The following is a 72089-nucleotide window of genomic DNA, read 5'->3' as shown; positions in this document are numbered from 1 at the left end:
AAAATTTTTCCCGTTTTTAGGCGCAGAAAACTCGCCTTCATCCTTCTCCGTCTGGTGGAGATAGGATTTGATAGCAGAGCTATTAATTTTGGTTCAGCAGGCGTTTCCCAGACTTTATGTTACATCGTGGGTACCAATCCACGTTTCGCAATGAGAACTATCCTACCCTTTGACCATGACAATGGACTTAATAGTCCGCTCTAAAATCTTGGCGGAGGACAAAAGGATGGAGATAGGCCTGTAGTTATCGAGATTATGAGGGGATTTTTTTTGGGGGGGATGAGAGTTATATGAGCAGTCCTCCACTCAGTGGGAAAGTGGGCGTTGGGGAAGTAGTGATTGAAAATTGAGGCAAGGAACGTGGAAATGCTTGGAACACATTTTTTCAGGAAATTTCGTCAGGACCTACCAATTTCTTATTTTTCGAGGCTACGATCGACCTCGTAACCATGGTTTTGTGTAGTTTGATACGGTCAAAAGATGGGATTGTTGGCTTCGGTTTCGAAAACCTAGCCGCGGATGTGCAATGGTGTGCTTGCAGAAAGTGTTTTGCTAAGATGTTAGCCTTTTCAGGTAGGGAAATGGTTTGGGGTAGGATTGGAGTTTGTTGGGTTGTTCTGCCCAGGCGAGGACAAGTTTTTCTGATTTCCCTGGGCGTGCCAGTATTCAATTGGATGTGGGAGAGACGTTTGTGGGGTAATCGATATATAAGGTCAAAATTCGTTGGCAGATTGACGGGTCAAGGTTGCAGATTTCATCACTGAAGTGAGAGAATATATATTTCTAAATAGTCTCCGCCGAAGGGTCTTTTTGAATTTGATATCGTTGAGGATATTATTCGGGTGAGAGATAAGGTTGCGGTAGTTGAGTTCATACCCGATGAATTATTTCAATTTGCTGGAGAACTGTTCGGTTGATGGCGTCGTTAGATACCATGCTGTTGCATGGGAGCAATAGTGGATCAAACCTGGACTTAACGAAACGGTTAATGAGCTTCCAGTTCGCTTTCTGGTATTCCGGGATGGCGGATGGTGTGGTAATGCAAACCGATTAGCGACCTAAAGCCATTCTAAGTACATATTACGTTTACAAGCGTTTTTGATGTCGACAAACGTTTGTTGGCACAGAGGTGTCTGCCTGAATGCTATTGTTGATTAGGGAAAATGCATTTCTGTACAATGAGCGTAATTGAAATCCGGACACCGCCGTAAGAAATGTATGCAGTTAAGGACAAAAAACCTCATTTTTAAGGTTTTGTGTAAAACAAAACTTTATTAAAATCGGCTTATTGTCTGTCTGTCCGTCTGTCTGCCTATCTATCTGTCCGTCTGTCTGCCTATCCAGCTGTCCCTCTGTCTGCCTATCCATCTGTCCGTCTGTCTATCTATCTGTGAGTCACACGCATTTTTCTCGGAGACGGTTATAGCGATTCACACCAAATTTGTTAGAAAGGTGGGAACTATGAGTACTCTCACATACATTGAGTTACATAACTCTACATCGAGTTTAGGGGAGGGGGGGTTCCCATACATGCAAAAAGAGAGTGTACATCTTTTTCATCAAATATAGTCATGTGGAGTTTCAAATGAAGGGTCTTGGTTAGTATTTTCAGAGTTAGTCTTGGCATTTATTGGAAAGGTGGGGAATGCGGGAGGTCGAAAGTGATAATTTCTGTAACTCACCCATTCTCAGATCTGTATGCCACTGTATGGTGCCTAGGCTACGAAAACCCTCCATATTATTATCTGTTCAAATACAATTTATTACTAATTATTATTATTAATTTTTAGTTATATTACTATAGTTATATTACCATAATTTTTAGTAATTGACTGCAGAACCCCCTTAAGTTCATCCTAGCAGCAGTGTAGGCTATGACATAGAGCATGATTCTATCAAATTTGGTGGAAACCGCACTATTAGTAACAAAGTTATAATAGATCAAATTTGTCGCTTCTTTGCAAATTCAAGACTGAATGTAGGTATTCCCAGATAATATATGCATATCTTAGGTGCTAAGTACTAATGGGACAAATGCACACTCAAATGTTTTTATGAAAGAAATATTTTTCATTCCATTGCTGTCGTCAGTTTTCGGCAGACATTTTTTTAATTGTCATTTCCGAAAAAAATGGCTTTGAATGCACTCGCAAATAGTACTTTTTAAGGTTTTGTGCAAAATCGGTTTACTGTCTGCCTGTCTGTCTGTCGCTTACGCATACAGTAGGTTACATCATTCGAATGTAAAGGGGGGCATGCATGGAAGGGAAAGGAAAGGATACATTCTTTTTCACCAAATATAGCCATGTGGGGCATCAAATGAAAGGCCTTGATATATACTTGGAGCGATAGCTTCAGCCAGGATGTCAGAAAGCTTTCAATAATATCGACTTAATGAATGTGAGTTTCTTACTAACGCAGGACTACACCCGATACCAGCTATTGGATGGTTACTGATGATAGTGATAACGGGATATGATCGTCGAAATTCTTCAACAGGGTTAGAAAGGAAGGATCTTCCTCTTGTATACCCTCAGGGGTGTCGCTGGCACATCAAGCATTTAAAACGCGCTGCCTTTCTGATGGCGTGACTGCCGCGATTTTCCAACGGCGTTTAAGAGAGAAGATCTCCCGTTTCCCCCTTCATACCCTCCTTTCCGCCTGCGAGGATGAATTTAAATATTAACCCCTATCTTTTTGACATGAGAATACCCCCATTTTGGAGCCCTATAACTTTTTAAGGGAGGACGACTCCCAAAATATTTTTTAAGTTTAAACTTCACCATGGTGTTATCAAAAACCAGACCATACTATAACTTTTTAAGGGGGGTGATCGACGCAAGTGTTCATCAGGTTTGAAGAGGAGGCACTTCCTCTCTCGATTAACTTCAAAAATTCAACCTTTACAAATTTCGTCAATTATCTTTTGGTTTTGAAATAATTTGAACCGCGCTTTCGACCACTGTTAACTCGTATGGTTATTTAGACTGCTTTCTGCTTCTCTGAGCATTAAATCATCATGGCTGGGTCCAGAGGTTCCTTTCCCAGGCTTTTTACTTTCCACACGCCAAAAACAGATCAACAGTCGGGTTAATGCGGTGGTGAACAAATGCTTTCCATTTAACCTTGAAACGAGAATACTACCGTATGGATGCTCTTGTGACGAAATACCCGAATTGTAACTTGAGTACGACTTTTGTTGAATTACACAATACGTTCAAATTCTTGTTAGATTGTGGTAATTAAATAACACAAAGCACTAGAAGGGGAGCCGAAACCAGGGATAAAAACCATTTCGGATCACTTAATACTCCCTCAGTTAATTTTATAGTGCTTCGCTATATTGGGCCACTTAGAAAACTGCAGGCCTCCAGAAAGTCCAGGCCGGACCTAATTACCCCCTCTCCGTCTCTCTGGAAAGGCCTGTGAATGTGATTTATTTGAAGCTGAAAACGTTTGTGAATTAGTGACGAACGCTTTTATCAGCTGCTATATACTCATAAGATGATTTCAAAACAGTGGCCGCCAAATGATCATTCTAAGCTAAATAAACTTCTGATATACTTTGATACATAACACCAAGAAATCTAAAAAATATGTATCAAATTGGAATTCGAGGCAGTCATATATTCATTCCGAACTTACCAGTTTATCGTTTCTATCGTTCACCTGCTCCAATTATTTCGTGATTACTAATGACACCGCAATCATGTGGAGTGGCCACTGTTAAATTACAATTAGAATAAAAGAGTCTTTTAAATATAAGTAGGAAACGAAATTTTTCAAATTGCCCGTTTGCAATTAACGTTAACATATGTACATCCGTGTGATACCTTTGTTGGTCCATTTTATCATTATTTTAATAATTTTTTTTCAAGAGTAAATCAGATTTTGATCTATATACATACTATAATATCATATTATATTTACTTCCCTACAGATTGTCATATCCTTTAAATGTTCTATCCAAAAACGCCTACTATTGCTACCAATTCAAATTGTTTATTTACTAGTCCATATCTCAATTACTCATTGTTATGAAATATGTGTTTATTAAAAGTCGTTTACGCATATCAATTTAGCACATTAGAGAATCTTTTCTTTGAAGTACAGAAGTACGTACCTATTATGCGTACACACATCATATTAGAATAACAGCTCAAGTCGTACAAAAAGGCATTAAGTGAAACTTAACAGAGGTCAGTTAGTAAAGTTCTAAAAATATGTACATGTATGTATGTAACAGACTGGCAAATCTGTTATTCGAGCGTTTGCTAGATACAGATTTTACTGCGTACTGCATATTAGATACAGTGAATCTCCATCTCCATCTCCGCACTTTCTACTAAATGGTACATATGTCCGAATATAATATATATGAGACAGATTATAGATAGTGCTCATACGTTCATATTTTCCGCTGAACTTTTCTATGATATATATTTTTGGAACCAAAGTATCTTTGTTTAATTTCGTTCATACATGCATATGCATGTACATATGGATTACCGGCCAAAACCCATTCTAAGCAAAACGTTTACAAACGTTTCTGATGTCGGCAAACGTTTGTTGACACAAAGGTGTCTGCCTGAATGTTATTGTTGATTATAGAAAACTATCTAATTTCTATGTACGTACAGTGAGCACAATTAAAATCCGGACACCGTAATGTATGAGCATTTGCCAGAATAACTATTCGTACACTTTAATGTTCAATTTTAAAGTTAATTTGAAAAATGAATAAAATAATTGATGGTCATCATCCTACACTACCGATTTATCTAAATGTTTTCTATATTTTTGATACGTTTTGTTAGCGGAAATGCAACCCGGCAACGCTTTACTACCAAAAAAAGTATTCGTACATATATACTTCGGGGAACCCCACGTATATTTTAAACGTAAAATTGTATCAAAGTTGCACAGAATAACAAAATAGTACAATTAGTTACAATTGCATTGATTTGACTCGGTGATAGTTTGTTCCGAATTGAAATTCGTGAAAAAAATGTGCTCATAAGCAAGGATTGATCCTAAAATTACGTTCTTCGGTTCATCATCAACGGCGCAACAACCGGTATCCGATCTAGGCCTGCCTTAATAAGGAACTCCAGACATCCCGGTTTTGCGTCGAGGTCCATCAATTCCATATCCCTAAAAGCTGCCAGGCGTCCTGACCTACGTCAACCCTCCATCTTAGGCAGGGTCTGTCTCGTCTTCTTTTTCTACCATAGATATTGCCCTTATAGACTTTTCGGGTGGAATCATCCTCATCCATACGGATTGAGTGACCCGCCCACCGTAACCTATTGAGCCGGACTTTATCCACATCCTGACGGTCATGGTCTCGCTCATAGATCGTTGTGTAGGCTACGGAATCGTCCATCCTCATGTAGGGGGCCAAAAATTCTTCGCAGGATTCTTCTCTCGAACGCGGCCAAAAGTTCGCAATTCTTCTTGCTAAGAACCCAAATCTCTGAGGAATACATGAGGACTGGCAAGACCATTGTCTTGTACAGTAAAAGCTTTGCACCTATGCTGAGACGATTCGAGCGGAACAGTTTTTGTAAGCTGAAATAGGTTCTGTTGGCTGACAACAACCGTGCACGTAGCTGTTATCGGTTGTGATTTTCGACCATAGATAGGAGAAATTGTCAACGATCTCAAAGTTGTATTCTCCTATCTTTATTCTTCCTGTTTGACCAGTGTGGTTTGATGTTGTTGGTTGGTTGGTTCTCAGTGCAGACGTTGCCACCATATATTTTGTTTCGCCTTCACTGATGTACAGCCCAAGATATAGCGCCGCCTGCTCGATCTGGATGAAGGCAGTTTGCACGTCTCGGGTGGTTCTTTCCATGATGTCGATATCGTCAGTATAGGTCAGTAGTTGGGTGGACTTAAAGAGGATCGTACCTCTTGCATTTACCTCAGCATCACGGATCACTTTCTCGAGGGCCAGGTTAAAGGGGACGCATGATAGGGCATCCTCTTGTCGTAGACCGTTGTCTATGTCGAATGGTCTTGAGAGTGATCTTGCTGCTTTTATCTGACCTCGCACATTGGTCAGGGTCAGCCTAGTCACCCTTATCAATATCGGGATACCGAATTCTCTCATGGCCGTGTACAGTTTTAGTCATAGGCGGCTTTAAAGTCAATGAATAGATGGTGCAACTGTTGTCCATATTCTAACAGTTTTTACATCGCTTGCCGCAGAGAGAAAATCTGATCTGCTGCTGAATTGCCTGGAGTGAAGCCTCTTTTTATATATGAAACAGACAATGCCTTTCTGCAGTCGTCAGGCATTGATTCGTTGTCCCATACCTTGAGCACAAGTTGATGAACCACTTGGTGTAACTGGTCACCTCCATTTTTAACCGGGACCTCCAACTCGCTGATGTTCTGGTTGTTCAGTAGCTCATCAAAGTACTCAACCCATCACTCCAATATGCCCATTCTGTCTGAAACCAGATTTCCCTCTTTGTTTCGGCAGGGTGAGCATCGTGGTGTATAAGGCTTCGTCCTGCTGATTTGTCGGTAAAACTTCCGCGCCTGATGCCCTTGCTCCCTGTACTCTTCTAGTTCTCAGACTTGTTGGTTCTCCCAGGCTTCCTTTTTCCGTCTGTGAAGTCGCTTCTCCTCGGCGGAGTTCGTGATAAGTCTCTGCCTGTGCCTGCGTTCTTTGAAAATGCAACATTACTCGGCATGCGGTATTCTTCCGTTCCGTTGTTAGCTTACATTCATCGCCAAACCAGCCGTTCCGACTTTTTTGCGGCTGGGGCCAAGTATGTTTGTGGCCGTGTCAATGATACCGTTTTTCAGGTGGTTGTGAAGATCATTTGTTGATGCTTCATTTCCAGGACCTCTGTTCACTAATTGTCAATTGTCAAAGGGGATTATAGGTGGTGTTGTAATTCGAGCTCGGAGCATCATGCCAACGGGATAGTGGTCCGACTATATATTGGCCCCCTGTATGTCTTGACATTCATCAAGGCTGAGAGGTGGCGGCGTTCCATCAGTACGTGGTCAATTTGGTTGAAAGTGAACCGCTTTCAGCGCAAACTGGGCACTTCCAACAACCATTTCGTGTGACACTGCCATTTGAATAATCCGCAGTCCGTTATTATTTGTATTTTCGTGTAAGCTATGGGAGCCAACGTATCGCCTGAATACGGGCTAATTCCCTACTTGGCTGTTAAAATCCCCAAGTATAATTTTGATATCATATCTGGGATAGGCTTCCAGGGTTCGTTCTACGCCTCGTAGAAGGTATTCTTCTCCGACTTTGCAGTCTCCTCTGTAGGGGCGTCGACGTTTATGAGGCTTATATTTCTAAACTTGCCTCGCCAACGCAGAGTGCATAGCCGTGCGCTTATATTTTCAAAGCCGATCACAGCAGGTTTCATTTTTTTGCTGACTAAGAAACCTACTCCGAGCACATGCTTTACTAAATGGCCGCTATAATATATGATGTAGCGGCTCTTCTCCAGGAATCCAGTCCCTGTCCATCGCATCTCTTGCCACGCTGTTACATCAGTGATATATTGGGACAGGATATCCGTTAGGTACTCAGCAGCATTCGGTCTGCACGGGGAGGGCACGTTCCATGAGAAAATGTGCAAATCGTTAATCCGTTGTCGTTGTCGGGTTCGTGGTTGTAAGATCCATCCCGTCCGAGGCTTCTTTCGTGGCTTCGTAACATCGTTTTTCGGTGTAGGGTTGTCAGCCCTACCCAACCCCGAACCGTTTTTAGGCGCGCAAGATTCGCCTCCGTCTGCAGTTTTTCATAAAGAAAGAACTCCCAGCGATCACCACGGGGAGGTGGAGATAGGGTTTGGTAGTAGAGCTGTTGGTGTTGGTTCAGCAGGCGTTTCCCAGGTTTTATGCTCTATCGTGCGTAGCAATCCACGTTTCACCCGGGGACCTATACTAGCCTTTGGCCGCCGAATACTGTACATATATATGCACGTATGTAAACTCCTACCCATATTTGCGATTTACTTCGTGCACAAAAGCATATATATGCACATATATATTACGTATATTAAATACGGTTGGTTTAATGTCTAAATATATCTATTAGAATTAGACAAATGCAACTTCATTAGCACGCAGTACTATATACATACACACACATGTATGTTTTGAGTAATTGATATTCATATACAAATGACTAAAAAAGTAAAACAAAATAATTCTTTCCGACCCCTTTCCTAAGAACTCATTTCGTTGTGGTATTGATGAATTGATATATGATGTGATGTGATGATGACGTCATACAGGTTGTAGAATGCACGAAATTCCCAAAAATGGCAAAGTTTCACCCCCTATAACTTTGTTAATAATTATTGTATTTTGTTCAAACTTGACGAAATTGTGCATTATGTTCTTTATTACACCAATGCCAAATTTTGTACTTCTAGGATGAAAATAAGAGGGGTTGCCGGGTAAATTTCTAAATTATGGAAATATACCATTATTAACTTTATTTGTGCAGATATCGGAATCGGATGTATTTTGAGGCCTAGATTTCGTGGAGATGCACCACTGTGATTTTTTCAGATTTTGCGGTTGGGTAGGTTCTGAGAACGAAACCTGTTACACTTTTTGATTGTCATATTTTGAACCATTACCCCCCTATTTTTTACCCAATATCAAATATGGAACCAGTTTTGAAAAGTACTAGTTGAGCCCTTTCATTTGATACCCCACATGGCCACATTTATTGGAAAAAAGTTTCTACCCTCATTTAAATGGACAAACTTAAAATAAAATGGCGCCACTTTCTGTATGTAAACGGAACAACAGATCACACACTCTTACCAATTTTCATGACAATCGGTCAAGCCATTTCCGAAATAAATCGGGTGTGACAGACAGACACCGAATCGATTCTAATAAGGTTTTATTTCACACAATGGAATTTTAATATTTCACTCGAATGTCAATTATTCTCGTTAATTATGACGTCAGCATCTTATTTATATGGTTTAAGGGGGTCATCACGTGTGTCGGATCCGCGGATTCGAATTTTTTTATTTGGCATCAATTCCATCTAGATATACTGTAGAATATATAGGCAAAGTAATTTTTTGATATTCGGAGTCGTTCGAAAATTATAGTGTTAAACACGTGATAAGTCACATGCCAGATTTATGTCGATCGCCGTAATAAAGCTCGAATTTATTGGTCCGAATAACTTCGAATGACTTCGCTAAAAGGACAAGAATTGAAGCCGAGGCCGTACATGTGTTTCTTGAAGAAACCTAAGGTTCATGGATTAAGTATAGTAGATTGATGGCCAGTTGAGGTTTCATGGCTAAAAATCGCATTCTACTTTTTAAATGGGTTTTTCTCGAAACTACATGTTGAAAACCGGCTGCCACCATAGCCCAAAATCTATCGAACAAAACTCTTTGAAATTTTCACGACTTATTTAGGATATATTTCTATGGTCCGCAAACTAGGATAATTGCGATTGATTCAGTCGTTTTTTTTATTCAGTGAAGAAGTCGTGAAAAAACACCAAAATTCATAAAAAAAGTTGCTATAACTTTGGCCAGATTTCCATGAAATTTGCCACGTACATACGAAATATTGTCCTCTATGCTGGTGCGAAAGTCCTAAGATGAATATAAGGGGGCTTTTAGTCAATTTTCAAACCTTGGTAATATACTATTAGTAAGTTTATTTGAGCAGATATCGGAATTGAACATGTTTTGATGCCTCGATTTCATCTAAGCGCACTTTCCTGATTTTTGAGTTGGGTAGTTTCCGAAACCGATTCCTGTCTCACTTTAAGTGCCTACATATGACTCCTTACTCATGTACTTTGCAATTCACAAAACGATTTGAAAAGTACGAATCGACACCTTTCATTTGTTTCCCTACACGACTATATCCGGTGAAACATTTTTTAAATCCCCCCTTTGCGTGTATGGAGAGCCCCCTCTTCAAACTCCACCCAAATTTATGTCACTCGCTATATGCGTGGGATTTCATAGTTCCCATTTGTCCACCAAATTTCATTCGGATCGGTTTAGCCGTTTTGGAGAAAAGTGCGTGTGACAGACAGTGAATCGATTTTAATAAGGTTTTTTTTACACAAAACCTTAAAAAATTAGAAATAAATACAAAAACATGTTCAAAACATGAATCACCCTTTGTCCGATAATGCGATTGAACTAATGTACGTGAAACAAATTAGAATAATAAATTGGAAAAGTGTTATATAACGTCGCGATCCAAGTCTCAAGACTTCAATAAGCGAAAGTTAACATAAGAAAGATTGTAGAGGTCAGTTACTAGAAGCTCTCAAAATACATTATTTATAATACAAGCATAGATACTTACATATGTAAAAGACTGGGAAATTTATTGTTCCATCAGTAACATACATATTGTAGATAGAGTGAGTCTCCAAGTAGATAAAATTAAATGCACTTGAAAATCGCTTCTAAGCGCGCTTTTCAATACTAAGTTGTACGTACATATGCCCGCACGTACAGTGGCACAGATTACAGATAGTGCTAATGCGTCCAAGTCCATATTTCTCCCCGAATGTGCTGATATCGTTTTGGAACCAAAGTAACTTTGTTTACTTCCCCTCATACAAACATATGTACATCTCGATTACCGCCCAAAACCCATTCTAAGTAATACGTTTACGAACGTTGCTGATGTCGACAAACGTTTGTTGGCACGAACCTGCTGCCTGAATGCTATTGTTGATTATGGAAAACTATCTAATTTCTGTGTACGTACATATTCGATTACCTGCTTAGATTTTCTCTAGCGACAAACGAAAACAGATGCTTCCAGCCACAAACAAGTCTATCAAAGCTTCTAATTTTTCTAGCCATCGGTTCACAGGTGGAATCTGGTATTATTGCTGCTTCTATAAAAAGCCTCGGATCCACGACACTAGCCGGCTGATTGTGAAATTTATTTTGGCTAGAGTGATGTGAAATCGGGAGTGTAATGGCGTCCAGTGAAACTATTGCCTAGTTCGAGAAAACTAAGATAAATCTGCAAATTTATTAAAAAAAAGTATTTTTTGCTTTATTTGCCTCTTATCAAGTCAAACGATTTCTTTGATATAAGTCAAAATTATGATGTGATGCCAATAATTGTGTCGTTGGTGAAGCTAAGGCCAATATGATATGCGTAGGAAAACCTTGAAACTACAGATGAACTCAGTGTTGGGCTGCAGACATCCACTCGACGACAATACTAGCACGATTTTCTTATTTTCGGCAAAATGTTCCTCTAAAATGAAACTCAAGCAGTCAAATTCCAATCTCAAAGAATTAATTTCATGTATTTATTATGATACTTTTCACCAATAATTTATAGTAATTCGACTGTTAATTAAGTGTATAATTGGTTATTAATCATTGCGTGAGGTCGCAACTGTTAAAAATTCAAAGATTAGATGGAACAACCAATCAAGAAATGATTATCATAAAAGATATAAAGGTGAAAAATTGTGGCTTTTTAAAGCGTGTGAAAGTAAATCTTTTATCAGTGGAACATGATTTGATGTCTGATAGCGCGTGTGAATACATCAGAATTGAGTTTTAAAGTGAGCTTTAAATTCCAGTGTTATTAAATAATCTTATTCGAGGCGTTTTGTTGCTAGAACTGACATTTAAATAAAGGACAAGTGAAGTTTAATAGTGCCAATAGTAGCGAGTGGGATAAAACGGTCCCGGGAGGATTCCCCGGAAAAAGGGCTCATCAAAGACATGTTAAAAATGCAAAAAATGGCTAAAAGTGATGGAGTGTCATCACAAAATCGTTTTTCAGTTTTGGCTGATGAGGTTATTGACCCCTCAATTCCCGAAAAGGAACAAGCACCAAAAAAAAATTAAAGTACCGCCAATAACTTTCACAGAGCTACAACGTGAGACTATTCGTGAGACCCAGACCCCCCATTCTATATACCATTTTGAAGCTCAGACCCTTTACCAGAAGTAGTGATCACAAATTAAGCTCCTTTTTGCGAAATTCTCAATATTAACGGAGATATAAGTGTGCGGATGGCTGAGTGGTAAGAGCACAAGACTAACTTACGGAAGGTCGCGATTCAAATCTCACTGGCGGCAGTGGGATTTATATCGTGATTTGACGTCGGATACCAGTCGACTCAGCTGTGAATGAGTACCTGAGTCAAATCAGGGTAATAATCTCGGGCAAGCGCAATGCTGACCACATTGCCTCCTACAGTATACCGTAGTGTACCGTTCCGATCTTGAATGAAGTGCTTTAACACACTTCAAGGTCCTGATCCAATATGGATTGTTGCGCCAACGATTATTATATTATAAGCGTGTAAAGTTTTCCCCAAGATTTGTCGAAATTTCGGAAATTTATCTGGTACCAGACCCCCAACCTATGTATCAGCTCACACCATCTACTAGAAGTAGTGATCACAAATTAAGCTCCTTTTTGCAAAATTCTCAATATTAACGGAGATATAAGCGTTTAAAGTTTTCCCCAAGATTCGTCGAAATTTCGGAAATTTTTCCGGCTCCCAGATCCCCCACCCTATATACCATTTTGAAGCTTAGACCCTCTACCAATCGTTTTATTACAATTAACAAATTTTCGAGATGTTTGATATGGAACGCTAGAAGTTTAGCAAATAAGAAAACTGAATTTTTTGAGTTTTTATCGTCGAGCAATATTTATATTGCATTAGCTTCGGAAACTTGGTTAAAGAGTGACAGTGCTTTTACGGATCCAAATTTTTTTGTACATAGAAAAGGTAGAAAGCAATTTAAGGGTGGTGGTGTTGCAATTTTTGTACGGAGAAATATTAAACATGCATTATTGCCTAACCTAAGAACAACAGCTATTGAATCTATTGGAGTAAAGGTTAAACTTCAGTGGGGCACAGATTTGAATATCATTGCAGCTTATTTTCCAGGTGGGAATTCTATATAAATGCATCCAAACTCACCCTGTCTCAATGATTTTCGTGGATGAACCAGCTTACGCCCCATTTAACAAAAAAGCTTCGGCATCAAATCTAGATGTGGTACTGTGTAAGGTCCAGAATATCTGTTCTGCACTAGATGTAGTTGGCGAGCTAAACTCTGATCATTTGCCAGTTATCTTTAAGTTATATAGTTCTCCAGAGTTATTAGCCAAACAATTCTTTTATAATTTCAAGATGGCTGACTGACCAAGGTTTCAAAACAGTCTAAATACTGATATTGACCTCGCGTAAGTTTCCAAATCAGATATTGCATCCAACGATATAATTGACAATTATTTCAGGTCTTTTGAAAACTTGATACATAAGGCTATTAATCGTAGTGTTCCGAAAACACGTGTTAAAAAAATCATTCACATTTCCTTTCCTCCTGAATTGAAAAAACTCATTGCGCTTAGAAACGCCTATAGATACAGTAATGCCAATCCAAAATTTAGATGGAAGCAAATAAACTCACTGATTCAAGAGTTACTCATCATTGTTAGGAACAATCAGTGGAATAATATGTTGAGCAAACTTAAAAAAGGAGACAAACCATTTTGGAACATTGTTCAGATTTTAAAAAACAAAAATAAACATATTTAGAAGATTGTGGCTAAGTTTATATAACTAAGAAAGAGAAGGCGAATCATTTAGCAAGTATATCCGCTAAAAACTTTGACGAAAATAAGGAACTGCATGATGCAGCAACAGAAATCGAGGTTGAACGGACAATTAGAGAGTGGAACACACTTTCCATGTCCGAAAGCTTCCCAACGATTAAACCGACGATTATATGGGATATAATCAAATCGTCAAAGCCGAAGTTATCCACGGGCTCTGATAATATCCCCCCATTTGCCTAATGAAGTTGTCAAGGAAAGCAATCGTCTTTCAAGGCATGCATCAAATGTGGCTATTATCCAACTGTCTGGAAATCTGCAAAAATTATCCCGATTTTGAAGCCACAAAAACCTGCTCATGTAGCTAGTAGTTATAGACCTATAAGTTTTCTGATCAATCTTGCAAAAGTGTTTGAGAAGATCATCAAACAACATCTTTCTGTCCACGTGGAATGTCAAAAAATTATACCGGGCGAGTAATTTTGATTTAGGAAAAGGCATTCAACAAACCACCAGTTAATGCGTGTAAAGAATGCTGTTGAATTAGCTTTGAGTGCAAAACAATCTATGGCCTTAGTGCCCTTAGATATAGAAAAAGCTTTTGATAGAGTTTGGCACAATGGTTTACTCTACAAGCTCATAAACGCGATCTTTTCGGCTTAACTTATTAATCTGGTGAATAGTTTCCTTAGTGGCAGATCATTTAAAGTGCACGTTTATAATAACCTTTCATCATCATCAACGGCGCAACAACCGGTATCCGGTCTAGGCCCGCCTTAATAAGGAACTCCAGACATCCTGGTTTTGCGCCGAGGTTCACCAATTCGATATCCCTAAAAGCTGTCTGGCGTCCTGACCTACGCCGTCGCTCCATCTTAGGCAGGGTCTGCCTCATCTTCTTTTTCTACCATAGATATTGCCCTTATAGACTTTCCGGGTGGGATCATCCTCATCCATGCGGATTAAGTGACCCTTAACCTATTGAGCCGGATTTTATCCACATGACAGGACTGTCATGGTATCGCTCATAGATTTCGTCATTGTGTAGGCTACGGAATCGTCCATCCTCATGTAGGGGGCCAAAAATTCTTCGGAGGATTCTTCTCTCGAACGCGGCCAAGAGTTCGCAATTTTTCTTGTTAAGAACCCAAGTTTCCGAGGAATACATGAGGACTGGCAAGATCATAGTCTTGTACAGTAAGAGCTTTGACCCTATGGTGAGACGTTTCGTTTATCTGTTGGCTGACAACAACCGTGCGCGGATTTCATCATCGTAGTTGTTATCGGTTGTGATTTTCGACCCTAGATAGGAGAAATTGTCAACGGTCTCAAAGTTGTATTCTCCTATCCTTATTCTTCTTCGTGTTTGTGTTTGACCAGTGCGGTTTGATGTTGTTGGTTGATTCGTCTTCGGTGCTGACGTTGTCACCATATATTTTGTCTTGCCTTCATTGATGTGCAGCCCAAGATCTCGCGCCAATTGCCGCCTGCTCGATCTGGATGAAGGCAGTTTGTACGTTTCGGGTGGTTCTTCCCATGATGTCGATATCGTCAGCATAGGCCAGTAGTTGGGTGGACTTGAAGAGGATCGTACCTCTTGCATTTACCTCAGCATCACGGATCACTTTCTCGAGGGCCAGGTTAAAGAGGACGCATGATAGTACATCCCCTTGTCGTAGACCGTTGTTGATGTCGAATGTTCTTGAGAGTGATCTTGCTGCTTTTATCCGGCCTCGCACATTGGTCAGGTTCAGCCTAGTCAGTCTTATTAATTTCGTCGGGATACCGAATTCTCTCATGGCCGTGTACAGTTTTACCCTGGCTATGCTATCATAGGCAGCTCTAAAGTTGATGAAAGGATGGTGCAACTGTTGTCCATATTCCAACAGTTTTTCCATCGTTTGCCGCAGAGGGAAAATCTGATCTGTTGCTGATTTGCCTGGAGTGAAGCCTGTTTGGTATGGGCCATTGATGTTCTGGGCGTATGGGGCTATCCGGCCTAGCAAGATAGTGGAGAATATCTTATAGATGGTACTCAGCAACGTGATACCTCTATAATTGCTGCACTGTATGATATCTCCCTTGTTGAGTATGAGACAGATAATGCCTCGTTGCCATTCGTCAGGTATTGAGTCGCTGTCCCATACCTTGAGCACAAGTTTATGAACCACTTGGTGTAACTAGTCGCCTCCATAACCAACCAATAATAACCTTTCGGAGCCCCAGAATTTAGGGCAGGAGTTCCACAAGGGTCAGTTCTGGCCTCACTATTGTATCTTATATACACGCATGATTTTCCTCAGACAGACGGTGTACAAATTGCAATATTTGCGGACGATACTGCAATTTGTACAGCAGACACTCTCTATTCTGAAATCAAAATAACAGTGGAACATGCAGAATATTTTAAAAAATAGAAAATTAAAATTAACGAACAAAAAACTCAAGCCATATTTTCTACTAAACGTAGATCTATTCCTTATATACCTACATCAGATTTATCCATAAATGGATGTAAAGTAAAGTGGACTAAGCAGCTTAAGTATTTGGAGTTTACGTTCGACAAATCTTTAATTTATAAAGGTCACATTACTCAGACGGTAAATAGGGTTAATAGTCTGATTATAGTTCTGTACCCACTAATTAACAGAAAGCCTCAACTAAGCATAGGTAATAAGCTGTTAATTTTTAATGATGATTTTCCAGCCTGTAATGTCCTATGCAGTTCCAATTTTCGCTACTTGTACTAAATCACAAAACTTCAAATTGCACAAAATAAGGTGCTGAAAATAATCTTAAATCGTTCCAAATTCTTCATCACGAAAGCATTGCACTCTTTAGCTGAAGTTGACTTAATTGATTCAATAATTAGTGTATTGAAAAAAGAATTTCTATAGTGGGACTTCACTTGTAGATAATCCGTTAATAAATTCTCTAATGTAAAAAATTAGCTTATAAAGTTTAAATAGGTTAAGTTAGAATAAGTTTTAGTTTTACTTAAAGTTCAAGAGGTTTTTAATTGCCATTTTCCTCTAAATTATGCATAATGATATGAAGTACAAATTGCGCGCCTGCAACACTTGCAATCGTAAGATGTAAAGTTAGTTTAACTGTTTAGTTTCTTAATTGTTCTTTATTGGAAAAGAGCACGAAACTTATACCACATTAGATAATTTGGATTGTAAAAATATACAAAATAGAAACATTCGCAAACCACTTTCAGTTATTAATAATTTAGTTTTCCATTGAAGTTGGTCTATTCAAAAACATGAATTACTCAGCTATTTCTCAAGCACCAAGATAGATTCTACTAGGAAAAGAGAGGAAATAACTTCTCTAATAGATCGAATAACTTTAATTCACGAGTGTGGTTATAAAATAGAATTAAAAACCATAAAACAATATAAAAATTAATACAACGTTTCAAACTTTGATTTAAGTGAGTGTTACTCGCCGCGGTTGGAGACAGAAGACCGGCTTATTTCCATGCGGTCCTTTCTGTCCCAACCAACGGCACTTTCTCACCGCTAATTCTCCACTCCCGTGGCGAGTTCTAAATGAGTGGCGAGTTCTAAAGTGAGTGGAGAGTTCCGCGCCATCTACCCGTCCGCGTCCGCAACATTTGAAATAAATTTCGAATGCTGCAGATCCTGCCGCGCCACATCACTCCGCCCCCACACGAAACCTAGGGGGTTTCGGCGACCGATCCCGGAACTCCATTCCCCGTTAATCCACAAAGCGGACTCGACGCTGCTTAGGGGCGCACACGGGTTTCAGTCTGGACAAAGAGACCGCCCTTCTGTGTCCACCGATCTCGAGCTGGAAGAAATGTTCTCCCCTCTCGAGAACGCGGTACGGGCCCTCATATGGAGGCTGCAGCGGCTTCCGGACGGCATCCGTCCTGATCAGAACGTGCGTGCATGTGTCCAGTTCCTTGGGCGAACAGGCAGGTGTGGGCGAGTGTCGAGTGGGTGGTGGCGCTTTGATGCGTCGGAGATTGTCCCTCAGCAGACGCACCAACCCCGACTCCGTGAGACCCGATCTCTTGTCGAAGACCGGATCGCTTGGGAGTCTTGGGTTCTCCCCGTATACCAGCTCCGCGGGGCTGGCAGCAAATTCCTCTCGGCGGGTTGTACGTAGGCCGAGTAGGATGAGAGGCAAGACTTGAGTCCAGGACGGATCGTCGCGTGCGATAATGGCGGCTTTCAGCGTCCGGTGCCAACGTTCTAGCATCCGATTGGATTGCGGGTGGTATGCAGTAGTCCGCTGGCGTTTAAAACCCAGGAGTTTGCCTAACTTCGAGAAAAGAGTGGATTCAAATTGCATTCCCTGGTCAGTGATGACCACTGCAGGGACGCCAAAGCGAGGTATCCACTCTCGACAGAGGGCTTCGGCACAAGATTGTGCCGTAATGTCTTTCAGAGGTATTGCCTCAGGCCACTGCGTGAACCTGTCGATGATTGTGAGGCAATACTTGTAATCGTGCGAGTCTCGCCAAGGCCCTATTATGTCGAGGTGTATCGTGTGGAAACGCTTGGTAGTGCGGGGGAATGAGCCCACTTCTTTCCTTACATGCCTGGAGACTTTACACTTTTGGCACGCGATGCACTCTCTGGCCCAGGAATTGATATCCTTGTTCATGGAGGGCCAGAAGTATTTGCCGGTGACTAACCGGTTTGTTGTCCTGATGCCGGGGTGCGCCAAGTCGTGAACTGCGTGGAACACTTCCTTGCGAAATGTGGCCGGAATGTATGGCCGAGGTCCCTTTTCCGAGTCTTCGCAGCAGAGCGAGAGGTTTGAGCCGAAGATGGGCAACTCCCGAAATTTGTATTTGGGGTTGGACTTGAGGCTCTGAAGTGCTGCGTCATCCTCCTGCGCCTTGGCAATAGCCGAGAAATCGACTGAGGCGGGGATGTTAACCTCGGAGACACGAGACAATGCGTCAGCAACTATGTTTTCCTTGCCGGACACGTGCTGGATGTCTGACGTAAACCGGCTTATGAAGCTCAGGTGTCGAAGCTGGCGAGGGGACGCTTTGTCGGGCTTTTGTTTCAAAGCATACGTGAGAGGCTTATGGTCCGTGAACACTGTGAACGGCCTGCCGTCTAGGGAGAAACGGAAGTATTTGATGGACAAGTACGCGGCGAGCAATTCGCGATCGTAGGTACTGTAGTTCCGTTGGGCGGGATTCAACTGTTTCGAGAAGAAGCTCAACGGCTGCCAAACTTGATCCACGTTTTGGTGAAGGGCAGCACCTACTGCGATGTCAGAGGCATCAACAAAAACGGCTAGGGGTGCATCTTGCAGAGGAAATGCCAAAAGTGTAGCATCAGCCAGTTGGTGTCGGGATTTATCGAACGCGCAGACAGCCTCTTCAGACAACACAATCTCTCGTGTGTCTTTTGTTTTGGGGCCAGACAAGTACGCGTTCAAAACGGGCTGGAGATGGGCGGCCTTGGGCAGGAAACGACGGTAGAAGTTTAGCATGCCCAAGAACCTCCTCAACTCCCTCACTGTCTTCTGACGCGGGAAGCTTGTAATTGCTTCCACCTTGTCTGGGTCGGGCTGTATTCCTTCAGGGGAAATGGAGTGGCCGAGGAATCTCACCTGTTTTTGAAGGAATTTGCATTTGTCAACGTTTAGGACTAACCCGGCCTGAAGGAGACGTTGAAAAATGCACTCGAGATGGGCTAAGTGCTCAGACTCAGTGGAAGAAGCGACCAAAACATCATCCAAATATACGAAACATAAATCGAGGTTTCGCAGGACTGAGTGAATGAACCTTTGAAAGGTTTGCGCCGCATTGCACAATCCGAAAGTCATTCGGGTGAACTCGAAAAGTCCAAAGGGTGTGCATATTGCCGTCTTTGGAATGTTTTCAGGAGCTACTGGGATTTGGTGGTAAGCCTTAGCTAAGTTCAAGATCGAAAAGATGCGGCAATTCGCCCACAGGGGCGCCATTCGTCATTAGGCTTAGGTACCATATGTAATGGGGAAGAATGCTGCGGATACTGCAGCGCCACAACTGGACTCTGAATTTTAAGCTTTGTTAAAAAAAAAAAAAAGAACAACATTGTAACACATTATTCGCAATAATATATCTATCTATCTTTATCAGTGGATTGATTTCCGAAAGAATAATACCAAAATGGACACCTAACTGGATGTCTATATCCGGGGTTATCTCAATTGTTAATGTTTAGCAGATCGATTTATTTCTGCATTAAAATTTGTGCACCTTGGATTAACCATGCCGGCTAGAATAAATCAAAGAAGGCGAAACGATGTGAGTTTAAATAAAATCTAGAAGACCTGCACTTACAATCCAGAAAATTGCGTTCTGCCAGGCGCTAACAGGCTAAAAACCATGAATCTTGGATATTGAACGATTGGAGGAAAATGAGATGTGCCCAAACCACTGTTAAGGATTCATTGTGTTTTGGCGGTGTGAATTACTTCCAGACACTTGTCTGTAATAAGAACTTTCTAATTACCTTTCTTTTCAACCGAAGTGATTTACTCAAGACTCCGACCGCGGTAAACTATGTACCAAGTTTTCCAGACTTCAATCCCCCCAACCCTGAGGAAAGGTTTAAAATTGTGGAGGCAAACTTTGTGAGGTATAACATAAAAAACCCACAACAACAATATTCGCAAGTCATAGCGGTGCTGTCACCGCAATATGCCACCGAAGTCCGCAGCATAATAACACAGTCCGTGATAGACAGCTCATATAATCGCTGGCGCGGGGAATCAATAAAGCAGTTCTGTGCCAGCCAGGAGGAAAATATGAGACAGCTCATGGAGGACACATATATTGGTGACGAGGAACCCTCCCAGTTCCTCCGCCGTTTGCAATGTCTCGGCGGTGCTACAGTTCCGGAGCCGCTGATGAGAAGTCTATCGTTAAGATGCCTGCTATTTGCTTTTCAACCGATTATGGCGATGATGGATGATCAGCCATTACAAATTGCAGCCGACATAGCTTACAAGGTCTACGCCACACTTTCGTCAAGTGTTGTGGAAACAACATCCTCGCCTTCAGCAGCGAAAACCAATTTAACGAAGCTTATCCAGCAATTGTCAAGTCAGCCTGCAGAGCTGCGAACGGAGCTATACACGGTCAAACAGGAATCTCAACTCGAGAACCCGTTCGGACGTAAACTTCGACCCTATCATTCTCGATTATGCTGGTATCCCTAAAGATTTAGTGCTGGACTTCGGGAAATGCCGTCAGGAGCTGTTAAAGGTGGCAAACGGCCCCCTTTCATCATCTTCATGCCACCTGTTTATATTCGATAAAAATACGGGAACACTTTTTCTCATAGATACAAGTACCGATATATTCCAAGGACCATGTAGACAGGGACAATTCCGGCTTGCCATATACGGAATTGCTAACCCCACAGTCAACCTCGGCCTTCGACGGGATTTCCCATGGAGATTTTTTACAACGGACGCTTTTAAACCGATACTTGAAGTAGGACATTACGAACTTCCTCCTGATCTTCAGCACGGTTGTCTTGGAGATTCAACAACTCACCTCACCTGAAATAATAAAAAACTTGTTGTTTCTTTTTCGTTGGTGTGGATATCTATTCTTGCAAATACCGATATTTCGGGAACCACTTGTTCCCGTCATCAGTGCTACCAAGCCAAGGATATATGGCAGAATGTACAATCCCGACCATCACAACAATTGTTGGAAGAACCTCTTACGATGATATCCTACATGAGTTTCCGGAATTAACCCACCCGGACGGAATTGGAAAAATGGCGTGTCGCCGAACTACGCATCATATAATCACAATGCCAGCACCACCAGTTGCTTTAAACACGACACACATATGGTGCCTAAAAAAAATAACGAGTAGAGAACGTGCGGAGGTTATCGCATACTAAACACCCGGACTTCCGCCGACGTGTACTTAGTTCGGAAGGTCCAAAATTCGCCTAAATGCTCTATTGTAAAACTGTCTTTTCAATAGTAGACCTGGTAAGAGCATTTAACCAGATCCCAGTAGCCGAAGAAGATATACCAAAGACCGTCAATCCAACAAAATTCGGCGTTGAACAGTTTGCTAACAATTGACCTGCGGAATGCAACGTAAACGTTCCAACGATTCATCAACGAGGCTTTGAGAGGTTTAGATTTCTGCTATGCCTTGATGACATATTAGTCGCTTCATGTTCACATGAAAAGCACGTCAGCCACTTAAGAAGTCTATTCCAAAGATTGAAACAATAAGGAGTAGTCCTGAATCCAAGCAAATGCGTTTTTGGTCAACACGAAAGCAGTTTCTTAGGATGCTTTGTCTCACAGAAGAGGTCCCTTGCCAATTAAAGTCAAAGCGATCTAATTATACCCGCAACGAACCAACGTCAAGCAACTTAGAGCATTCTAGAGTATGTTAAATTTTTACAGAAGGTCTATACCCAAAGCAGTACAGGCAGCACTCAATGAGATTCTTCGCGGCAAAATTAAAAGAAATTCACAAATCAACTCTACCGCAGCTTTTGAAGCTCTCAAAACCGCACTCGAACAGACGACGCTTCTTTTCGCTCATAATAATGATAAGTCGGACCAAGAGCGGATCGATGAATGGAAGTCGAAGGCAATGCACGGTTAACAGGAGAATTGATTTTGGTGGCCATTTATCGATTTGCATTTGCCGAGCAGATGGATGTATGCTCAGTCAGTCTCAAGCGTCCGAGACGATCGGACGTGTGCTCACGAAAGTGCCGAGTGAAAAATCCAAAGTGCGGAGTGAAAAACAAAACGAAACACAATCGCGACCGTAGTGTTTTCGATCAAACATTCAACGGCGAGGCGCTATGTCAAAGCGCCCGGTTGAGGACAGGTCACTGTCGCCCCAGGGGATGGATCCTGAGCCCAAGAGGATTCACCCCCTTGGGGACAGCGAAAGCGAGGCTCCATCAAGTCCCGAAGCCAGTCGGGAACCCGCCCGAGAAGATAGCGAGTCGGACATGGCTCGCGAAACGTCAGACGACGATCAAGACGATGTCGCCGCGCTGCGGAGACAGGTCCAAGAACTGAGAACCTCCCTGAAGGAGATGACAAGCCGGTAAGACCGGCTCTCTGCGCTGTTCAGCTCTTCATTAGTGGAATCTACCATCGCCCTCAACAAGTCATCTCAGCAACCCAACACAGCAACTACATCAATTCATGAGAACCAAGAAGAACGGTCGATGGCAGAAATGGAAATTCCCACGCCGAAGCCACAACAAAAAATAGCCTCAGCAATAGCATCTACACCCTCACCCCATCTAACGACAACAACAACGAATGTCACCGAACATCCAGCCCGACAGCTACAACAACCAACCACCCACACCCCGATAACAACCACCACAACCACGCAGCAAGCCGCTCAACCAGCCAAATCCACCCCACCAAGGGTAAGCCAGGAAAAATTCCCGCCGCTAATTATCCGCGCTGACCCCACAACCACTAAAGATATCACTAACAAAATTCTGTCCACAATCCCCAACAATATATCCCTTAAAAAAACATCAATACGCTCAACCCACGTCCTCGCCACCTCCCAGGCAGATTACGATTCTGCAAAAAAACCTACTTAAAGAAGGAAACCACCCCTTCTTCACGTATACTCCGTCACACCTCAAACCAATCAACCTAGTCCTCCGAGGACTAGATTTTACATACTCTCCCGATGAAATCCTCAAGGAGCTACACCGCCTTGGCATCTCCGAAGCCATCAGCGTTCGTCAACACGAGACTAGCTCCTCCCGACGAAACGCGAAACCCCTCCACCTCTTCCTTGTAACGTTTTCCCCTAAATTCCAGCAGGCCACTCTCACGAAAGCCAGGGCGATGTTTCACTGCATCGTGAAGTTCGAAGCCGTCCAGCTACACGAAATCACCCAATGCCGGAACTGTCAGCGCATTGGGCATGCAGCGTCAAATTGCAATCTGGCTTACCGTTGCGTTAAATGCAACACCCCTCACGGGCCTCGACAATGCCCAAAGAAGCAGGAAGAAAATCCATCCTGCATCAACTGCGGAGCCAATACTCATCCGGCTAGTTATCGCAACTGCCCGATGTTCGTGCAAGCCCGCGCCCGCCAAACACAACAATCACCCCCCACAAAGCATAACCCTGCTCCACCAACCAAACCCGGTCCCCAACCAAAACCCGTTCAGGTCCCCGCCCCGTACAACCCTACGTCCCCACCACTCTCTTACGCTGCAATGGCCAGGAACGCCTCGCGCCCAGTCCCCACCTTTGACCTCGACTCCGAGATCCACTCCCTCTTCAACACCTCCACCACCCAACTAGCCTCCCAACTCACCTCATTCCTCCCCACATACAACTCCCTTTCCTCGCCGATGGAGAAGAGACTCGCTTTCCTCTCCTTCCTCTGCCAAGTGTCCCCCAGTAATGTCCACTAAAGTGGTATTACTGAACGTAAGTTCGGTGGTCAGGCGACAAAAACGTCACGATCTAACTAATTTCTTGTCCGTCCACAAACCTAACCTACTCCTCCTCACTGAATCCAAACTGCACCCAAGGCATAAGCTGCACATCCCCAACTATACCACCTTCCGCTCCGACCGTGTTGACCGCCCAGGCGGAGGCACAGCCATACTAGTGGCAAATCCCCTAGACGCTCAACGGGTCTACATCCCGAACACTATTGCCCCATCCATGGAGCTAACCATTGTCTCCATCGCCACACCTTCCTCCATCACATTCCTAGGTGGCCTCTACTGCCCCGACCAAACCCTCAATCCCGCTGACATCTCCAACCTTACACAACACCTCAAAGCCCTCCCAGTCAGCCGAAACAAGCGTTTCTCCCTTGTACTAGGGGGCGACCTAAATGCCAAGCATAACACCTGGTATAACACCACTATAAATGCCAATGGCAATAGGTTAGCCAACTGGTACTCACAACACTCCCACCCTCTACAGCTCACCCTCCTCCCCTCCAACCAACCCACCTACCACAGGCAAAATACCCACTCCTTCATCGACCTCTTCCTGGTAAGCAACCACCTTCTCGTACACCCCAGCACGCCTACCTCCCCCCAAGACCTCCCCACCATCCCCGGCTTGAGCGACCATGACGGAGTGGTTCTCCACTTCAATATCACCGACCGCCTCCCCAAATCCCAGCCTAAATTCCTTCCCAACTACGCTGCCACTAACTGGCAACGCCTCAACTACAACCTAGCCGACAAACTCTCGACCATCCGCCTCCCGTCCAATCCGTCTCCTACCGAAATCGATTCAGCCGTGGAAAAGCTCACGGAATCCACACAAAAGGCTTGCGACGAAACCATCCCTCTCAGACCACTAAACTACCAGGGCCTAATCACCCTGCCACCACACATCCTAGACCTCATCAAACAAAAATCAACCCTACGACGCCAACTCCACAGGCACAGGTACGCTCCTCAATTTAACTTCCTCAAGTCACAAATCCACTCCCTCACACAACGCATCCAATCCCAGATCCAGACGCTATACGCTGATCACTACGCGGTAAAGCATGCGAACATCTCGCTTAATCAGCGAACATGCAATAAACTCCGGGGTACCTGCCCCCGACTAGCCAAACCCCGCTCAGCCAGCGTCCTCCCACACAACACCTCACCCAAAGCCCACGCCGACCTGATTGCTAACAGCTTTCTAGCCGCCCACCACACCACCCAACATTTGTCCGACCCACCCACAGAAACAGCGGTGCGCCAACACATACCCAACATCACTACCACGCCAGCCATCCACACCACAAGCCGTCACACCCCAAACAGTTGAATCCATTATCCTCTCCCGAAATAATAAAAAATCTACCGGACCCGACCACATCCCCATCATCATCATCAAAAAATGCGCCAAAACCCTAAGCCCCTTTCTCGCCCAACTCTTCAATCAATGCCTCCTCTCTGCACACTTTCCCACCCCATGGAAACGAGCCCACATCGTCCCAATCCTAAAAAAGGACCAGCCTTCAGCTTCCCCGGGCAGCTACCGCCCCATCTCCCTCCTCAACGTGACATCGAAAATTTTCGAACACGTCATCCACGATATCATTCTCCAACACATCACCGACCACGCCATTATCCCCCCCTTCCAGTTTGCCAACAGGCGCGGCCACGGCACCTCACATGCCCTCCTAGTCCTCAAAACCGACATCCTATCCCAACTAAACAACAACATCCCCACCACAGCTTGCCTCCTCGATATCCAGAAAGCCTTCGACGCGGTCTGGCACGACGGCCTCACCTACAAACTCTCCCACACTTTCAAATTCCACCCACAATTATGCAAACTCATCCTTAACTACCTGTCTGATCGCCAATCCTTAGTCCGTATCCACGATACCCTGTCCGACCCTTACAGTCCTCCCGCAGGCATCCCCCAAGGCTCAGTTCTGTCAGCAACCCTCTTCTCCCTATACACCGCCGATATCCCACTCCAGCACCCTACCAACTCCCCCAAGCAGTCAAAACCATCCAATACGCTGACGACTTGATCCTCTACACCTCCTCCCGGAGAATAAAATCCGCCCAAAACCGCATCAATACCTCAATCCAAACCCTCAACAAATTCCTCCAATCCTGGAAACTCCTACTCAACCCCTGCAAATGCGAAGCCATCGTCTTCCGCGGTAGAGCCGCCCTTACCCGCAAGATGCTGGCCGACACCCGCAACCTCACTATCAAGATCGGACCTTCTACCATTCCCTCCGTCAAATCCACTAAATACCTGGGAATAACCCTCAATACCCGCCAATCACCCATACCCCAGGTAAATTTCATCATTTCAAAGACCCTAACAGGACTAAAAACCCTATGGCCCATCCTTAAGAAAGACTCCGCCATCCTCCCTAAAGTGAAACTCTACTGCTATAAGCAGCTAATCCGTCCCTTAATTACATATGGATTCGTTGCACGGTGTGACGTCTCCTCAGCTCAAATGGAGCGCCTTCGGGTACGCGAAAGGAGGTTCTTCCGCCTCTCCCTTTGCCAGTCCAATATCCAGTCCAACCAAGCTGTCTACGACGAGGTAAAGTGCTCCCGCATAGACCAGATCTTCCTTACCTCACTAACCAAATTCCTCATCAAATGTCAAGCCCATGAAAACAACCTCATCCAGTTTTACTCTCACATACGCAACCATAACACTAACCCCACATACCGCCACCATCCCCTCCCTTCAGACCTCCTAACCCTTTCCTCCCAAAACAGCAGTTATCGCGGCGGGAAGATGATCATATTCAACCGCCCATACGATCGACATCGCCCTGGCCTCGTCTACTCCACCGCCCAATAACACCACCTTCCCCTATATGTATCCTTCCTCCATCCATTCATGCAACACAATTATCCAACGAACAAACAACAACATAAGAGAGGTTTTTCCTGACTTTCCCCTCTATAGCATTAGCCATAGGATAAATTAATACCACCGTAAATTAAGTCTAGTATTAAGCAAAATGTTAATTTCTAGGTAAAGTTAAGCTGTTAGAGATAAGTCTAGTATAAATTTTAGTCATAAACTACCTGTAACAAAATCAAACAAAATAAATTGAACGTGTTAAGAAAAAAATGGATGTATGCTGAGGAGCTCTTTGCTGAGACGGAGGGATTCATGTGTGCCAGTCAGAATGGCGTGGTTACCACACGAGCTTATAAATAGCTCATAATGAAAGAACGGGTGGAGAACGACCGGTGCAGAATGTGTGGTGTAGCGTTAGAGATGTTGGACCATCTCATTTCTGGGTGCACTGTTAAGGCACCGGGGCAATATATCACCAGGCATAATGCTGTATGTAAGGCGATCCATCAAAACCTTGCATACAAGCATGGATTGATCACGGGAACATGTCTGGTTTGCCGATATGAGCTGCAAGCAGTATTTGATAATTCTGCTTACAGCATGTTCTGGGACCGGCAAGTTCTAACTAATCGCTACACAACAAGCCTGAAGTGCTGTTAGTTGGCAATACGGGTATGTTATTGACAATGCTGTCCCCTATAATAGCACCATTGAACGGAAAATACGTGGAGAAGAAGATTAATTATGAGCCACTGACTCGAGAAATCAAAGAAATTTGGCGTCACGAGCGGGCGGTTGTAGTTCCCATAATATTGTCAGCTACAGGTATTGTACCTAAATCCCTCGCACACAGTCTGGTTCAAACCATGCAGAAATACACCATTTTGCATACGTGCTTGATGTTGCGGGAAGTTCTCGACAGATTCTCTCATTGACCTACAACTGGCCACCACTGCTAGCACCCTTTTAGCTTTTAAGTACGTAGATCGTGTGAGCCTAAATGCTTGGCACTTAGTGGTAGGTAAAATCCTGCATCTGCCGAGATTGTGACAACTCGGAAAATAATAATAATAATCGTTGACTCAACAATCTATATTGGATCAGGGCGTTGAAGTGTGTTAGAGCAGTTCATTCAAGACGCTCCTTGCACATTCAAAATCTGTCACATCTTTGGACATTTTCCGCTATGCATTTGACTTCTCGATTATTGCAGTCCACCAACAGTGGATTAATTGTTGCCGGCAATCATTGGCTTTTCTCAAGAAAGCTCGGACTAGTGGAACGTAAATTCGGAGCGTACGACCGGGTACTACTGGTTATGTACCTAGCGATAAAACACTTTCGTCATATGGCTAAGGAAAGGGAGTTCACCATCTCTCCAGAGCACAAGCCGCTAACCTTGGCTTTCTACAAAAATAAAGAGTGCTCACCACAGTAATTTCGCCATCTATATATTGGGCAGTTTACGGCCAATATACAGCATGTATCTGGTTGCGAGAACGTTGTCGCGGACGCATTACCGCGCATTGCAATCAAATATCGATTACGTAAAGCTTGCAGTGTTTCAGTCCGCGAACGAAGAGCTCAAAATGCTACAAGGAATCACAGGGCCAGCTATGGTGTGGTTACAATAATTGCCAACGATGAAAAGTCATGTGATTGCACTAGTTGGGATTTTCGCGCCACCATAATCTAGATTCGAGCATCTGGATGTTATCGTTATGCCTTATTACGCCCTCGCAATAAGGGTACTGCCTAACCATGGTAGATCTTTTCTCACGTCGGCCGGAAGTAGCACCAATTCCTGACAAAGAAGCGATCGCAGTTGCCAGAGCGCTCCTTGGATGGATGATCTCCAGGTTCAGCATAACACTTCGGATCACGACAGATCAAGGAAGACAGTTTGAATCGAGGTTGTTTCAAGAACCTGATCGGTGGAACCCATATCAGAGTTACGGCATACCATCCGGGAGTTAATGGCATGGTCGAGCGATTTGCCGGTCAGCTGAAAGCAGCAAGCCGCTGGACAGAAGCAGCAATAGCCGCTGAACAGAAGCATTGCCTGTAGTGCTACCAGGCGTTCGTAGTACTTGGAAGGAAGACCTCGGTACAACTGCAGCAGAAATGGTGTATGGTCTGCCATTACCCCCCCCAGGCAAATTTTTCGACATACAGTCCGACAATGAGCAGGTGAACATGTCTAATTTCGCCAACGAGTTGATATAGCGTTTCCAAATATTATGTGCAGTCAATTTGAGTCAACATGACAGCAAAAGGATCTTCATATTGAAAGACCTGAAAACAACAAGTCATTCGTAACGATGATCCAAAGAAAATACTCTTACATCCATACCAGGGCGTTATCAGTAGAACGGAGTTTTTTAAAGTATCCACTGATTGCCGACATCGAAGAGAACCCGATCTCGGACCAACAACAAATTCAGTATGATATAGAGGTATTATAAGACGCTACCCTCAGAATTTCCATTTGCTAATATCAACAAGGATTAAGCATGTAAAGTTATAAAACTACAAATTTCAAATAATTGCATTTTCTTTTCTCTCAAAAATATTACATATTATATTCCTAACAAGTCGGGAAACCGCAGCTGGACGCTGCAGATATGAAAGGTTTTGTGTATTTCTTTTATGAAAACATTTGAGTGTGCATTTGTCCCATTACTACGTAGCACGTAATATATGCATATATTATGTGAAATTATCCACTTAATGTGGTGATATTGGCATTCAACGTCTTGAATTTGCAAAACATCGACAACTTTGATCTATTATATGTAAGTTTGTTAGTAATAGTGCGATTTCCACCACACTGGTAGGATCATGCTCTATATATAATTTTGGTACCATATAGTGGCAGCCTCTTGATTTTTCCAGATTTTTCGGTTGGGTAGTATCTAAGAGATTAAACAAGTTAAAGAAACGATCACTTTGAACCCCCGGACTCCCCATCCTTCCAACAAATGTCAAAACTAAAACTGTTACCCTACATGTCTATATTTATTGAAAATAGAATATACAGCTTTTCCATGTATGGGGACCCCCCATAAATTCGACGTAGAATGATGTAACTCACCGTATGCGCGATCGATGACAGTTCTCACTTTTCCACCAAATTTGGTGTCAATTGCTACAACCGTCTCCAAGAGAAATGCATGTGACAGACAGTAAACCGATTTTAATAAGGTTTTATTTTACACAAACCTTAAAAATGGTAATAATACGAACGTACTATTATTAACTTTATTTGAACAGATATCGGTATGAAGGGTATTGCTGAGGCTGAGTCCGTATAGTAGCAGTTTTGTGATTTCTTTTAGATTTTTTGATTGAATAGATTCTGAGAATGGGTTCGTGAAAAAAATATCCGCTTTCCAGCCCGCCCCTTTGTAAATTGAAGGTTAAAACTGTGAGCAGTTTTGAAAAGTACTTTCATTTGATACCGTCCACCAATCATCTGGTGAAAAAAATTCTCCCCACTTTAGCTTGTATGGAGACCCTCCTTAAATTTCACAAAGAACGATGTAATAATCATTGAAGATCCGTTAAATCAACTACATGAGGTCGTTTCATTAAAAAAATTGCGCTAATTTTGTCGCCGGGGTACATACAAAAAATTATTATGCGTTGCATGCCTCTGATTTGACCTGATGAACCTTCCGTTGTTATCAACGCTAAATTAACTTTTCTTTTCTTAAGAACCACCTTCTAAAATCCTTATAGGCACCCGATACTTTTCAGAGGAATGAATAGGGCTCATATACCACTAAGGGGGAACTAAATGCGAATCATCTCTCAAGAGGACACTAAACAAACAACTCAAAGGCTATCATGTTATTCAACTGGTTCTTGTCCGTTGACCCAGATATCGCTGCCATGAATTCTGAATGGCACTTTACTTTGGGCCATTTAACGTCTAGGCTGAAAGGCAAGCACTATGGATGTAGTATTCGCGTTGGAATCGCTGATGTTAGCAGTGCCCGCTGGCGAAGGCAGAAGACATCCTGGTTTTCCGCGAGCTTCACCAATCCGATATCTTCAAAAGCTGTTTGCTGTCCTAGCTTACGGAATCGGTTCATTTGTGGCAGGCTGTGCCCCGTCTTATTTTTCTAACATAGATATCGCTCCTATAGACCTTTCGGGCTGGATCATCCTCATCCATGTGGATTAAGTGACCCGCTCACCATAGACGGTCATGGTATCGCTCATAGATTTCGTCGTTATATAGGCTACAGAATCGTTCGTTCACTTGTAAGGGCCAAACATTCTTTGAAGGAATCTTCTCTCCAACGCGGCTAAGACTTCGTAATTTTTTTGCTAAGAGCCCAAGTTACCGAGGAAATCATAAGGCCTTGTATAGTAAGAGCTTTAGCTTTATGATGAGGCGTTTCGCTCTGTTCGCTAACAACAATCGTGTGCGGATTTCACCGCTCTTATCGGTTGTAATTTTCAACCCTAAATAAGAGACATTATCAACGGTCCCAAAATTGTAGTCTACAATCATTATTGCTCTTAATTCACCAGCGTGGTGTTATTCTTAGGTTTCTTTGATTTCTGGTCCTGATGCTGCCTCCCTATACTTCGTCTGGCCATCATTAATATGCGACCCAAGATCACGCGCTAATTGCCACCTGCTCGAGCTGGCTAAAAGTAAATTATACATCTCAGGTTGTTCTTCAGATAATTTGAATATCGTCAGCATTTGCCAGTAGTTGGATGGACTTGAAGAGGATGCTATCTCTCGCACTTACATCAGCATTACGGACCCCCTTTTCCAGGGCCAGATTAGAAATATGCACTACGGGGCATCCCACTGTCTAAGGCCGTTGTTGATGTTGAATGGTCTCGAGAGTGTTCTTGCTGCTAGTATTTGGCCTCGTACATTGGTCAAGGTCAATCAGTCTGGGATACCAAATTCTCTCATGGCGGTGCACAGTTTTATTTGCTATCACAGGCGGCGTTGTTCTGGACGATAGGGCTAGCTGGGATAGAAAGATTGCGGAGAATATCCTATAGATGGCTCTGATCAACGTGCTACCTCTCCAATTGTACTGCACTGTGTGATATTTCCCTTTTCATGTATGAGATCAATAATGCATTGATTCACTGTCCAATACCATCAGTTGATCAGTTGATCAACCGCTTGATATATTTGGTCGCCTTCATATTTAATCAGTTCGGCTGTAATTCGATCGGCTCCTGGCGACTAAAGATTTATTTTTTCGCTTGGTAGTGGTAAGATAGCTGAGTGGTTAGAGCACAAGGCTGTCGTACGGAAGGTCGCGGTTCAAATCTCGCTGGTGCAAAGGGATTTGTATCATGATTTGACGTCGGATACCAGTCGACTTAGCTGTGAATGAGTACCTGAGTCAAATCAGGGTAATAATGTCGGGCGAGCGCAATGCTGACCTCACTGCCTCCTACAGTCTACTGTAGTGTATCGTTACGATCTTGAATGAAGTGCTCTAACTCAACCCAACGCCAACGATTATTATTATTATTATTATTAGTGGTAGGATTTATCCGTCGTCTTTAATTGGGCGGACCTCAATATTTCGTTTGTCTTCATTACTCACTACTCAATCGATTACTTCAATATGCCCATGGGGTTCGATAAAGTTTATGATAGGTCTCTGTGCGTGACCACGTTCTTTGAGGGTGCAATATTGTCCGGTATGAACCATTTTTTTCATTCCGTTGCTTGCTTACATTCATCTTCGAACAAGTCCTTCCAAATTTTTTGCGAATGAAGCCAAGTATATTTGTGGCCGCTTGAATGATAATGTTCTTCAGGGGGTGTGTGTGCTTCATTTCCAGGACCTCTTTTAGGTGCACTTACTGCGAATTTATTTCACCTTATAGGTGTTAAGGTGTTATGGATGGCTTCAGTGTCGACTGTTACTTGATTCTCAGAAGGGGTTCGAGGTAACATTGTCACTCGGGTCAACGGGATAGTGATCCGAGTCTATACTCATTCGGCAAATTATAGAGGCGACGATGTTCATTTAGCAAGTAGTCCCGTGTGGAGTTGGTAGTTTTATCTAACCCATGGGAGCCAACATTTTGCCTGAATACGAGCTCCACTACCCCATGGCTATTAAAATCTGAACGTTAATAAGGGTTATATTTCCAAATCGGCCTCAAAAACGTTGAGTATATAGCTGTTCACGTATATTTCAAAGCCGATAACAGCACGTTCAATTTTTTGACTGACTAGGAAACCCATTCCGAGCACACAGTTTACCAGATGGCCATTATAACATTTATTTATAGTGGCTCTTTTCCAGGAAACAGGTTCATGTCCGGGGCATCTCTTCTAACGCTGTTACACTAACCCTGTATTGAGACAGAGTGTCTACTGGCTGCTGGGCAGGGTTCGCTCTGTACAAGGCGCGTAATTTTGGTTATCGGCGTAGGATTTTCCCCCTACCCAACCCCAACCTGGAGGACCAGTTGGTACAGAATGGAGACGGAGGTAAGGGTTGGTAATAGAACTGTTGGTGATGGTTTAGCAGGGGTTTCGAAGGCCTTATAGTCCATGGCTAGTACAATCCACGTTTCGCCCTGATACCTATACTACTCGTTGATCGCCAAAATGCTGTATATCCTGTAGATATCTTAGGGGAGTTTGTGGTATAATGTGTTGAATATTAACTGTCAGAAGGTTCTAACCACGAATGTTGCTTAAAGTGCTTGATCCTAGGTAAAAATAACTCCTCCTTTCTTGTTTGCGCCAGTGATTAATAGTAGTTGTACTACTCCTGACTATTCCCGGATCACAGACAATATATGCAATACTATTTTCCCGATTTCAGGTTCCTTTGCGACTTCCTTATACTATTGCACCACGAAAGTTAATTCACTATGATGACTCATTATTTGGAAGCAACGAAGCATGTTGTTATCTTCTATTTGAGTGATTTATAAGTGCTCGCCGGCGAGTATAAAATCTCACGCTGAATCACGAGAAGCTCAGTCGCTGAAAGAATTTGGAGCACAGACGATAACAATGGTTGAAATCAGGAGCATGGGTGACGCTGAGGAGAGTACTGGGGAACAATGTGATTGTCAAGGACCACGAAGAGAATCGCGTCGTTGTCAGGGTCATGAGCCACACCAAGGACCTCATCACGGCCGACATCATGAGCATCATCATTGTTCACACCATGGACCACATCACGGAAAACACCATGGGCCGCATCATGGTCCACACCACCATGGACCATCTCACCATGGTATTCCACATGGGCCCCACCCTTACTTCACTGGAATGAATTTCTCATGGCCACCCCAGCATGGCCCACATGGTCGGGATTCACATCGTCATCATAAGCGATGCTGTAGTCCTGGGCGGAGCCCTTCACCTCAACACAGTCCACACCGTCACGGTCCCCATCATTTTGAAAAGCCACATTTTGGACCATTCCACTTTGGGTGGCACCACTTCGGACCCCGCGGTTGTCCACCGCATCACCGTTTTGGACCTCATCACGGACATGGACACCATGGACCACATCACAGATGCTGAATGTCCCAGTTGTTGCGGAAGGACCATCAAATAGAGCCGGTTATGCTATAAGTTTTGTAGTAAACAATTTAGTTGTGCACCAAAGTCAGAAGTAGTTAAAATTGCGATCAAAGTATTGTAAATAAATAGTTCTTAAAATATATGGAATAGTGGAAATTAATAAAGAAAAAATATAGGCTAAGCTTAAATACTGTGTTTCTGTTACCATTCCTAATTGCTCCCCCCCCCCAAACCCTCTCTTCAAAGTTGAATTACGTTGATAGACATCTTATTGATTGGTTTCCCCATTTGTCGGGTAGGTGCGTTCCGAGAGGTAGAATCCACCTAATGTGCTTATTTACTCGTAGTGTGTTTGGTTTATAAATATGGCGAAATATCCCACGAATGAAGTTAATGCACCTTTCCCAGGTCATAAAGGACTGGCATTGCCTTTCTCTTGGCTATAAGTGGTGGTGATTTGAAACGTATCCCGCAATGTGTAGCAATATGAACACGTCTAGACGGTTGGAGTTGGTACTTTGATTTCTGCCGTAGTCGACCTTGTATTGGAGATTTATCCTTAAAATGAGAAATACCCAGGATTTAGGCGTAAGTCTTGAGGATTATCTGGTGGTATAAATAGACAAAGCGAACAAAAACTGATTTTTATCTAATCCCCGAATTAGCTTCAAATCTATAAGGTTGGATTAGTAAAGCGAAGATACAATTGGGAGATATTATTTCTTAAGTAAGGAGAGTCACTTCAAACAGTTTCAGAGATGTTCTGGAGAGTTTCGGTAGAAGATTTTTAGGACTCTCAAAATTGTCAACAAAATTTTGCTAGGCAAGGCTATCTGGGATTTGAACAGATTACGTCATACTCAAACAACCTGAGTAATCCTCTCGAATCTACCTGTTAATTTGGAAAATTAGAAAGAAAAGGAAAAAGGAAAGTGCGTTTTCGCCGTGAGGCTTTTGGCTAGGAGCGGGAATCTGTTTCACGGTGTGGGCTGCAATGGGGCGCCACAGTCACTCTCTCCCGCGTCTGGTGAAGGGAGTGAAATTATAACTTTCTTCTTAGTCCATATATTGGGCTGAAATCGTCGTATATCTGGTTCACGCGAACAAAACGCAGCCCTTGTGGAGTTGGCTCGGTCACCAAATCCGGTTGTTCTTAGTGTGGCGATTCAAGCGAGTGATCATAGGATAGCCCCGAAGGTTGAGCTGACGGGTGCTGAAAAGACAATTGTCGTGGTTGGTGGTGGGCCTGCTCTAAATACGCTGGCTTTACATGATCCATAGATTAGCAACCCCGCTAACGTCTATGACGAAGGTGCGGTAGTCGACTCTCTTTATGGTACGGTGTGGACCAGGGTACGCCTTTTTCAGGGGCTTCTTAGTGGTATCAACGCGGCGGAAGACGTATAGTTACCAGTGGCGAGGCTCTTAAACTCAAATGGATGCTGGGTTGCATGCTTGGCAGATAGCACTTGGCGAGTTGAGTAAGTTAACGATGAAATCGTGTGTACTGCTTGAAGAAATACCCTGTGGAACGAAGAATTCACCCGGCATGCACAGCCGAATACCATCTCGGCTTCTGAAGCCTGAAGGTCTTTCTTGTAGATGGTATGCATGCCGAGCAGTGCTGCTGGAAGTGCCAGGAACAAAGGTGTCTCCGGATCGTACCTAAGCGTACCCTTACGTGTCCAGCGCAAGTGCTCAACCATACCATTCCCCTGAGAGTGGTACGGCTTTGTGTGGATATGGTGAGCTCCTACGAATTGAACAAGCTTAGCGATAATTAAATTGAATCACAAGTTGACGACCCTCCTAGACATGCTTAAAAAATGTTACAGCTGCAAGGACTGCTAGAAGCTCGCGATCGTAGATAGAGAACCGTCGTTCAGTCTACAATAGCTGTCTGGAAAAAAATCCCAGCGGTATCCAAACTCCATCAGGTAGCTGTTAGTATAATGTTGCCCCAACGGCAATGATCCTGCGGAATTGGCGGCTACAAATATACTGTGGTTGCAGTGTTCAAATGCAGCCTCAAGTGTCCAATTTAATGCTGCTTCCTTCATAGAACAACCTTTGAGAAGTTCATGAAGCGACACTTGGAGCTCAGTGGCTTCAGTATTCCAAGCTCATTCCAGCTCAGTGGCTTCAGTATTCCAAGCAAGGGTCTAAGTTGTAAAGAGTTCATTGGCCTGAGGAACCCCGGATTGACTTCTGTTTTTGGCGCTTGTGGCCGTAAATCTTTCTCGCTAAGATGATAAGCGGCTAAAATAACGTCTCGTAGGCCAACCTCACATTTACTTCAGTTGGGCTGGAGCTTTGAAGCATAGAGTAGGTCGAACTGCTGCTAGAGATGTCGATAATTGTGCTCGAGAACACTAGAAAATCGTCTTGGTAGACACGAGCGAACGGCAGCTTCCCGAGCAAATAACCTAGGCTATATTGCATCGTTTGAACTGCATTCCGGAGACCGAGTGGCATGCCCAAAACTCGAACCAACCGCAGTCTTGCATATGCCTTAAGAGGCGATGGGGATTTGGTAAAATGCTCACTGCAGATCGATGATAAAGAAGACTGTGTCGCTGGCGTCCTGAAGTAAATCCGCGATTGTTGATAGTGGGTAGCGGTCAGGCCGCATACACGCGTTGAGCTAACGATAGTCACCTTTGACGCGCCAAGCACCGCCTTCCTTGGGAACCATGGGTTAGGGAGTAGCTAATTGATTCGATGACATCGAATTCTCTTTGCCGCGGTGAGGCTGTGAGAAGATTGGCTGTCAGGTGGTGATGATTTGCTGGTGTACCAGTAAATCGCCAGTACAGCCCCAGCAGTTTTAAAATGTTTGACTAGCAGCTGTTTGTTGGTCACGCCGCCAGCACCATTTGTGATTTTTAAAGTCGACTGAGCGCTGATCGAGTGGATCCTTAGAACACGGCGAGCGTGCAACCTGTAGATGAACATGTTTTGTTCTCCAAAAGACGCCGAATGCGGAAATCAGTTATCAGGCGATGATGAGTGAATGCGTGTGCTTGGAAGATAGCGTCTGAACGTCGGCGATGACGAAAAGCCATTCATGGGGTCGGCATAGTCGAAGTTCCAAGGATAGCTGTCGAGTGCCCTAAGTGGTAAAAGGCGTGCTGTTAGCTGCCTGCAGGACGAGAGCTTGTTTCGGAAGGGGCTTGACGACAAACCACTTTGGAAAAATGTTGAGGGAAGAACCGGAGTTCATCAAGAAGCGAGATTTTTGTGCTGTGATCCGAAAGAGGCGGGCTCAGTTTTTCCGTTGTCCAGTGGAGGGAAGTCGAACCGCGAAACTGCAAGGCTGTCCGCAGCGTGGGATCCGTAGCTGACGTGATTACCAGCAGTAACCCGCGCGTAGATCAAACTACAAGGGAGCGACCACGAGTTTGATGGCGCCTTATGGATTTAAAATGGCGACTCTACTTTAAAAGCGCAGAACTCGGGGCACGAACGCCAAAAAGCTAGCAACCTGCCTTGGTTGACTAGATTGACCAGGGCCAGACGAAATACCGAACTTTCCGGTAAGAGACTGGAACTTTTCCTCGGCGTTTATGGAAAAAGGGGCAGGGGCAGCGTGTCCTTACAACAGTGGCAACTCATGGAGTGTAGACACAGCAGCCATGTCTTGTTTCAGTTCAGTTTAGAGGTTTTAATTCAGTTTAGTACGGGAAGTTGTAGCTAAAAGCTTTTTGTTAGGCCCTTTATATTACCCCCGAAATCGCCTATTTAATAAACTTCCGCCTCAGGCTTTCGCATGCTTTTGAAGATCCTTCGCCGAAGAAAAAACGTACCTAGTTATCATCGTCTGAGATGTAAGGAGGTCGGGATGAAGTGCAGTGCCTTCTCCTCCTCCTCAAACCCCAAGCGAGCCAGTTTGATAATTTCCTCATTTACAGCGATATTGAAGTGTTCTGGCGCCCCAATCGACTGCCGGAATAAATTCGAATAGTTTTTTTTTTTTTTCGTTTTTATTTTTAAGAAATAGTTAACAATAGTAAATAGATTGGAAAAATGAACAATAAAAAAACAGTCTTTTAAAATAACAAAAATAACTTAAATCTAATGGCCACTGTGGGCTCTCAAAATTTTTGAATAACGATTTACAGACAGAGAAGAGAAACAGTAAGAAATGAAAATCTAATTTTACAATAAGTTGTCGGGAAATGGTCAAAAACCCGACAGAATTCACTTGGCCTTAGTGGCAAATAAAGAAATATAAAAGTAATAATAAATATTTGATTGCTTCAAAAGATACTTTTAACTTAAATTATTGTTCTTAAAACTATCATAATTATATATTTTATATTATACATTTTTTCTTTTTTTTACAATAACATCCATACAAAAAAAACAAAGAATAATAACGTATGTATTTATAAGTTACAACTGGAGACAAAATCAGCACCCGTTCAATGTATACATATTTACAAAGCCCCACCAAGAAACAAATGGCAGGACTGAGCACGGCCACCGCTAACCGGCATCCCGCAGCCACCAGTACCAAGATTTCTCTTTTTCATCCCGCTTAATGTCAATTGCTCTCGCTCTGGAGTATCTCCAGTCGAATCACGGAGCCCCACTGTCAAATTCGGGGGGTATTCTATCCTTTTGTCGGTGGCCCGTCTATGTATATGATACATAACCGGATCACCGGCAGAATCAAGAATTAGACCATTCCTGTCAAGATACACGAACGCTTCGGGAGGAATGAAGCCTGTCGTGAGAGTTTTCTCGAAATACCCATCATTTGGGGAGAACGGCTGCGAAACCCAAGGGTTCTCACCATGCGAAGCAGATCGCACTATATGATTCCGAATCAATCTGACGATAACTGTGTCGATTCTTGGCACAGCAGCAGCTGCATACATCACTTCATTAGTTATGTAGTGCTCATAGTTTGACGAAGTAGTCCTATTAAGCCCCGTGCAAGCACGCAGACATTTCCTTTCAAAGATCCTTATTTTCTCCATTTGGCTAGCACTCAAATTAAACCAGATAGCACACCCGTAGGTGAGCACCGGTCTAACCAAAGTAAGATAACAAATAATCTTAACCTTCCGGCTAAGATGTGGAGCATAAAAGAGTCTTCGGAGAGACATGAATGCCTTGCGAGCGCTCTCTAGCGCGACTTTAACGTGCTCATTAAATTGGAGACGCTCGTCAAGACGCACACCCAGGTATCTAACGCACTTCTTATGAGGAATGCGCTCAGAACTATCCTCGTTCGCGACAATGTGGAAATCTCTCCAATTCCTTTTCAAGTTCCTACTGGCATACGCCAAGGAATTTCGAAACAGAATCGTTTCACACTTTTGCGCATTGATTTTCATCCGCCAACTGTTCGTGAAGAACTTAATATCAGCGAACATCTTCTGAAGTTCAACTTGCACCTCAGTTACCTTCTTGTGCGCCGTGTAGGCTATCAGATCGTCAGCAAAGGCAACCAACGACCTTTTAGGAGATTTATTAAAATCGAAAGAATTGAGCAATTCGTCGGCAAATACCGCAAAAAGTGTAGGCGCAGTCACTGTCCCTTGCTGTAATCCATTCAGAACATGAAATTCTCTGTTAGTAGTGAGATTTCCGTCCGTAATGACAAAGCACTTGCCATACAGCATACTACACATCATCGTTACGAGGTGACTGGGAAACTCATTCTTCAGGAGCCTGAAAATCAGTCCATCCAACCAGACGGTATCAAAGGCTTTCTCCATGTCTATAAGGCAAGCGCCTACGCACTCACCATTGTTAATCCGCCAGCAAATATCAGACGTTACCTTCGTTATTGCATGTATTGTCGAATGTCCAGATCGAAATCCGAATTGCGCGTTCGGCAATAATTCCTTCTTCTTTATATGCCCGTTCAAGGCTTTCAATACCAAAACCTCAAACACCTTGCTGATGTTAGGCAGCAAACTGATTGGGCGGTAGCTTTGAGGGCTGGATGAATCCTTCCCTCTCTTTAAAATCGGGAATACTCGGGCTTTCTTCCATTGTCCTGGAAAGAAGGAATTGTTCAATAAATTATTGAACAAAATGCAATAATTACGAATGGCAATGTCTGGTAAATGCCTGAGGACCACGTTGGGAATGCCATCCATACCGGATGATCTCTTACTGTTTACTCTTCTGAATATGGAAGTTAAGTCTACACATGAGACAAAGTAATCAAGCAGATTATCACTCGGTATGAGATCAGCCTGCAACGCAGAGCTAAATTGGAGAACTGTGGTGCCGTTCAGGCTATATTTGAAATTGTGGACATCTCGTTCTACAATTTCCGAAAGTCGCGTTGGTTCTAAGTCCGTTCTGGGCCGATGCACCGATTCAAAGCGTTCCCCTATAAGTTCGAGTTTCAGAGCATCATCCATCACAATGTAATTGCCTTGCGCATCAGCAGTTACACTATTCGTGTCTATACCTGAGTCAATAAGGTGTTGTATCTCGCTGCCACCGACTTTAATTCTCGGCACAGTTATTCGTGACTTCTTCCGGAATAACGTATTTTTCTTACTAAACATGGAATCTGGATCGCTCGGTGAAATACCCTTTAACTTCTCCCGCCATTGGAAGTTCACTTCATTTACGTAATGTTGAGGGATAAGATCCCGCGCGATCTTTAGAAGTGATTTGAACTCAACCAATATGGGATGATGATAGTCCCCATATATTCGATAGATTTTGTTGACGCGAGTGAGCAGAAGGCTTTTCACTTTTTTCAACCGTTTTATGGCTGCAGTTTCATATCCTTCCATATTATTGCGAGGTTTAATCTTAGGGACGACTTGTTCAATTGTTTCCAGCGTCAAGTTCTCCAGCTTGAGAAGATACTGAAGTATTTCCTCGTTGCTCAAGTTCCTGTCACCTGGTGCAATTGTACTATCGTTTTTCCCATCAAGAGGTGGGCATTCCTCTCGATATCCCCGAATAAACCTCTCTTGGAATTTCTTCCAATTTGTTTGTTTAAAGTTCAGCCTGTGGACGCCACTGTCCATCGGCAGAAGGCGAACTCTTCGTCCATCAAACAGAACTTCAATAAGAATAGCGTTATGATCGCTATCGTAAGGAAGAGTCTGTAGTTTCCGTTGAGGATTCCTAAAATTAAAGTTCAAGCGCGCGTCAGCAATGCACAAATCCAGATAGGAATTTGCCATCGGCCAGGTTGGACTCTCTGACCCATATAATTCGCATTTATACTCTATCTGGTATTGCTCTATCCAAGATTTGAGGAATACCCCTCTGGGATTGTTTGTGGCGTTTAGCCACGAGGTATGCTTAGCCTATTCAGTTCGAGTATCGTAAACAGAGAATGAAATTCCTCCTTGAACTTGGCTCGGTTGTTTCCCACTGCATAGACTGACAGAATGTATAAATTCCCTCCTCTAGGCAGTGAAAAAAGAATACATGAGACTTCGATACACTCAAAGGTTTCAAATTCAGGCCTATTAATATGCCTGAAACGATAATGGCGACCCACAAGTATTCCGGTACCACCTCCCCCATCACAATTTCGTCTATCGTTCCTCACGAATTCGAAATCCTTGAATGTTATCGAATGCCTCGGATTGAGGTGGGTTTCTGAAATCAAGACTATGTCAGGCTGTTGTCTGACAGCGAAATCAACCCTGCCATTTTTGTCGCAAATATTCTTCAGCTATCAATGAAATTTGGTCGCCATTTTTCCACAGCCGGGCCAGTTCCATAATCGGATTCCCGGAGAACATCATGATCATGACTGGCTCGGCGGTGAAGATTATTTGGTTAGTAATTCAAAAAGACTCATGGTCATTTATCGACCACGCTTCTTTTTTGGAATATGGAATATGGAATATGTCTTTTTAAAGATGAATCTGGAAATCACATGATTGGCAAGTATAAGAACCAGTTCGAGTTTGCCAAAGTATTTCCAAATGGACGTATGAGCGTATGATTAGCCTTTCCACGCGGCAATGGTATTAAGGTTAGCCCTCGGTACAGTAGTCACACCTTGGTTTAAGCTTTTGATTGCCGCTTAGCTGCCGACGTCACTTTTGCTTCCCTCGAGGATTTTCCTTCCTTATCAAGGAAAGGTAAGTAATCGACCAGCGAGCAATTCTAGGGAAGGAAGGTTATTTGATTTTACCACTCCAGCTGACTTTATCACTATGAACGTCGGACCGGGCCAAGGGTGAGTGAAGTAATTGATCTCACAATTTACACTTCAGAGATGGAAACTGGCGGGTGAAAACGAACTCTCACTGCCAGTTCACCATTAATTGTAATGCAGTTCTACTAATGTGGACGAAAAGACCGTCATACTAAACAAAATCCAAATAAAAGTGGATAGAATAAAGTTGAATGAACCTTTTGGCAGTAATGCTGCAGTTCCCCAGCCAACTAAAGACTCTTTAATCGTCAAAAGTTCCAGATCGAGATAATATACATCTCTCAGCCTGAAATATATTCGATCCTAGAAGAGGTCACTTTGGTGATAGACGAGCTATTGAACGACAAGTGCAAAGTTTGTTCTACCTTCATTTGCCACTAAGGTATAGAAAATTTTGTCGGGGTTTCAACCATTTCTCAATAATAATAATAATCCATATTGGTTCAGGGCCTTGAAGTGTGTTAGAGCACTTCATTCAAGATCGTAACGGTACACTATAGTAGACTGTAGGAGGCAATGTGGTCAGCATTGCGCTCGCCCGAGATTATTACTCTGATTTGACTTAGGTACTCATTCACGAAGTCAAATCACGATACAAATCCCACTGTCACCAGCGAGATTAGAACCGCGACCCTCCGTACGACAGCCTTGTGCTCTAACCACTTAGCTATCCGAGGAAAATTCAATTTTCCGTAAAGTTTGTCTTGCCCACAAACAGGAAGAAATGCAGAAGTATAACTGGCTACAACTCAATAGCGTGATATGTGTTTATAAGGGGAATATTACAGGATGACATGAGTTTGGAAGCGGAATCCGGGGAACACTTTCTATGTAAGTAACCTGTTGCGCGGAGGTTGGCTTCCCCCAATGTTTATAGATAAGACCCAGTCACGACTGTTAGTCGTGGAAAAGGAGCTTTGGTTGGTTTTCTTAATGTTTGAAGTGGGCTTTTCCCTTGGGGCAATATACAACGGTCTTTCAGGCTGGAGTGTATGCGATCCTAAGAGCGGCAACCTGGATGATTGATGAGCGGTTGAATGGCAAGCGTATGATAATTTTTAGCGATAGCGCTGCATTGAAGGCGTTGAGCAGCCCTTTAATTACTTCAAAAATTGTTGAATAATGTAGAAGTCGATTGGACTCTGTTGGAACTAGTCTGGGTAACTGGTCATTGTGGTGTAGAGGGAAATGAATTCCGAATACTTTAGCAAAAGGGAGTTCAACTTACCCCATGAGCCTTAATGCTGTTAAACACACCACATGCTGTCAGTACCAAACAAACATACGACAAAATTTATCCTGTCAAAAAGCATGAAGACTTGCGGAAGTGTTGTGAGCATTCTGACTAGCCATAATTCACTAGCTGGACATTTGTCTCAGAAATGGAATTTTCCCGTGTCCTTCCTGTAATGAGGAAGTGGAATCTACGGAATACTTTCTATGTGAGTGCCTCGCCTATGGACGCATCAGACATCAAATTTTTGGTACTGACACTAACGGAAATCCTGCGATACATAAACGAATTCGGGATATTCCGTTAGACGGAGGAATCGATTACAATAGACCATTAGAGTCTGAGTGCTCAGAGGCTTTGCCTCTTCCCCATATCGAACACACACACACAACCTGCCCCCGGTACACCCAGGGTTCTTGAACCAGCATTATTCCATTTTTAAGGCTTTGTGTAAAACATTATCGGTTTACTGTCTGTCTGGATGTCTGTTTGTTTGTCACACCGATTTTTCACGGGAACGGTTATAGTGATTGGAAAGGTGGGAACTGTGCACGCTCACGCACATAGTGAGTTACATCATTCTATGTCAAATTTAAGTGGGGGTCCCCAACAAATAGGAAAAGTGGCGAGTGCGGGAGTTGAAAGTGATAATTTGTTTAACGGAACGTGGAGGCTGCCACTATGTGGTATCTAGGCTTCGAAATACCTATCCATACCGATATCGGTTCAAATAAAGTTAATAATAGTAGTATATTACTATAATTTTTAGTAATTGACTATAAAACCCCCCTCAAGTTTATCCTAGAATCATGAGGCAATGTAGGCTCTATTATAGAACATGAGCGTACTAAGTTTGGTGGAAATCACACTATTATTAATAAAGTTATAATAAGTGAAAGTTTTCGCTTCAGTCAAATTCAACACTTTGAATGTATCTATAACGCGAAAGTGGATATTCTTACATAATATATGCATATATTATGTGTTACCTACTAATGGAACACAAATGGTTTTTATAAAAGAAATACACAAAACCTTTTATATCTGAAGCATCCAGCTTCCGATTTCACAGCTTGTTATCCTCGGAACTTGCCCTTACAATTATTGCAGATGCAGCATTTGCATGGTGGTGGTTTAGCTGGGCTATTTTAATGTCGGCTATTGGCTCCGTTAGAGCGTGGAGCTTTTCTTTAATGATAATTTTCTGGGGCAGTAGGTGCCCTTCCCCGCTCGGTCCTGCCTTTTCAGTCTCTGTGGCTTCCGCGATTCGTTTGGGGATCTCGGTTTCTCCTTGGACGCGTGCACGGGTACGCTACTAAATCTGTAATTTGTGAGGTAGTTACGACGTTTAATTGCCTTCAGGGATCGGCCGTCTACTCCGACCGTGAGAAGTTTGACTTTGCCCTCCTTCTTGCTTCTAAAAACTCGCCATAACTGTATGTGGGATCCATGTTTTGGGTAATGAGAAAGCGTCGAAGTTTGTACGTTTTCATCACTACAGCTTTCGGAAGGTAGATTGTCACCTTTTGTGCCCCTGGTATATCATTCCTACCATATGTCGGCAGCTCCACTCCCTTTCATCTGCCAGTTTAGGGATTAAAGTCCTAAATCATTTCGCAGTGTCCTCCGTCAAGCAGTTTACCATTATAAGACCTGGTCGAAAGCTTATGCCGGTCAACACGTGCTCCTTGTTCCATCGCTCACACTTCTCTATGACAATGAGGTCCTGAATTATTTTCTACTCCTCACGAGTGAGTATTTGCTCCGCTCTTTACCGCATTAGTATAGGTAATAACGATTTCCCGTCTCTTGGGCTCGGGTTTGAGGTTCCAACCCACAGATAGAGGCAGGATGGGGTCAACAAGGTTATATTCTGTATCAGTCTATTTTGCAGTCCAGTGCTTGAACCCTATGAATACTCATCTCGTAGATAATGAAATAATTTTTCAAACTTTTCAAACTAACTTCAAGAAAAACTACAAAATCACCCAAATATTTCTTATAGAAAATTGTTAAATAATTCTCATTGGCACATCAAAATTAATCTAGCCTTCACTTTAGAATTGTCCCTTTTGATAATAAAAAACTTGCACACGCTAAGGAGGAATTTGTTTCTTTTTAGTCAATAAGATTCGAATATATACCATTAGTTCTGTAATAAGTGGAAGATACAATAATAAATGAAGTTGTAAAAACAAATAAAAGTTCAATGTCCAACATATTGGAGCGTTGTGTCACCAGAAATAAGAATATATGAAATCCTATGCATCGGTATCCGGTGATTGTATTCGCAAAAATGGCTGCCATTTATGCGAACATTGAATCTGTGGAATCCAGCTACTATTTCGATTTCGTAGGGATGACCCGGCACTATTGGACAGCCTCCGTATCGCTCTTCAGGACCCCAGTTCTTATTTTCTAAAGTATTCCGCACAACAGCTCCTTGTTGAGGTCGCACGCTTATGTGAAACGCACTATCATCCTGGCCCCAAATGGGACCACATTGAAAGTCAATGGTGAACCTATCAGCGCTGTGATGCATGGCGCCGCGAATCACTAGTCTGGATCCGGCGTGTATGCCCCCAGGAACGTGGGATGAGAAGGGAACACTCTGGAATGCGAAAAAGAAAAACGAGAGTTAAAGCTGGAAACATACCGAGCCCGAATGATTTATATACAGGATTTACGCTTATGGACTGCTTCCAATCAAATTTGAAATGAAGGAAACATAGTACATTTTAAAAACTGAACTTACAGGATGATGGGCGGGAATGGAATACATTTTCACGGAAACTCGCGTTACCAACGGAATAAGCCAAGTCTATGGTTATTTAAGAGTGTCGTTGATCACTTTTATACTGAGAAGTTTACTCAGAAATAATCTTATCGCAGTTAGTCAATGGATAGCACTTGAAAATACAACACTTATTATTACATTTATAGGATATGTATCAGATGAAAACTAACTATTGCACACCACAGGTTTTTCTACGATAAGGACGGTATAAGAATAAAAATATATTAATCTAATCAATATCACATATCGACAACGGAAGAAAATTGTTTATCAATGCATCAATTGCTTGCAGAAGCAAATGTGGAGCGCACAGGAAATGTTTATCCAGACGATATGGTGAACTTCAGCCATCCTAGTGAGTTCAGGCTTAAGAATACAGCCAAAGTCTTCCCTGATTGTCATAAGAGGCGACTAAACGGGATAGAAATTTGTGAGCTTGGAACCTACAAATTTCGAAACTTTTTTTTTGACCTGTGATCTTCTTTTGTACTCTGGAAAGCTAAGTGCTAGTAAACGGGAATCTGGTGTCCGGTCCTTAACTCTGAAATATACTGCTGATCACGATATCGCTTGGCCATTTAGTTGGAACCCACGTAATCTTGTATCGTCTTGCACTCGGCGAGCTATCTGCAATGACGAAGCGGTAAAGGTTGCAGAAGCCCACAAACGTTTTATCGGGGTTGTTACGGTCACCAGGATCATGTCTCCCCATCACATGCTCGAACAAGTTGCAGTCAGTTTTCACCATGGTTTACATCACCCATCACGATCACAATGTCAACTTTAGTAAATCTCTCCTAAACTGAGGATAATTGCTCATAGAATACTTTCCGAAATTATGATGTTTCTTAACTTGGATTGCAATCTTGCAATCAATCAGTAAGTCAGAATTCAGCTCTGAAAGTCAAGAGAGCGCACCTTACGGTAGTGGTCTATTGCATTCAGATACCGTATACATAAGTCACAAGCCTCGGAGAAATGCTAGGGTGTCCACCTCAGTCGACGCGGTAGGACGGGCCCCGATCCTATCGAGAAATGGGCAAGGGTTCTTGACGCATGGACGGCGTCAGGACGTAAGCAAGTTAGTCCGAACAAAACGAACAAAACAAATACGTGTCTGTACGCTAAATGTTGGTACCCTGACTGGAAAGACCTAGGAACTCGCAAGAGCCCTTCGGAAAAGGCGCATTCATATCTGCGCCCTACAAGAAACCCGACGGTCGCAAATCGACTATATTCTCATAAGACGTCGACATTTTACATGCAAAGCCGTTCCCTATGAGGCTATAGCACCTCAAAATCGGCCATTGATTGTCGTCCTGCGAATTAAGGCACCGATAAAACAGCGTGAGGAACGCACTAATCCGCGGCGCATTAAATGGTGGCAATTTGGTGAGAAAAAAGAAGAAACGATGTGGAAGAATCGTAGAACCAAATGAAAGGCAAGATCCATAAAGCGGCCTCTGCAATCCTCGAGGTCACCAAGCCGGGTAAGCGTGTAGAGACATATTATAAAAAGTTGTTTAAAAGTTAAAGATCCGTATGTGGGTACACATTCTAAAAGGTAAAGAGAAAAACGTAAAAAGGTCCACATGCAGGTAGGGATGGTCTTATAACTTTTGGGTTGATGGCCGTCAATTATCAACAGTTAGTGGGGGGTGCGAGTTTTTTAATTAGCCTCGACGCACAATTCCATCCATCTGTGTTCATCAATTTTGCCGTATCCTTTCATAATATTTCCAAGCTCTCCCATGCGTCCAAGGTCTCGTCACAAAATTACCCTCCTCAATGACGTGCATCGCATCCGAAGAACGCATCGTGTTGGCTCCTCGTCTTTCTCCCTCCTCTACTTCCTTTAAGTGTTTTTGAAACCTAGTCGTGATGAGGCGTTTTGTTTGGCCAATGTATACCATCTCGCAATCATTACAGCTGATTTTGTAAATCCCACTTTTTTCCTCTTCCGTTAATGGGTCCTTTTCGCTCCCTAATTGTCTTTTAAGGGTTGCGTCTCTGCTTGATGCGACCACTTTTATATTGTATTTTCCTAGGAAGGATTTTATTCTATAAAAGTCTTTGGATAATGGTATGCTCGCCCATTTTGTATCAGCTAGAGTGAGTTACGTATCCGTCTGCATCTGACCCATTAGAATATGAAACCGCAATGTGCAACATTAGACAATTTCTTGAAAACGTGGGAAACACAAAATGCACATCAGCAAATACTTCATTCCAAAGTCCAGACGCAAGATCAGCAAATTATGTATAATAAATATAGGTGGAACGTAACCTCCGGTGACCAGTCTCTAAAATTCATTCGGATTACTTACATTTAGTTAAATTTTGTGTGTGAAATAAAGTTTTATAGTGAATAATAAATCGTGTGTTTTTAAAAACCTTCCCGCTTGGTCCGAACACGTAATTGGCGCAGTCGGTTAAACTTGTGATAAATGCAAACGAAAAACTCTGGAAGAAAGCCGCGAAGGAAAATTCCGAGTTCATTTGCATTAATTAAATAAAGTTTTTCTGGGGAACAAGTTAAGCCTTAAGGTTTCTTAAATTAGTGGCTGAGGCTGGCCCTAACCCAGACTAACAAATTAAAACTTAACAAAAAAAAAACTAAGTCGATATTACCGCGAAGGTATTCGGTCAATTTAAAAACAAATTAGCAAGAGCAGAAAACTGAGGCCAAAATAGTTGCTTGAAACACGGGTGAGGCTGCCCGAGATCTTGCCCATTTAAAACATAACAAATTTTCAAAGGCGGTATTGTCGAGAAGACTAGCCATTCTACATACCAATATAATAATATTACCAATCAGTAGAAGCCGCGAAGGATATACTGATTTAATAAAACCAAATAAAATATATAAGTGTATATAGTGCATATAAAGTGTATAAAGTGCCAAAAAGAAGCACAAAATAAAAAACAGAAACAGTGCATAAAATTGCAATTAAGTGCATCGAATGAACGACCGAAAACTCCAGCGAGATAAGTATTTTTCCTTGAATAGAAAGTTTGCATTTCCAGAAAATATGGAACAGCAACTGGCACAATTACATCAACGACTACAAGAAAGAGAAGTCGAATTAGCCCAATTAGCAGCTGCAGTTCAGGAACTAACCGCGAACCAAAATACGAATTTACAATTTGGTCAGCTGGCAACGGTACTCCAACAAATAACCATGCAGCAAATTTCTAGAGATCCGCGAGACAAAATTCCGAAGGAAATTAGGTGTATGACAGGCTTTACAGGGACAAACGAAGTTTCGTTGAATGCCTTCATCAGTAGCACCGAATATTATCTGAACTCTATAAACGACGAGGAGATCAGAAAAGCAGCAACCAGACAGATATATTTTGAAAAAATACAAGGAGCAGCAAAGGATGCTATTATTAATATTCCCGCACCAGATGATTGGGAGCTGATCAAGTCCAATTTAAAACTTCGCTTCAAACCAGACATGGAACCAGCGGATATCTACAGGAAAATTAACAGTTTAAGGATTAACACCGTAAGTGATTTAGCGATAGAAATTCAAAAAATTAAAAATAAAGCCGATGAGCTTATTTTATTTTATAAAAATGATTTGTACATAGACTTAAGTAATGTTAATTCCCTATTGGTCAATATATGTAAAGAAATGACACAGGGCGTCCTATTAGACAAAATTTATGAATTGTCCGATATATCAGAAATAATAAAAATCATGCAAATGAGAAGATACGAAAACTCCTGCATTAGGCCAGAGTTTCGAAAAATTAAAAATATTAACTCAGCGAGAAACGTGGATGCCATAAAAGATAAAAATAGACAGTCCCCATCTGACTCGAAAGGTTTCTCTCCTAAACGTTATCATTCATTTCAAAATCAAGGTGATTCCCAACAAACAAGACAACAGACACAATACACTACGACAAATTACAATAGACGCAACTACTCTAACGACTATACCCAGGACAGAAGAAATAATCCTCAATCGGAAACTCAAAACAACTATAATAATAATAGTAATCCCAATGATAACAATCATAATCGTGAAGAGTACCCTAATAGATCAAGACAATTCAGACGGAGTTCAGGTAATTCTAGGATGAATTCAGGCCGTAGTAGGCAACAGCAGGAGGTAACTCCTATGGAAATCGATAATGTCGAATCCACTAGTCAAAACAACGAAAATAGAAATTCCCATAGAAGTGAAAATGGACCCAGAGAACAACCTGAGTCAAACCTAGTTAGTTCAAAGGAAGAGGAAAATTTTTTTTACAACTAGCCTCGGATGAACTACCTATGATTCAAATCACAATAAAAAACACGAAATATTTAGCTCTTATAGATACTGGATCCTCGTTCAGTATAGTAGATGAACGAATAAATAGTTTCCAGAAAATCAAAATCAAACCTATTCATTTCACTATCATTACCGGTAAAGACACAATCTATTTCGAAATTCACACTCCAGCTCCAGAAGAGTTTGAATCCCCCCCACAGGCACGGATTAGATGGAAAGTTCGTGACCTTTCAAATAGAAAGTATCAGTTCATAATAGGCATCGATCTGCTAGATAATCTGAATACTCTGATAGATATAGAGCGAAAAAGAGTAACACTCAACGGCAAGATAATTCCTTTTATCAATAACCCATATCAATTCAAACAAGTTTGCGTATTAGAACAAACCCAAGATGATTACATAAAACATCTGAAATTAGATCACTTGAATAATGAAGAAAGAAGGGAAGTAATGAAACTGGTCAAACGATTTGAACAAGTTTTTTATAAAGAAGGTGATAAATTGACCAGTACTACAAGTATAGTTCATGAAATAAAAACTACCACGGACCAACAAATTAATTCCAAGTTGTATCGTTTCCCACCTTGCCATGAGCAGGAAGTGAGAAAACAAATAGCTCAAATGGAAGAACAAGGAATCATCCAAAAGAGCAATTCGAAATATTCGAGTCCACTGATTGTCGTACCGAAAAAGGCTGACAATTCAGGACAAAAAAAGTTCCGAATAGTAATCGACTATAGGAAACTCAATGATGTAACGGTGGACGATAAGTACCCCTTACCAAATATAGATTCTATTCTAGATAAACTTGGAAGGTCCCAATATTTTTCCACTATTGACCTTGCTAAAGGATATCATCAAATCCTCGTTAAGAAAGAGGATAGGCCAAAAACAGCCTTTGTAACCCCGCATGGTCTTTATGAGTTTATAAGGATGCCGTTCGGTCTTAAAAATGCCCCAGCGACATTCCAAAGACTGATGAATGACATTCTTAGAGACTACATTAATAAGACATGCGTTGTTTACCTTGATGACATCCTTATTTTCAGTACTTCATTGCAAGAGCACATGAAATCTCTATCTGATATATTCAAAGTTTTGAATGCACACCAATTAAAAGTGCAAATCGATAAGTGCAATTTCATGCAAAAAGAGACAACTTTTTTAGGACATGTAATCACTAAGGAAGGATTAAAACCTAATCCAGAAAAAATAAGCGTCATCGAAAACATAAAAATCCCTAAGAATGAAAAACAAATAAAACAATTTTTGGGTTTAACGGGCTATTATCGAAAGTTTATAAAAGACTATGCGAAAGTAGCCCAACCAATGACGAAATATCTGCAAAAAGGCATAAAAGTCAATCCCAATGATCCAAACTTCATAGACGCATTTGAAAAACTTAAGATCCTTATTAGTCCTCATCCCATCTTGCGATTTGCAGACTTTACTAAGCCTTTTCAACTCACTACCGATGCATCTAATTATGCGATAGGTGCTGTTTTATCCCAAAACGGCCATCCAATTTCATTTGCCTCAAGGACATTAAATGTTCACGAGAGAAATTATTCCGCAACCGATAAGGAATTTCTCGCCATTATGTGGTCCGTAAATTATTTCCGACCATACCTCTACGGAAATAAATTCAAAATTTACACTGACCACCAGCCAATCAAATATCTGAATGCTAAGTATAAAGGCAAAGACCTCTCACCTCGGCATCAACGCTGGTTATTAAAGTTAGGTGAATATCAATATGAAATTGAATATATGAAGGGAAAGGAAAATCACGTAGCAGATTTTTTAAGTAGAATTAATCAAACAGAGGAGGAACGTGAAAATGCTTCACACAGCGACATTCGCACTAATTCCTATTCAGATTTACAAGTTCTTGTTAATGAAGAAGAAGACGTTACAATGGCTACAATACATTCTGCTGAGGAAGAGCTTCTCGATCATATTCCTATTAAGGAAGAGATCGTCAATAAATATAAAACGCAACTAATTTTAACCAACAACAAAACACAGGAAATAGAAATTATTCACAAAAGGCGAATTATTTATATAGCTGAACACGATTTCGGAAACCTAGGTGAACTTTTCAGACGATATATTAAAAAAGGAATTACAGCAATCTTTTCAGAACTTCCAGACACAAAATACAATATAGTACAAGAGAAACTTAGAGAAATGTACTCTAACGATCCTCAAATTACATTCATCCGGTGTTCATATCGAGCACAAGATATAAAAACTGAAGTAGAAGCAGTGAAACAAATTTCTTTGTATCACGTTAGAGAAAGTGTACATTCAGGTATTCAAGAAACTTTTAACAGTTTGAAAAATAAAATTTTTTATCCAAAGTTAGCCGAATTGGTTCAAATTGTCATAAATCAATGCGATGTATGTCAGGAAGTCAAATATGACCGCAATCCAATCAAACCTAAATTTTGCTTTACCGAAACACCCACAGAAATCAACCAAATTATTCACGTGGATCTTTACTTTATAATGAAATGCTGTTTCCTTACTGCCATTGACATATTTTCCAAATTTGCTTCAGCCTATTACTTGCCCGACCGAAACCATACAACCATTATTGAAGTTTTAGAAGAACATTTTGCTAAAATAGGCAAGCCAGAAAAAATAATCGCAGGAAATGAATTTAATGCTATCCAAGTAAAGGAATTTCTACAGACGGAAGGTGTAAAACTACATCTTACGAAAGCTCATAGCCACACGGGTATAGCTGACGTAGAAAGAGTGCATAACACTATTGCGGAAAAGTTCAGAATTATGACTCTAAGGAAGAGAAAATTCTCACCTAAACAAGTATTGCAGAAGGCAATTAGAAATTATAACCATAGGTTCCATTCTACTATAAAGTGTATTCCCCGAGAAGTTCAAAGTGGAAAAGTAGACGTTGAAAAGATAAAAGAAAATATAAACAAGTGTAAAAAGAAATACATAAGTAAGCTTAACAAAAATAGAGAAAATTATAATGAAACCAGGACTGAAGGATTCATAAAGAACTATAAAGCAGTCCGACAGAAACACCTACCTAAATACAGAAAAGCGAACTTAGAGAATGTCCATCCAACTAATATTAAACGAAAACCCAAATTTGCAGACTACTCCAAGGATGAACATTTTATTATCACTGATACCCAAAAGGAAATAATCGAAAAAATATTAAACGAAGGTCCTCTAGACGAAATTATTAAATCCAAATTTAAAATAGACATAAGTCGACGAGATCTTAGGACACTTATAGATCAGTCATGGCTTAATGACAATATAATTAACATGTATCTAAAATTAATAGCAGAACGCAACGAACAACAAAGTTCTAAAAATCTCCCAAAAATCTATGTGATGGACACATTTTTTGCTCCACGCCTTTTAAATTCCGGCTATAATGCAGTTCGTAGATGGACTCGAAATGTTGATATCTTCGCATATGATATCATATTAGTACCTGTTCATGTAAATAACATTCATTGGTGTATGGCGATCATAAACTTAAATAACAAAACAATTAAGTATTATGACTCCTTGGGATCACCAAATTCTCAACTTTTAGATTCCTTGGAAGAATATATGAAAGAAGAATCCCTAGATAAAAGAAAACTACCATTAGATTCACCTCCATTTATTAAAGAAAATGTAGTAGATTGTCCTCGCCAATCAAATAGCAGTGATTGTGGGGTATTCAGCTGCATGATTGCAGAGTACATCGCAAGGAATAGCGAAATAACCTTTTCACAAAATAACATTCCAGACCTAAGAAAAAGAATGATCTTAGAGATTACCGAAGGAAAACTATTATTATAAGTTTTTATCTTCTCCTAAAAATTAGTCTTAAGTAGTCCCAATAATCATTATACTAATAATACCACAAACCTGCAGATTATCATGGCATTACTGATACTATTCAGTTGGATTAATCCAGCGAAAGGATTATTGAATATTCACGAAATTAAAGAGCAGACAGGGTTTGCAGAAATTCAACTAGACAAAACTGACATCGTCTCCAAAACAAACATAATACTTCACGTTATCAACACCACCGAAATTTTGGACCTGATAACTGACTTTAGGACGAACGCAGAAAATTTAGACGGACAACATAAGGACTTAATACTCACAGAACTCAGACATTTGACAAACAAAGTTAGAACCCTTATACCTCAGGAAACGAGACATAAACGTGGACTTATTAATTTAGTAGGAAATACCCAAAAATGGCTATTTGGAACAATGGACGCACAAGACAGACAAGACATCGACGATCACCTAAAGACACTTGATTTAAATACCCATAACTTAATCAGTACAATTAATCAGCAAGTTGAAATTAATAAAAACTATAGTGAAACGTTTAAACAGCTCAAAGAAATAGTTAAAAGAGACCGGGAAATTATTTTGAATAGAATTAATAACCTTTCAATGGCAAATAACCATTTTTATGATCAAATGTTTAAAATTCAGATAATCAAAAGTAGAATCGAACATATTCAAGATAACATTGCCTCCACTAGGTACGGTTTATTGCATCCAGGTATCCTCACTGACGAAGAAATCCAAAAATATGAAATTAATTTAAATAAATTAGCTTACGTTAAAGTTGGAGTAGCCAAATCAGAAAACAATTTGTTATTATTTGCAATTAAAATACCAAAAGAATATATAACAGTCCAATTGAAAATGGTTATACCTGTACCAAATGACCAAAATAAGGAAATAGATTACCCAAACGAAATTGTATTTAGTCTTAACAATTCTGTATACAAATATGAAAAACTTAAATACTTGAACGAACTTAGTATAAGTAAACATTGTATGTACAAGCAAAATTGTAATCTTATAAAAAATTTAAATACAGAAATATTAGAATTAGATACAGAAACGATTCTAATTAAGAATGCCAAACAATTGGAAATAATTCAAAATTGTGATTCAAGAAAATTAATTTTGTCCGGAAATCAATTATTACATTTCAGTAATTGTCAAGTTAAAATTCTCGATCACTATTTTTCTAACATAAAAGAGAAAAGTCAAGACCGTTTTTTCTACCCAACCAATCAAATAAATCAAAATTTCACAGATAAACTTACTTTGGATGATATTATATTATATAATGCTGAAAACATACATAAAATTGAAGAACTCCAAGTTCATAGAAAAATCACATATGGTATTAATATTGGTTTTGTTTTTGTAATTGTATTTGCAATTTTTGGAATATTTGCTTACCTTAAACGAAATAGTAAAGTTTGTAAAGTTCAAGTAGAAAATCGAATTCAGGAGAATTCAAAGAGAAGGGAGGGGGAAGTTACGTATCCGTCTGCATCTGACCCATTAGAATATGAAACCGCAATGTGCAACATTAGACAATTTCTTGAAAACGTGGGAAACACAAAATGCACATCAGCAAATACTTCATTCCAAAGTCCAGACGCAAGATCAGCAAATTATGTATAATAAATATAGGTGGAACGTAACCTCCGGTGACCAGTCTCTAAAATTCATTCGGATTACTTACATTTAGTTAAATTTTGTGTGTGAAATAAAGTTTTATAGTGAATAATAAATCGTGTGTTTTTAAAAACCTTCCCGCTTGGTCCGAACACGTAATTAGTGCTTTCTTGCTCGGCTTCCATATCTGGTCTTGCTTTCTCTTAATCAGTTTTTCGATAATTTCGACCGTGTAACCATTCTTGATTGCTGTATCAAGTATGAACATTCTTTCTTTATGGAAGCCATCCTTGTTTAAGGGTATGTTTAGAGACGGTGTACCATTGAATTGTAGGCAGCCATTTTTTGTGTTGCGGTATGAGCCGAAGTTGCTGGTATCGTTCTTTGGGTTGCCGTTGGTTTCCTGTATATCTCGAATTCGAGTTTTCCGATATTGTTTGTTACTCGTAGGTCCAAAAATGGTAGAGATTCATGTTCTTCCTTTTCTATTGTTAATTGGATCTTCGGGTGTATCCTATTGATTTCTGTTAACGTGTTGTCGACCTTGTCCTTTTCAACTATGGCAAATATATCATCAACATATGTGAACCAAATCCTTGGCATTATCTCCTTTTCTTCGATGATTGATTCCACGTATGCCATAAACTTTCCCGTCACCAGTGGTGACATTGGGTTGCCCATGGAGACTCCTGCTGTGGTTTTATAGAATTTCTCACGAAATGTGAAATAATTTTCACCCATACATAGTGATGCCAATTTAGTGTATTGTCTCACTTTGGCCCTCCAATCTATTGTGTTGTTCAATTTATTCAGCCAAACTTCTAGTTGGTGAATAGCTGGTTTGATCGGTGTGTTTGGGAACAAGGATTTAACATCGAATGATACCATCATTTCGTTTGTGTTTATGTGCCCTGCTTCTTATAGCTTGCTGGTGGGTTCACTCGTGTTCCTTATTGCATGTTTGCTCAATGTGTTTCCCAGGGCTGAAAATTCTTGGACTAACCATTTTGCAATTTTGAAAGTTGGTGAATTGGAGTCGGCGATTATCTCACGAATTTCGTGTCCTTCCTTATGTATCTTGGGCTGGCATCTGATGCGTGGTAATGATGGATTTGGCATTCTTAATTTAGTTATATCTTTGAATATCGTACTGGCTTCTTTGAGGGCTCGATTTACGGTACAGTTGTGCCAATGTTGAAGGGAAAGGATCGTCTGCGGCTAAGGGCAAACCGGCCTTCTGACGATCCCAAATCTTCGGCTCAAATGGCTGCAAAAGGAGGCTCGACTGGGAAAGGCTTAGTCTTCATTTGCAGCCAACGCTATCGTAGCCGATGGATGGGTCTTGCATGACGACACTGATCCTTCCGGTTACAATACAGAGCAGTTTTTGTAGCTAAGGAGGAAACCCCTCCAAGCTGTAAGGACTGCATGCTTATAAGGGATTACACTACGCTTTGAGTCGGTAGGTATATACCGTAAGATGCTACGGATAAACTTTGCCGACGAAAGCACAAACGAACGGCTTAGAGAGTGCTGCTCATCCTTCAACGATGTGTGGGAGGGAGCGCGACTGACCCTGAAGAGGTTTTCCGAGCTACCATCGTTTAGAAAGTGCTTTCTTTGGCTTTCAAAAGAGGAGGTAATTTCAGGAGATCAGAACCCCAACATCTCTACCTGGAGCAAGGCAGGGGGAAGAACCCATACGCCGGGAACTTTAATCAATACCGACGTTTCTGACTCGGATATTAAGAAGATTTGGGAACAAACGGGTTGCCGGCTCTACTGCGGGCTTGGGACCATCGCATTACAAGTGTCAGCTCCTAAAACCATCGAAGGGACGTGCAGCCCACAGTATCTTTATAAAAAGCGCAGATGAGATGCCACATCTCTCAGATAAATTTGCAGCATTGCCGCGACTAGTGCAGTCGTCGGATCAATAACTGCAAGACATGTATATACCACATACAAGAACCATGGGTTGTTGGTGGGGAAATTAGGGGCTTAAACTGTTAAACTGACTTGTTGTATGTCAACGGAAGTGAAAGACCCCGCTCCTGTATCAACATCAACCACGCAACAACCGGTACCCGGTATCCGGTCTAGGCTTGCCATAATAAGGAACTCCGGACATCCCAGTTTTGCTCCCTAAAAGCTGTCTGGCGTCCTGAACTACGCCATCGTTCCATCTCAGGCAGGGTCTGCCTCGTCTTCTTTTTCTATCATAGATATTGCCCTTAAAGACATTCCGGGTGGGATCATCCTCGCCCATACGGATTAAGTGACCAACCCACCGTGAGCCGGATTTTATCCACAACCAGACGGTCATGGTATCGCTTATAGATTTCGTCGTTATGAAGGCTACGGAATCGTCCATCCTCATGTAAGGGGCCAAAAATTCTTCAGAGGATTTTTCTCTCGAACGCGGTCAAGAGTTTGCAATTCTTCTTGCTAAAAACCGAAGTCTCCAAGGAATACATGAGGACTGGCGAGATCATTGTCTTGTACAGTAAGAGCTTTGACTCTATGGTGAGACTTTTCGACTGAAATAGTTTTTGTAAGCTGAAATAGGCTCTGTTGGCTGCCAACAACCATGCGCGAATTTCATCATCGCAGCTGTTATCGGTTGTGATGACCTCCTGTATGGTGGTTTCAAAAGACTTGCAAGCTATCTTGCTTAACAACCTAAGTGGTGACGACACCGCAACGATCAAATTGACCATGGTGCTCTGCTTATTTCCCTTATAATGTAGACGAAGTTTCTAGTTAAACATTCATCAGAGCTAACCAATATGCCAAAAGTAAAGCCGTGGGAATAGTAGCAGATTGTGATTTTAACGCTTACCATATATGCTGAGGAAGTTCCAATATCGACGGGAGAGGATCGAGACTACTTAAGTATCCGGTAGGAACCGAATTGCAGATACTCAATTTGGGTAATGAACCCACTTTCTTCAACGTGGTCAGGCAGAGGTCATTGACATCATGGTGGCATCCCTTGACATTGCGGCTCTTGTCGGAGAGTGGAAAGTATCAAACGATATCAGGCTCTCGGAACACTGGCGCTTAGATTGGGTAATTGGTAAGGATCTACCTCCAACCACTCTATTTCGGAATCCATGCTAGGCAGATAAAAGAAAACTGAGCGCCTGAGGTACGATCCCTGGGAGACGCATCAAAGCCATTGCTGCAATCCAGAAAACAACCCAGATGATCGCTACCAGCATGAGAGAAGCTTTCGATGCCAAGGAAAGGTAAAACGCCATGGTGCCACTCGGATTTCCTAGGCAGAGGAGAACAATAAGAGTGCTCCTCAACCGAGCTCTAAAGTCTGATTCAGTCGCTTGTTGGATTCGGTACACAAAGGCTCAGAACTTTCTAACGAAGAGCATAAGGTCGACCAAAGCATCATCATGCAGACGCTTTTGCGAAGAGACCAACTATCTTAAGGCAACCTCAAAGCTAAAGCGGATCCTTGTCAAAGAACGTAGCCAGGAATTGGGTTATTTATGTTTACAGGAGGTACACAGAAAGCAAATGAGGAAACGATATACTATTTGCTTGAAGTGTACTTCTCAGGCAAAATCTCATCTCGGAGCCGACAGAAACATATAGCCCTCAACCGGAAGATTGGACTGTGGGGTGGAAAGTAGTCTCACTGGAACGAGTGAAATGGGCATTTAACTCGTTAGACAGATACAAGTCTGCAGGTCCGGATGGCATTAGTCCTGCTGCAGTAATAGAGGGCATGGATGCCCTAGGACTACACCGTCGGAATATATTCCGTTTGTCTAGCACGCGCTTATATTCCAACCAGCTGGCGAAATCTGAAGGTGATATTTTTTCCCAAACCAAGAAAATGTACCTACACAAACGCAAAAAACTTCCGACTGATTAGTGTAACTTCCTTTCTGCTAAAGGGACTGGACAGATTAGTAATCGGTTGATAAGGGATACATATATCCCTAAGTGGACACTTCATTCTAGGCAACATGCCAGCAGAAAGGCCAATTCATGGGGATAGCATTCCATGAACTAACTGCAAAAACTGAAAAGGCAATGTCTGATAAAAGATATGGTTAAGACGCATTTATGAACATTGAAGGCGCATTCAATTATGCCTCATTCGAGGCGATTTGTAACCCGGAAAGACAGCATGGCATCGATCTGCTGTTAATCAGTTGGATCCTTCACATACTAGAGTGAAGAGAGATCCACATATTGAGGCAGGGTGTCTTAGGGGTTGCCCACAGGGAGGAGCTCGCTCTCTTCAGTTATCGCTCCTGGTTGCGGACACGTTGCTTTGGCTCCTGAAGGCCACAAAGGTCTTCACACAAGCATTTGCCGATGATCTAGCCGTAATAATTATCAGCAAGTTTTCGGGCACATTATGCACCCGTCTGAATGCAACACTGTATGTAATCCACAGTTGGTGCCTCCATAATGGACTCATGATGATACAAAAAGTCAAATATTTTGGCATACATCTCAGCTTCAAGTTAAGTTGGAAGCACCATATCCAGGAACAACACCAAAAATCATGCAGATTGCTCTGGTGCTGTAGGACTGCGGTAAGATAAGACCTGGGGACTTTCACCAAAACAGATTCATTGGGTGTATACATCCGTAATTCAGAGGCTCTGTTACCTAAGTATTACGTAGGAATGAGTAGTACGCCAGCGGTGGCCAAGCTATTTTAAATTTACCATCCATCCATCCATGAAAATCAGCTAACGACGCACGTAGGCTTGACACTATTGGAGAGTGGAAAAGCAGCCAATCATACGGTCATGAGTCCATCTGGAAATTCCGTGGCAAAAATCGGATGGCTCTGATCCCCGTTGATCATTCGGTTTCCAGATTCGCCTTCGAAAAGACCTACTCCCTCGTAAACACCAAAAGAGAAGAATGGTCGACAAATGGCCACGAATCTTTTAGGATTACAGACTTAATAATCTTCATCGACGGGTCAGTCATGGAAAACGGATCGGGTACAAGGATGTTCTCGGGAAATCCGATTATGGAACTGGCCCGATGTATCGCCATTTTATTGGCAGCAGAAGAATGTTTGCGGTAAAAATGGAGCGGTCGCATCATTCGAATCTGCTCCAATAGTCGGGCAGCATTATCAGCACTAGAGAGCAACTACATATCAACCCAGTTGGTGTGAAGTTTTCATCAGGTGCTGCTGAAAATTGGCTGACTGAATGAAACGTTCCTGATGCCAGGGCACTCAAATATCGCTGGTAATGAGGAAGCTGACAGAATGACTCGCAAAAGTTCTGAATCTACAATGGTGGTGCCAGAATCAGCTTTTGGCATCCGGTCATCTTCTGTCAAGTCTACTCTGAAGAGGGAAATGGCAAGGATTCACACAGCCGAATGGAGAAATTTGAACTTCTGCCACATGGGAAAATTTAGAAGGAACCCGGGGCCGCTAGTGCGTCATTTTTGTTGTCCCTTAAGAAGTGGGACATGATAGCCTTAGTAGGGATTCTAACGGGATACTGCCCTTTAAACTGTGACATAGAAAAGTCGGAGTAGTAGTCTCGGCCATATGCAGCGAATCTGAGGAGGAAGAAGAGACGGCCCTGCACTTCGTATGCAGCTGCCGGCCTACTCAGACCTCAGGCGAAGATACCTTGGTTTGGTTCAGTGAAGAGTCTGCGCATTCTCTATCTCTGACCAGTGCCCTCAGATTCGCGAAATCCTGCGAACGCCGTCGGCGAGAGGCCAATGAATAGGTGATCTCCGGGGATAGTGCAATGGGCCTAATAAAGGTCTGAGTACTTGGAGCTGCGGCTCTCCCCACTAAACTAAATTAAACTTAACTACCAAGTTTGGTGGAAATCGCATTATTACTTGCATGGTTGTAGTTGGTCAAAATCGTCGATTTAGTGCAAATTTTAAGACTTCAAATGTCAGCATCACGATGAAGTGAATATTCTGTAATAATACACGCATATACATTACGTACTAGGTACAAATGGACCAAATATTTCCTCAAATATTTATATATAAGAAATAAACAAAACGTTTCATACCTAAGGCGTCCAGCTTCTGGTTTCCCGACTTGTTAAGTGTTAAGTGTGGAAATCGAAAAAGGGGATTGATGGATGCTAGTTAGAGGAGACTTTACCCTGCGATCGAAGCGGGTTTTTTTCCACATAATTAAAAATGGTCTCCTTAATATTTGTTAACTACATTGTGAAGGATTTTCTTCCTTTGAAGATATCTGGCTTTGAGTAGAAAAACTTATTTATTTTTATTCAGATGTGCAACAGCTAGCTATTTCCACTTGATACATACCCTACGAAATGTGATAAGTGGCGTGGTTTTCAAGTGTTATGCACTATCCACCTCCGATAAGATTACTTCTGAGTATACCTTTTAGTAGAGGAATTCTTGAGCCATCATAAACTAGATTCCGTCCGACGGTAATTCGAGCTCAGGTGAAAATGTATTCTATTCTCGCAGATCGTCCAGTAAGTTCAGATTCTGAAATTGGATATAAGAGTGAATTTTGAACCTAAATCATTCGTGTCATGTGGAGTGGACAATCAAATAAGTTCCCAGCCTTAATTCTAGTTTTTCTTCTGTATTCCAGAGTGTTCCGTTTTCGTCCCTCATTCCTGGTGGTATACATGCCGAATCTAAACTAGTGGTTCGAGGCGTCATTCATCAAAGTTCGAATAACTTCACCATTGATTTGCAATGTGGTCCCGTTTGTGGTCAAGATGATATCGCACTTCGCCTAGGCGTGTGGCCTCAACAGCAAGCTGTTGTCCGGAATATTTTCAAGCATATGAAATGGGGTCCTGAAGAGCGATACGGTGGTTGCCCAATAATGCCTGGCTTGCCCTGTGATATTGAAATAGTAGCTGGATTTAACGGATTCACCATTCGTGTAAATGGCAGCGACTTTTGCGAATACATGCATCGAATTCCGATACATCGAATTTCATATATCCATATTTCTGGAGACACTAAACTCTATTATGTTGGGCATTGAAATTTTTTTGAGAATTTTTCGGTGTTTATTGATCTGCCTGGAATTCTAACCCATTTCTTTCATGACGGAGATGAAATCGATCGGACTGTTTGACTGAACCTCAGCTCAGGAAGCTTTCTTTAGAAGGTCACATGGTCATATTGTAAATATAATCAAAATCAAAAGTAGAATAGATAACATCTATTGGAGGCAACCTTTAAGAGCCTTGTATAAATTTTAAGCATTTATCCAAAGCCAGGATATCTCCGTATATATTTTGGAAATTAAAACAGAGGATTAAATTTATGAAATAAACTTTTTCGCCACACAAAAATGTTAATAAATCATCGATTCTGTAAGGTGAGGGACAGGCTCAATAGTGAGCACTCGGACCAGACCATCGCGCTTGACGCTTTCATCTAAAAAAATCCGGAGTCGTTTTTAATACCAGAAATGATTCCTGATGCGTCACAGTGACCATGCACTTAAAGTCGTTGCACCGTATCCAAAATGTCGATATAAAATTTTAACCAATTCTACATTACTGAACGGTTTAGGAGGGGATTTTAAAACTGATCATGCCCTCAAGGATGCTCGGCTACCTAAAAGAGGTTGGCAGATCTCCCATCAAATGTGACACCACGTGGCAGATGGGGACATACCTATTGATGTGTAAATTTGTGTTTATGTAGTTTTTTCAGATTGTACATGGCAAAGCGTTTGTTCATCTTTGGCTCGTGAATGAACATGATTACAGAAAGGATATCCAGAACATAAAACCAACATGAAAGCAGAGAGAATGTGTAAAGCGACGGTGCAGGGGCTGGGAACCTCGATACCGGCAGTTTATGGGGCTGAACAAGCGGGATCTCGGCCGTCGGTATCTGTTTGAGCGATTTCCCACAAGCTATCGATCGCCTAAGTCCGCATCAGCATCGTCAGCAAGCACCGGCAGTGATTGCTGCAAGGTCAGCGTACGTTGCTGAATGGTCAAATTTCACAACAAACAATAGCGACCTTGTCCATGTGCTAATGTGCAACTTGCAAGCGATTCCGTGTTCCGGCTTGCTACTGAGCTATGTCGTCACCAGCACCATAGCACATGAGTATATTCTGACGACATCGCCCATCGGCTGACTGTTGTGTATACTGTTTTTTGTTTGATCGGAACTTACAAACAAAGCTTCTTGACCTGAGCAATAATGTAAGTTGCGGGCTGCTGCGAATGCACTTGGCGAGGGTATTTAAACTGCAGCGAGGCGGAAATGGATGGGAGTTTTATTGAGTTTTTATCGGAGTTCGGGTTTTTATCGGAGTTCGAAGTTTTTTTATTGAGTTTTATCGGAGTTCGGAGTTTATTAGAGTTGTTTTTTAGCAGTTTTAGGAGTCTACGGAGTAATGGAGTAATCGAGATTAAACGAGCGATCGAGAATCTAGAATAGTTAGAAAGTTGGTGTAATAAAAGGAAAATTAGTATAGTATTAAAAGATCAATAAAGTGTTAGTGAAAGAAGAGAGGAGTGTTTGTTCATTTATTGAAACCGCTGGAACTTCCAAAGCAATTGGTAAGATCTTACCAATCGAGCTTTACTCGACAGCGAGGGATAAAGGGCCAGGACTCCATCGCTCCCAAGAATTAAGCGCGCCGAGTTTAATACTGGGCTGGACATGGGTGCAATCTGCGCCCCATTAGATGACTCCCAAAGAATTGGCGCGTGGAGCCGGATTTTGACTAGGGACTCCCTCACACTTTCAAGTTTTGCGACCCTTTCCTGCTGGGCATCAATAATAGCCTGAATCTCCATTCTGGCTAAATTTGAAGATCGCGATAATGCCGAGCTCCGCGCGATAGTATAACTTTGCGCCCTTAATTTGAGCGCCGCAACAACAATAATTTTGCGCCCTTAACTCGAGCGCCGCAACGATAATAACTGTTGCGCCCTAAATTTGAGCGCCTCAACAATAACAATTTTGCGCCCTTAATTTGGGCGCCGCAACAACAATAACTTTGCGCCCTAAATTTGAGCGCCTCAACGATAATAATTTTGAGCTCTTAATTTGAGCGCCGTAACAACAATAATTAGTGATTACCATTCCGCAATGGCAATACTCTGAACGGGGCACTGAATACGTGGGAAGCGCAACATTGTAAGGACCTATCCTTTGGTCTGAACGCGACCACGTAACAAGAAAATGGTGCACTGGAAACGTAGGAGACTTAACACTACAAGGACCTTTCCTTTGGTCTGAACGTTCCTATGTTACTCCAGCACAAACAAAGCATCGATAATTTTATCGATGTACTATACACTAACAAGTTTGTAAACTACGCACTTAAATTTCATTAACAACACAATTGCACAAAAAATTTCATGAAAATTATTTCAAATTATAATTTATTTGTAGATACTTACGTGAAGGATCCTAGTTTGGCATCCTATCCGGCTCGACGGACCAATTGTGTTTAACAGCAGATTTATTTTTCAGAAAATACTCCTGAATAGGTTCCTTCGGGTTAGATCTCCATAAGATTCTGTCTTAACTGGTCCTCTGGTCTTAGCAAAATCTGGCGATACTTTTTAGTAATATCACTGGAGAAAACAAACTCAAATTTCCGGCTACGGGTAACAATGTCAAAGATGTGGGTTTGCAACTTTGGCCCAGGAAGAATTGCTTGATTGAGACTAACGCCATTCGACGTCGGACTGGAGGCGTTAAAAACATTCCTGAGCTTCGATGTGGTAGCATCCTTGCGAATCACACTCAGGTATGGTATGTAATAAACGTCTCCACTAGTATCACCTCGGAGTTCAGTAGGGACCTCTTCCATATGGCCCAAGTCCCGATATTCTGACATGAACTCGTCCGATTTCGTTTTGAGTTCGGCGTTCTTTAACCACCGTTTCTCCTGGCCGAGAAAATACTGAACTGCCTTGCTAAACGAGTTTCCCAACTGAATATCCTCCTGACGCCACGGGGTTGGTACAACATACCGACCGTGATTGGAATTAGATGTTTACATCGCTCTTCATCCAATTCAACCCTCTCATTTTTGTCAATGGGCATGTCCCAAAAAGACCTTAGGTTTTGCTCAAGTTCCTCCAAGGAGATATACGAGGCCGTAACTTTAGAAGCAGGCAATGCTGCAGAACCAGTTACTACCCATCCAAGTCGAGTATTTTGCGCTAAAAATCCTTCCACAACTTCCACTCCTTCCAAAAGTAATTGAGTAAGGACATTGGAACCTAGAAGAACCGGAACATGCGAAACGTGATCTGTAACCGGATCTGCCAGCCTCTTCCCTGGGAGCAATGAACTAATTCCCCTAGGTGGACGGGGAAGACCCCCTTTGATAACTCGCTTGACTACCAACGCCTTCGTTTCCAAGTTTGAACCATCCCCTAAACTAAGAGTCAACCCGACAATTGAAGACACTCTTCCTGCGGATACTCCTTCCACTCCGGATACTTCCACATTGGTTCTCTTCTTAGTTAGTCGCAGCCTTTGAACTAACTCCTCAGTGATATAACTGCTCTGGCTACCTTGGTCCACCAAGCACCGAACTGAAATTACACTTCCATCCTTTGCCTTTACCTTTATTACAGCTGTGGGCAATATAGCTTCGGAATGGGCAAGTTTTGTAGAGTTTACTCCCTTGCATGTATGACCCGCCCGATCGATCTTTGCCGGGATGCAATACTGTTTCATGCTGCCCATGACAAACCCCGCATTTCAAAAACATACGCCTTTGACATTCCGTACCTTTTTTGTACTTGTGGGAGGCACAGAAGACACATATACCATAATGCCAGAGCAGATCCCCTTTGTCCTTGCTGTTTATTAACCGTGGAAATTTTAACACCAATGATCTTCCATACAAATGTAGCACGGAAAACGCTTTATTTTTCCCCCTAAGGTCTTTGCCTTCTTAGCAACGGAATGTTCTTCTACTTGAACCTTCGCGAGTCCGCCCAACCCCTCCCAACTGGGAGACATAACTATGTATCTATAATATTTTCCAGAAATAGATCAATATCATCAATTGTTACGGGAAGTTTTGGCTGCTTAAGCAATGACTCAAATTCCCGTCGGGTGGAGACATCCATTTTACGGGTGAGGATAAAAGGTATGAAAGGTACACCTTGATCACAATTGAACCCAGCCTTCCGCAGGTTTTGAACCACTGAGCGCATTGTGTCAAGTGCCCTTCCAATGGTACTGGGGTCTTGTAATACTATCTGGGGAAGATCTATGAGGACCTGGATCTCCTTTTCTACCAGCGCCCAAGGATTATTGAAGCGTCGTTCCAGAAGTTCCCAGGCCTTCTCGTAGTTTTCCCCATGCACTCCTAAGTGCTCTACGACTCTCCTCGCAAGGATTATTGAAGCGTCGTTCCAGAAGTTCCCAGGCCTTCTCGTAGTTTTCCCCATGCACTCCTAAGTGCTCTACGACTCTCCTCGCATCACCTTTTAATTTGCTCTGCAGCATCATTAGCCTTTCAGCTCGCCCAATATCAGATCCATTATAGACTGATTGAAAAATACTGCGGAAAGACTCAAAGTGACGAAGGTCCCCATCAAACGAAGGAATATCAGGGACTGGTGGACAAGGACGAGGTCTATGGCCGCGATTCCAATAAGGAATGCCTTCGGTCTCGGAGCTTCTTAACCCGAAGCCTCTTGCCGGCAACAGTATGTCACTAAAAGGCATGTTCAATTCATCGCGAACCCTGGGGAACCATTCTCTAGAGAACAAGTTTTCCGGTTGATTTGTCGCGTCCTCCGACTCCCCTTGAGCATCATTAAGCTCGGCTGAAGGTCCGGGGCGCGGACTTGATGTTGCCCTTCCACCTGTGATTTCTACATCGACGGGAGAGCTTTCGGGAATGAGATCGCGATGAACACGCCCAATCAGGTCCTTAGTCGCATTGTAAATACCGATCATAACGGATAGTTTATTTTCTCGGAAATTTCGGCCGTATTGCTTCAGTGATGGACAGCCCGGTCAGGGCAACATTACCAAGAACACCAATAACAAAGGTGAAGAATGATAGGCTGAAAGGAGGATTGTTGGCCAAAGGAAACAATTACGATGCCCACCACATCTACTAAAAAGGCACTCCAGGACCAGAAAGTATACACATTCAAGACAAACTTATCTATTTTAAAATCCCCTCCAATGCCAAAGACGCCAAAATATAAAACAAAGTGAAGTTGGGTAAATGACAACGGTGAAGGAGTCTGTAAAAAGAGTAATCTGGCCAAGACTCACTGAGAACAGAGTTCTTATCCAGAAAAACTGCTTTTCATGACACTTGCAGCTAAGCTAAGTTAAGTTACTCGAATTCATCGCGGACATGCATGCCGTCTGCTAAGCCATTAAGAACATTGTGAGAGCCATCAGCGTGCTTTATAGAAGGTCGCAGAAAAAGAAATAAAACCTAAGGAAAAGCCGAAACCTGCAACAACATCACACGCGACCCAAATGACACCAAATCGCAAGATCATCGAGTGCAAGACAAAATGGGGGAACCTTTAGGGAGTCAACAGATACCTGAAGGGAAAAACGTATTCTGATTATTCCAAAAAATGGAACTAAAAATTCGGAAGAGGGAAATTATAAGGAGTGGGAATTTCGGATAACGAAGCGAGGGAAACAAAAAGTTTGGATGCGCGAAGGTCGCAAATCAAAAAAGGAAGAAGAAACAAAAGGTTTCGCTCAAAAGCAATTGTAGTCTCCTGCAAAGAAAATCCATTGTATGCGAATATACTGAAAAAGGGGCTTCCGTGGTTTCCGTACGTTCCTAAGAACATGCAATTCGTATACAGCGCAAGGATCTCGACGGGGTGGCATACAGAGAAGAAATCAGTAATATTTTGAAACCACAATTCAAGTTAGAGGAATCCATCCATACTCAAAAAGCGATAATGAGACTGGCAGTGGAGGCAGCGGAGAAGTTGTTGGCTGCAGGAAAAGTTCAAATTAGATGGGATGTTTGCCACGAAGTGCAGTAGGGATTCCAAATACATTTTCTGCGAAAGAGGGAGGGATGGGATTACCGGCGTATTGCCGGAAGTGGTAAATGCTCGAAATTTATGAAGTCGTTAATTGCAATGGAAAAATGAGATTAATATAAATAAACCTCAATCATTGGAGGATGGCACAGGATTTGTTTCCGTAGACCACTTACGAGTCTGAAATGGAGATTGCCACTATAAGTGAGCCATGCAGAAACTTTGACGCTAGTGTATGGATAGCAGATTCGTCTAGTGGAGAAGCGACACGAACGTGCATTCCCCGAGCTACACAATACACCATGAGTTAGGCGGCTGGTGGCTTTGTTTGGGCAAAAATAAGTGATGTTTTCGTGTATAGCTACTAAGTCTTACCGAGCCCTGTGTCTGTGAATTTAAAGATCTGTTGGACAATCTGTCGTTGGCGCAAGGAGATGAAATCCAAGGATAACAGCCGGTGCCTTTAATGCGTGGACTGTCGAGTGGGGAAGCAAAGAGACTAATGTAAAGGGTCGCAGCTTATAAAAAGCATTCACCTAGTTAGATGTCGTTCTGGACAACGAAGATGATATCCGAAAAGGGGGTCCGGTCCAATCTGACATTCGTCAGTCCTCTACTGGCGCATCATATGTCCTGGCAAGTAAGCGAAAGTAAGCGCGGGCTTCACATACAGCGACCACCAGACAATAATCTTTGAACTACGCAGAGGACCCGCACACTAAAAGCTAAAATCTATAAGACCATAAGAATGGTCTGCAAAAGCAATGACTGAGTAAATATATATGGACGTATGATTAGACCAACCTAACAAAGCAAGCCCCTTCACGGATAGAGCTCTCCATATAAAGGCAAGGCATGTGACACATCGATGACTAGGAGATGCCCATTTCCCAGTAGAAGACACAACCACCGGTGAATATTGAACTGGTCAAGGTTCGTTCGACTTGCTTCCGAGCCAGACGAATGGGGGCAAAAGGTGCCTGCAAGTACCGGAACCTAACCAACCGCTAAAGCAAGAATAAATGTTTTAAGAAGCTCTGCTCGCAGATGAGTATGAGTTGTTGGAGATCTGTGGTAGAATAGGCAACAGTAAACCCTTGGCTTTACGCGAAATACCGAAGACATGTTCAGAGTTCTTCCAAGCATGCATGTCTGAGGGGATCTTTCTTGCGTCATCGAAGCGGTAGAAGCTGCTTAAGGCTGGTAAACTTCCAAGTCAACCATTCTTCTATAGTTTCATATGTTCAAACGATGGAGCGTATAGATTACAATATGTTACTCCCCGTTGTCGAAAACCAAGATGGCCTTTCAGATAGGCAGAATGTGTTCCGTAAAGCGCGATCAACCATTAATACTATCAAATTAGTTACTGGGCTTGTCGGAAAATGCAATTCACAGAAAAGGTAGTACCACCAAATATTAGGTAATGGTGGTGCCGGACGTAAAGAATGCATTCATTATACGAAAGTTTCTGGCGACGATTGTTTGTTCTGCCGATCTCTATTGATGATAGCTATTTCCGAAACCAGGCGCTCTGATATAACACTGATGAAGGACCCAAGGAGTAAGTTGTTTCTGCGGCTATACCACAGGGTATCGTACTGGACCTACTACTGCGGAATATCATGTACAATGATGTACTTAACTTTTCGGTACCGGAGGAGGCCACGGTAATGGGTTACGCCGACGATAGAGCGCTGGTTGTGGTCGCAAAGCATCTCGAAGCTGCTGAGTTATACTCAAGCGAAGCAATCAATGTTGTTAAGGCTTGGTTAGAGAGTGCTGAACTGGCACTCGTGGAAGAAAAGACGGAATTGGTCCTCATCAGCGCCTCATGAGAAATTACGGCTGCATTAGAATTGGAAATCGTATCATCACTTCCAAGCCGGCCATCAAATACTTGAGAGTGATGATGGGTGCAAAACTCAATTCTAAGCAGCACATAGAATTCAATTTTCTCTGCGCTTAAAGAAAATTTTAGATTTTCTACTAGATTTCAGAGAATCAGAAGTCACCGCAAGAATTAGATTTAGTTTTTCTAATATTTCGTTCAATAGTCTGTATCCTTAACATCGGCTGTTTCTCATATACTTGAACTTCAGAAAGTTAAAGGTTTATTTCTCTCATCTTAGAAAGGCCTTTTTGTAGTTGAGTGGTTAGAGCACAATGCTGTCGTATGGAACGTCGCGGTTCAAATTTCGCTGGTGGCAGTGGGATTTGTATCGTGATTTGACGTCGAATACCACTCCATTTAGCTGTGAATCTGTACCTGAGTCAGATCACAGGAATAATCTCGGGCGGGCGAAATGCCTCCTATAGGGTATTGTAATCCTGTAGTACACCATTACGATCTTGAATGAAGTGCACTTCAAGGCCCTGATCCAATTGAATTGTTACGCCAACGATTATTATTCTTACTGGCAGTCCGCACCTGTCGAACTGTCAATAAAATCGATAGCATGAGTATATTCCCACAAAAGGATTCCGAGGTTTCATGAATAGCCACCACGTCACCTTCATCGACACATGCTCTTGTTGTCGTTGAGTCAATTAACATATACTCGAAAAATGTGACCAGAGCACACCTCCTAGGGGCAGCCTTTCGTCACGTTTGTCGTCAGGTAGTGAATCGCACCTGCCCAGTATACGGA

The 72089-nt window shown here is 42.2% G+C and overlaps 3 protein-coding genes across 3 annotated transcripts; 1 reads left to right on the top strand and 2 right to left on the bottom strand.

Moving 5' to 3' along the window:
- Positions 1–45963: 45963 nt before the first annotated feature.
- Positions 45964–46784, bottom strand: LOC119654784 (galectin-9-like). The gene is made up of 2 exons (XM_038060328.1): positions 46627–46784; positions 45964–46482 (listed from the first exon to the last, which is right to left on the bottom strand). The coding sequence occupies exons 1-2, from the start codon at positions 46651–46653 to the stop codon at positions 46078–46080; spliced, it is 432 nt and encodes a 143-aa protein (XP_037916256.1). The 5' UTR covers positions 46654–46784; the 3' UTR covers positions 45964–46077.
- A 9959-nt stretch (positions 46785–56743) lies between these two features.
- On the bottom strand, positions 56744–57328 carry LOC119654040. Its single transcript, XM_038059202.1, has one exon. It carries the CDS (start codon positions 57326–57328, stop codon positions 56744–56746), a length of 585 nt encoding a protein of 194 aa, XP_037915130.1.
- A 5510-nt stretch (positions 57329–62838) lies between these two features.
- Positions 62839–63741, top strand: LOC119655651 (galectin-9B-like). Its single transcript, XM_038061635.1, has 2 exons — positions 62839–62919; positions 63042–63741. Exons 1-2 carry the CDS (start codon positions 62893–62895, stop codon positions 63444–63446), a joined length of 432 nt encoding a protein of 143 aa, XP_037917563.1. The 5' UTR covers positions 62839–62892; the 3' UTR covers positions 63447–63741.
- The last annotated feature ends 8348 nt before the right edge of the window (positions 63742–72089 follow it).

This window comes from Hermetia illucens, chromosome 4, assembly GCF_905115235.1.
Source record: "Hermetia illucens chromosome 4, iHerIll2.2.curated.20191125, whole genome shotgun sequence".
Lineage (NCBI taxonomy): Eukaryota > Metazoa > Arthropoda > Insecta > Diptera > Stratiomyidae > Hermetia > Hermetia illucens.
This window is presented reverse-complemented; position numbering and strand designations above follow the sequence as displayed.

Coding starts and splice junctions, on each gene's coding strand:
- LOC119654784 (XM_038060328.1), bottom strand. CDS start 46,653: ATGTATTCCATTCCCGCCCATCATCCT. Junction 46,483..46,626: donor CCATTCCCGCCCATCATCCT/GTAAGTTCAGTT, acceptor TTCGCATTCCAG/AGTGTTCCCTTCTCATCCCA.
- LOC119654040 (XM_038059202.1), bottom strand. CDS start 57,328: ATGATGGTATCATTCGATGTTAAATCCTTGTTCCCAAACACACCGATC.
- LOC119655651 (XM_038061635.1), top strand. CDS start 62,893: ATGTATTCTATTCTCGCAGATCGTCCA. Junction 62,920..63,041: donor CTATTCTCGCAGATCGTCCA/GTAAGTTCAGAT, acceptor TCTGTATTCCAG/AGTGTTCCGTTTTCGTCCCT.